At 37.2% G+C, this 72,089-nt stretch overlaps 1 protein-coding gene across 11 annotated transcripts; it reads left to right on the top strand.

Moving 5' to 3' along the window:
* Window positions 1-33,678: 33,678 nt before the first annotated feature.
* On the top strand, window positions 33,679-71,579 carry LOC104096774 (inositol hexakisphosphate and diphosphoinositol-pentakisphosphate kinase VIP2-like). 11 transcript variants are annotated; one of them, XM_070185634.1, is made up of 32 exons: window positions 33,680-34,493; window positions 35,084-35,365; window positions 43,811-43,936; window positions 44,098-44,157; window positions 44,939-44,985; window positions 45,240-45,323; window positions 46,147-46,210; window positions 49,316-49,469; window positions 49,953-50,023; window positions 50,774-50,878; window positions 53,192-53,284; window positions 53,650-53,724; window positions 54,274-54,359; window positions 59,073-59,279; window positions 59,363-59,462; window positions 59,561-59,631; window positions 60,746-60,827; window positions 61,676-61,834; window positions 61,979-62,021; window positions 62,383-62,465; window positions 62,700-62,762; window positions 62,851-62,925; window positions 63,256-63,381; window positions 63,656-63,897; window positions 64,083-64,127; window positions 64,278-64,344; window positions 64,717-64,788; window positions 68,882-69,120; window positions 69,273-69,330; window positions 69,973-70,140; window positions 70,790-70,864; window positions 71,083-71,579. In XM_070185634.1, the coding sequence occupies exons 3-32, from the start codon at window positions 43,892-43,894 to the stop codon at window positions 71,344-71,346; spliced, it is 3,123 nt and encodes a 1,040-aa protein (XP_070041735.1). In that variant the 5' UTR covers window positions 33,680-34,493; window positions 35,084-35,365; window positions 43,811-43,891; the 3' UTR covers window positions 71,347-71,579. The 11 variants fall into 11 exon arrangements, with proteins under 11 accessions (XP_070041738.1, XP_070041735.1, XP_070041733.1 ...); XM_070185632.1 differs by having other exon boundaries at window positions 43,811-43,954; XM_070185637.1 differs by lacking the exon at window positions 71,083-71,579 and having other exon boundaries at window positions 33,679-34,493; window positions 43,811-43,954; window positions 70,436-70,864.
* The last annotated feature ends 510 nt before the right edge of the window (window positions 71,580-72,089 follow it).

The raw sequence follows: 72,089 nt of genomic DNA, 5'->3' as shown, positions 1-72,089 counted from the left end.
AACTGTGCGAGGGTCTCCGGAAGTGCAGGGGTGGCAACAGGCACCTCGGTGCCTGCCCCCCAACTTGAGCTATTGGTGGCTCCTCTGTCGCAGCTTGAGTAGGTGCTCTGGCTGCACCACGTGCCCCTCCTCAGCCTCTGCCCTGGCACCGGCCCCGGCCTCTCGCGGATCTAGTAGGGGGCGCAGGTGTTTGATTGTCATATCCAACAGTGTGTGTCCTCACCATCTGTGAGAGAATAGAAAGTCGAAGATTCAATTTTTATAGTCAACCAATTCACACGATAAGTAATTAAAGAAGTGAAGCTTTCCTAACGGTTCCGAAGCATCTCGAAGATAAGCACAAATGTCTTCGTACCGATCCGCAAGACTCTACTAAACCTGCTTATGATTCGTAATACCTATGAACCTAGAGCTCTGATACCAACTTGTCACGACCCCAATTTCTCTCCAAAGGATATCGTGATGGCACCTAGTCTCTAAGACTAGGTAAGCCTAATATTTAAAATTAACTTGATAGAAGTAATTAACAGAAATACTAAAGCAAGAAAAATAAACTCGTATAATCTCCCGAAATAGAATCTCATAAATACACTTCCCAAAATAGGTGGAACTGAGTCATAAGCTCTACAGAGTAAGAGAAAATGTCTACTGCATCACTGTCAGAATGAAAAATACAATAGTAGTAAAAGTTAAGGAAGGTGATTCCCAGGCCTGCGAACGCCGAGCAAGCATTCCTTGAAGTCTCCGTAAGTAGCTAACAGTCGATCACTAACATCTGACATGAACAGACGTACCTGGATCTGCACAAAAGATGTACAGAAGCGTAGTATGAGTACACCACAATGGTACCCAGTAAGTATCAAGCATAACCTCGATAGAGTAGTGACGAGACCAGGTCAAGACACATATTAGGATATAAATAAACAGTATGAAAACATAATAAGGACAAATAATGAAAGGCGGAGAAATAACTTATACGAAATAAGTGAATAGCATGAACTAATACTAGAATTATTAGCATGGAAATATCATAAATAAATCAATTAAGAGAACCACAATGATCATATACGGATAATAACTTATAGAACAAGAAAGAACAAAACAACAATAAGTGTTCCCACCAAAACTCTTTGCAACATGAGATAAATAACAAGAATCACCACGAGGTACCACCTCATATACAATAAGAATTACAACTGAGGTACCACCTCATGTATATATCAAGAATCACAACTGAGGTACCGCCCCGTATTCACAATCTCAATCACAGTATTTCCTTAAACTGTCGCGTGAGCCTTACATTTAAATAGTTTAGAAAATATTTTTTCCCAAAATAGCTACACGCACTTTAGCCCACCTTCTGACGCTGCGTGGATTCACGTAGTTCCCCTACAAGAAATACGCACATAAGTCTCACCTTATGTCGCCTCATGCATATTAACCCCTAGCCTTATTCCACTGCATGCGCGTCAATATCACATCACAATAACAACTCGTACCACAAGTGCCCATATATCACAACTTTCCAACAATCAACAATATCAATGTTTCCACAACAATAGCCCCTACACCACAACGTGTACAAAAATATCAACAACAACAATGAATGTAAAATTCTCAATAATAAAGATATCTCAACAATTGATAACTTCGCCTCAAAGTGATACGACTTTCACAACTTCAACACCAATAACTCAACAATGAGAAAAATAATGTGTAACCATGAACTAAATATACAAATTAACTCACAATGGAAGAGATAACATATCTTCAAATAAGAATAATAGAAATGAAAGAGATAAATTGTAACAATGACTTCAAATAATGAAAATCAACAATGTAACAACCCGGCCAGTCGTTTTGAGCTCTAGCGTGTCCTTCGACAATTTGAGGCCATGAGTAGCTTCACTTCATATTTTATGACTTGTACGCCTAATCAGAATTGAATTTTGGGAAGTTTGGAGTTGATTCAGATGAAACATCCTCAATTCGGAAGCTTTAAGTTGAAAGAGTTGACCAAAGTTTGACTTTTGAGTAAACGACCTCGAAGTCAGGATTTGAAGGTTCCAATAGGTTTGTATGATGATTTTGGACTTGGGCGTATACTCGGGTTAAGTATCGTATAGTCCGGGAGTATTTCGGTGCTTATTGTGAAAAGTTAGCATTTTGAAGGTTTTAAAAACTTTTAAGTTTGATTTGAAGTGGATTTCAGTGTTATCGATGTCTGTTTAGGATTCCGAGCTTTGGAATAGGTTCGTATTGTGATTTATGACTTGAACGTGAAATTTGGTGCCATTCTAGAATGTTGAAGTGTAATTCGGACGTGTTCGGCGAAGTTTGAAAGTTGAAAGAAGGGTTTTGGTCATTGATTCATAGTTTGGATGTTGTGTGGTGTGATTTGAGGCCTCGAGCAACTTTGCATCATGTTTTGGGAATGGTTGGTATGATTGGATGGGGTCTCGGGGGCCTCGGGTGTGTTTTGGATGGGCTACGGGTCATTTCGCCATGTTTGAGCTGATGTTTCTAAGATCTGGTGCACCCTTCTTCGCGATCGTGAAGAGCAAAGTGTTATTCCAGACCTTGTGAATCGCGATCGCGAAAGCAAGGTCGCGATCGCGTAGAAGGAATTTCTGCTATCAGTGGTCTAACTTAGGGAGCTTATATCTTACAATCTATAAGGAATTTGGGGATATTCCAAAAATACAAGTTGTGGTCCTTTAAATCTCGTTTTCAGAAAATCAAACCGTTTATCATTTAGAATTTTCTACGAAAACCTATGGCCATTATACCGAAGGGTATCTGTGAAGAGGAAATAAAATTTGTACATCGCGATCGCGAGGTTTTGGCCGTGATCACGATGAAGGAAATGATGCTGGAACTTTTGTTAATCATGATCGCATGGATAATGACCATGATCGCGAAGAAGGAGGCATGGCAGGTGTATTAAATATCTAATTTCACGATATTGAGCTCATTTCATCACTTTTAAGTTCTTGGAGCTCATGTGGGGCGATTTGGGATGATTTGTGAAGATTGTTTTTGCCATATATCATAAGGTACGTTATTCTACTTGTTTCGAGTTAAATACATGGATTATATATGGATTTTAACATGAAAACGTGATAGAAATTATGAAATTTTTGGAAGAAAGCCTAGAAATAGTATTTTTAGATTTTGACCATGAAATTGGACATGGAATTAGGAATAAACTATATATTTGAATTCGTGGTATTATGGGTAAAGTTTATATTCAAAAATATTTGGAATCCGGGCACGTGGGCCCAGGGTTGACCTTGTTGACTTTTCGAACATAGTTGGAAATTGTTATAAATTAATTAATTATGAGTATTGGAGTATATGTTTATTAGTTTTCATGTTGTTTGGTCAGTTTCAGATCGATGGGCATCGGTTTGAGGTGCTAGAGAGGCGTTGGAGCCTGTTATGGAACTTCGGATCGAGGTAAGGTTCCTATCGAAACTTGTGAGGGGAAAATTTACCTCATAGGTATTATATTTGTTATGTGCTACATTTTGTAGGAGCTACGCACGTATGAGGTGACGAGTGTCCGTGCGTATACTAGAATTCTTATTTTTGTCTGGGTAGACTTACACTCACGCCATGCTTTAATTGTACTATTTGAGTTATTCTTGCCTGTTTAATTGCTTTAATTCGCATCATGACCTGAGACTAGACTCGCGTAGAGTAATGGACTCGGTGTTTTATATACTTGATGAGATACTTGATTAGCCGTAGAGATTGTACTTCGCTTACGGATTTCTCCTGTGTTGTGTGTATTCATCGGAAAGTTTTTCTTGAATCTAATAACTCATACATATATTCATGAGTGGGGTCAAAGACACGTAAAAACTTCATATTCTAATGGGATCGGGTTGAACGCCTCAGCAACACTCTTATGGGATCGGGTTGTTCGCCTCGGCAGTATCATGTAACACACTCTTATGGGATCGGGTCGTTCACCTCGACAGTATCATGTAACACACTCTTACGGGATCAGGTCGTTCGCCTGTCACGACCCAAAACAAACCCGCCGTGATGGCGCCTATCATAGTTCTAGGCAAGCCGACTACTCATACATTTCCAATACTTTAAAACTTCGAAAGATAAGAAAACAACTTAATTAAAGGAAAATCTTTTAAAAGCAGGATAGGAAGTCATAACTCAATACATAATCTCTCCCAAAATCGGGGTGTCATCGAGTACATGAGCATATACATAAAGATATAGTCTGGTACACCGTCCAGAAAATAAAACTAAAATAAATAACGTGAAAGATAAGGGAGGAGAGTCAAGGTCTGCGAACGCCCAGCAGCTACCTCGGTGATCTCCAAATGATCGGACTCCGCAATCAACGACAGCTGTGCCCGGAAATGACTGAATCTGCACATGAGGTACAGGGTATAGTGTGAGTACAACTAACTCAATAAGTAACAAGACTAAATATTGGACTGAAAGTAGTGACGAGCTCAACATGTATAGTTCGCTATAGAATTAACAGTACAGAAATGTAGGCATGCTTTCAAGTTCAACAGATAACTCAATACAAGAAACATAGATCAACTTAGAATGATATGAGGAATATGACATCTCTATATCTATATGCTAATGTACATGCTGTATGGGATGCACTACAATGGAAGTCTCATGAACTCACACTATCTGAATACTTAATCACTCACTACTGTATACGGCAAATCCAACCCAGGGAAGATCCATCCCTCAATATAAAGATCAACTGACAGTCAGTCACTCAGTACTATATATGGCCAATCCAGCCCAGGGAAGATCCATCCCTCAATATAAATAATTAGGCAAGATCCATGCCCAGGGAAGATCCATCCCTCAATATAGTATCAACTACACTCATTGTGGGTGTGCAGACTCCGGAGGGGCTCCTCTAGCCCAAGCTCTATAATGAGCCAAATCCAGGCATAAATCAAATTAACATGTTGCGTAGTGCAGCCCGATCCCATGAATACCACTCAAAACCAGGCCATCGGCCTCATTCAGTCATTAACCTCTCCAGTCTCTCGAGCTCACAACGTCATAAAAACTAGCCTGACATGATAATATGATGTATCAATGAATGGCAACAGAGACTGAGATATAATATGCAATGATAGATGTGACTGAGTACATAATTATAATTTTAAAAAATAATTCAACAGCAACACGACCTCTGTGGGTCCCAAAATATCGGCACGTGGCCTAAGTATGATTTTAACATAAGTCTCAACTAAATTTCTCTAACATGTGGAGGGTATGTGGATATTGACATGGTTATTTGATTATGCAACTCTACGGGAACAATTAAGTCACAATTTCGATGGTGCACGCCCACTCACTCGTCACCTAGCATGTGCGTCACCTCCATACCAATCATATAACACGTAATTCAGGGATTTATACCCCCAAAACCAAGTTTAAAAGTGTTACTTACCTCAAACCATACAAATTCTCTATTCCAATAAGCCCTTGTCTCGCAAATTGACCTCCGAACGCCTCGAATCTAGTCACAATTAATTCGATACAGTCAACACAAACTATAGGAATCAATTCCATATGAAAATACTAAATTTCCCAATTACATCTGAAAATCAACCCAAAAGTCAACAGTGGAGCCCACGTCTCGGAACCAGACAAACGTTACAAAATATGAACGTCCATTCAACCACAAGTCCAACCATACCAAATTTACCAAATTTTGATATCAACTCAACCTCTAAATCCTAAATTCTTATTTTGAAATCCCCAGGCCCAAATTCTCGAATTACACCTCAAAAACATATAATCTAGTCGGAATACTTAATGATAATTCAACATTATTAACTAAAAATGATCATAAGTGACTTACCTCAAGAATCCCTTCGAAATCCCTCTCTGAAATCGCCTAATCCCGAGCTTGAAATGTCTAAAATGAAGAAAATCTCGGAAACCCTCAAATTTAAACACTGCCCAGTGCTTTCGCACCTGCGGCTCATTTAGTCACACCTGCGGTCTCGTGGGTGTGAGAAATCTATCATTTCTGTAGTCTGCCAAGGCTCCACTACCTCCGCTTCTACGACCCCTCGTCCGTATCTACGATCACGCATGTGCGGAATTTCCCTTGCACCTGCGACCACTGCCCCACTCTGCCCTTACCATTTCTACGCTGCCATGCTCGCTTCTGCGAGCTCGCACCTCCGATCAAAATCCGCAGGTGCGATTACACCAGCAGACTCGCAACTTCAGCAATGCACTAAGTCTCGATTTTGATCCGTTAACCATCCGAAATCAACCCGAGGCCTTCGGGACCCCAACCAAACACACCAACAAGTCCTAAAATATACGAACTTAGTCGAGGCCTCAAATCACATCAAACAACATCAAAAGCACGAATCATACCCCAATTCAAGCCTAATGAAAACTAAGGAATTCCAACTTCTACAAACGACGCCGAAACCTATCAAATCACGTCCGATTGACCTCAAATTGTGCACACAAGTCACATATGACACCACGGACCTAATCCAACTCTTGAAACCTCAATCCGAGCCCGATAACCACAAAGTCCACTCTCGCTCAAATTTCTAAATTTCCAAGTTTCGCCATTTCAAGCCTAATTCAACTATAGACCTCCAAATCACAATCCGGACACACTCATAAGTCCAAAATCACCCAATGGAGCTAACAGAACCATCAAAACTCTATTCCAGATTCGTCTATATATAAGTCAGCATCCGATCAACCTTTTCAACTTAAGCTTCCAACCTTGAGACTAAGTATCTCAATTCATTCTGAAACCTCTTTGGACCCAAACCAACTATCCCGGTAAGTCACATAGCAGCTATAAAGCATAAAATCGCAATAAATCGGAGAACGGGGCTACAACTCTCAAAATGACCAACCGGGTCGTTACATCCCCCCTCCTTAAACAAACGTTCGTCCTTGAGCGGGTCTAGAAACGTACCTGAAGTCTCGAATAGGCGTGGATACATGTTCCACATCTCCTGCTCTGTCTTCCAAGTAGCCTCCTCAACTGGTTGACCTCACCGTTGCACCTTCACTGAAGCTATGTCCTTTGACCTCAACTTTTGAACCTGCGGATCCAAAATGGCCATTGGCTCCACATCATTAGTCAAATCACCATCCAACTGAACCGTACTGAAATCCAAAACATGAGACGGATCGCCGACATACTTCCGGAGCACAGAAACATGAAATACTGGATGCACACTCGACAAACTAGGTGGAAAGGCAAGCTTGTAAGCCACCTCTCTAATCCTCTGGAGTACCTTAAATGGCCCAATATACCGAGGGCTCAACTTGCCCTTCTTCCCGAATCTCATAACACCCTTCATGGGTGAAACCTTGAGCAGTGTCTTCTCCCTAACCATGAAAGCAACATCCCGAACCTTCCTATCGGCGTAACTCTTCTGTCTGGACTGCGCTGTGTGAAGCCGATCCTGAATCAATTTCACCTTGTCCAAAGCATCCTGAACCAAGTCAGTACCCAATAGCCTAGCCTCACCCGGCTCAAACCAACCCACCAAATATCGACACCATCTCCCACACAAAGCCTCATACAAAGCCATCTGAATGCTCGACTGGTAGCTGTTGTAGTACGCAAACTGCACAAGCGACAGAAACGGATCCCAAGAACCCCCAAAATCCATGTCACAAGCACGTAGCATATCCTCCAATATCTGAATAGTGTGCTCGGACTTTCCGTCTGTCTGAGGGTGAAATGATGTACTCAACTCAACCTGGGTACCCAACTCTCGCTGCACGGCTCTCCAAAACTGCGATGTAAATTGCGTGCCCTGATCTAAAATGATGGAAACTAGCACACCGTGAAGGAGAATAATCTCGCAGATGTAAATCTCAGTCAACCGCTCCGAAGAATAGGTAGTCCCAACTAGAATGAAGTGCGCGGACTTGGTGAGCCGATCCATAATCACCCAAATAGCATTAAACTTCCTCGAATCCGTGGGAGCCCAACTACAAAATTCATGGTGATACGCTCCCATTTCCACTCTGGAATCTCTAGCATCTGAAACAATCCACCCGGTCTCTGATGCTCATACTTCACCTACTAATAGTTAAGGCACCGAGCTGCAAATCCTATTATATCCTTCGGCATTCTCCTCCACCAATAATGTTGTCTCAAGTCTTGATACATCTTCGTGGTACCTGGATGAATGGAGTATCGTGAACTATGAGCCTCCTGGAGAATCAACTCACAGAAACCATCTACATTGGGCACACATAACCTGCCCTGCATCTGCAATACACCGCCATCTCTAATAGTAACATCTCTGGTATCACTGTGCTGAACCGTGTCCCTAAGGACAAGCAAATGGGGATCATCATATTGGCGCTCTCTGATCCGATCATATAAGGAAGACCGAGAAACTATATAAACTAGAACCCGACTGGGCTCCGAAACATCTAATCTCACGAACTGGTTGACCAAGGCCTGAACATCAACTGCAAGAGGTCTCTCAACAACAGAAATGAATGCAAGGCTACCCATACTCACCGCCTTTCTACTCAAGGCATCGGCCACCACATTGGCCTTTCCGGGATGATACAGAATGGTAATATCATAGTCTTTTAGTAGCTCCAACCACATCCGCTGCCTCAAATTTAGATCCTTTTGTTTGAACAAGTGCCGGAGACTCCGATGATCTGTAAATACCTCACAAGACACACCATAGAGATAGTGCCTCCAAATATTCAATGCATGAACGATGGCAGTCAACTCCAAATTATGAACATGATAGTTCTTCTCATGAAGCTTCAACTGACGCGAAGAATAAACAATCACTCTACCTTCCTTCATCAAGACACACCCAATACCAATCCGAGATTGCCATCATCGACAAGTTCAAAGAACTTTGCATATTTTTTATTATGCTCATCAATGTGCACTTAATTAAATGTTTCTTATCTATTCACTAGCTCGCAAGATATACCAGGCTCATTGAAATTATTTCTAATGAATCTAAATGCATCATTGATCATGGTTTCCATTGGATCTTGGGGCTGCAGATTTTCTTCTATGTCATGTGTGCTTTGGAAGTTTGTGGTGTAGTTGCATTTGATTCTTCACCATGCAAATACCAAACTTTATAATTTTTTGAAAAAGGCTTACAAGCCAAGTTCTCTTTAACTGCATTTCTTCTTTGCCACTTGTTAAAATCACATTTCGGACACGGACACTTAATTACATGCCCATCAATAGAACCATACTCAAAAGCAAAATTCAAAATTTTCTTAGCCCACATGCATATTCAAGTGTGTTCCATGGTTTGTTAATCTATGATTATCAATTGGCATGGTTAGAAAGAAAGACATAAGATAACATCACAAAATAAAAATGAAAAAAGTTAGTTCATAACTTCTGAAGAATCTAAATGGAAACCACAGTGAGAAATAAAATAAAAAAAAAGAACAACTATTTGGTTAAATAGAGGAAATCTGTACTACAAGTGCAAGTAGAGCTAAATTTGGTTTATCATCTAAAGTTGGATTTTATCAGAGATCTAAGGAGCATAGATTTTTCTCAGAAAATCACCAAGTCTTTTTTAGCCTATTGTGGCATACTTTGTAGTTCAGACTTCAGACATGTCTCTGTAAAAACTTCAATTATCATATTTCCAGCTGGTGGTTGAATATCTACTTGATAATGCTCTATTTATTTAATATTAATAAACATATGGGCCAATTGAAAAAGTGAAATATTATTCTTTAACTTAAAGTCTGTAAAATTGTACGTAGTTAAACTGCATATATCAATCATGCTCGACTCAAGGCAACTTACAAAAGAGAGGCAACAACATGCCCATTTGGTTCTGTCCATGCTAAAGAGAGATGGAAGTAACTGAGGCATATTCGTACAGTGCAAGGTGAGAGCTATACCTATCAAATGGTTTACTGCCGGCATTGATCCCAATAGTTTCCGCATCTGTTTTTGATCTATTAATTATCTATCAAGCCCATATATAATATTTGGGTTAATATTAAGCTGAGCAACAACTAAAAATATCAAAATTTGGTTATGCAATATGAGCACAATCCAAATATCACACTAATTGAACAGAAAATTAACGAATAATAGATCCAAAACTAAAAGAAAGAAGAAATAAAACAATTAGAAATGAAATTGGGGAAATTCACTTCATTCCCAAATATACATGATCTGTAGCAAATAGAAAAGAGAAATCGACAGCTAAAATACTGGGATCAACGGCTAATTCAGAAAAATCGATGGCTAACACAATAAAATTGACGGCTAATGTTACATTCCGCGTTTTTCGTACGTTAAAGTTTCGTCTTCAGTAAATTGACGTAGACTTGGGGATGAGATTTTCTTGAAATTATAAGCATTATGCCATTTCAAACACATGATGAGTAAATTCGTGAAGGAGAGAAGGTAAGCAAATAGAAGAAAATGAGTTTCGTTGAAGGTTATCGATTTGGGATAAAATACGGGCCGAGCGATAATACCTGATATTTATGGATTAGTACCATACAAGGTACCATATGACCATGATAGTATAATGTATAAAGTATATTAAAAATAAGTAGAATTTTAAGTAATTTGAGACAATTCTTAATTATGCGGGTAATTGGTTAATTACCGGGTAACGAAATATTACCTAATTAATTAATTGATTATGGGATAAGATTAAAATTTCCCCCACCCCCCACGTGGCAGCAAGCCACTTCCTAAAGATATGACTCTTAGTCATTTTGATTAGGTGGCACAATAATGTGTTAGTTACCAAAACGCTTCATTTCTAAGATTTTCAATACCAAGAATACTACAAGTAAAATAATGTGTTAGTTACCCAAACACTTCCATTCTAAGATTTTCAATACAAACCATACTACAATCAGACGTGAGGTTTTGGAGATTAGCAAGGTGATTTATTACAAACTATTACAAATTCGTAGAAATTCCTACAAAACACTACAACGTGATTTCTTCAACCAACGAGATTTCTTAGCACAATAACAACGTGAGATTTTATGATTCTAAGGGAGTACAGTGCAACCTTTTCCAAGAATATCATACTGATTTTTTTCTACTCCAGGTATGTTAAGGCTAAACCCTTCCTTCATTTTGGCATGATCTCGTAATTACATATGTTTGATAATGAGACATAAATAGAAGTTCATACTCCCGAATTTATACATTATCCTAGTCTCATAAGTTAAAGTATTCTCCCTTATCGGGACTTTATGTTCAATTGAGTATTATCTTCTTCCAGTCAAGAGAGCAGAGAATCTATATATATAGTATTACAGTATTTTCATTACGATCGAGCTATAATCGATGGGCAGGCCCATATTGGGCAACCTCTGATCAGATGGTAAGTTATATACCGAGTCTACTGTGGTCGAGCACCTATGAGCGAGCCCAGCATGGCCGAGATACAGAGCTTAGTATGGCCGAGCGCCTATGAGCGAACCTACTACGGCAAAGCAGTTATATATATACCGAGCCCTATAAGGCCAGACAGCTATTTTACTTACTATATTGAGAGAGTTGATTCAGTATCAGCAGGTGAGCATATCTTCAGATTATCTTTGACTCCTAGTTGCTTTCAGTTATTATATTATCAGTTCAGTTTCAGCTTTCAGTATATTGCCTTACATACTCGGTACATTATTTCGTGCTGACGTCCGTTTCTGGGGGCGCTGTATTTCATGTGTGCAGGTTCAGACAGACAGATGGGTAGACCTTCTCAGTAGGTGTTGCCCGAGTTCAGCTTTATCGGTAAGCTTCACACCCTTCGGAGTTGCCGGGTCTAGAAGCTTTGTGTATATATGTATATAGGCTATGGGTAGGTCGGGGCCCTATTCCGATCACAGTACATCCATCAGTAGAGGCTTGTAGACATATCCTATTAGTTAGTGAAATATGTTGGGCTTGTAGGCCCTGTACGTATATTTTGTTGGCTTGTCAGTTGTAGTAGTTATGACGGCCTTGCCGGCCCAGCTTTATATCTACATTTAGTCAGCGTTAGTCTCTATTCAGTTCTATATTTTGCTTCGCACATTATCTTGTAATGTGGCCCATGGACAAAGTATGATATTACATGTTCAGAGTCTCTAGTCGCAAGTGGTACGCAGGGATAGGTGAGGCACCGGGTGCCGGTCTCGCCCCCAGGCTCGGGGCGTGACAGCTAAAATCAGTGAAATCAATGATTAAACTAGTAAAATCGACGGCTAAAATCAGTGATAAACTGATTTCCATCCAAAACGCACACATGCATGCCTTAAATCAGTAAAATCAAAGGCTAAACCAGTGAAGTCAATGGCGAAAATCAGCAAAATCAATGGCTAAATCAGAGAAATATAATAATAAATAATAATAACAACCCAGTATAATCTCACTAGTGGGGTTTGGGGAGGGTAGTGTGTACGCAGACCTTACCCCTACCATGAGGTAGAGAGGTTGTTTCCAATAGACCCTCGACATCCTTCCCTCCAAGAACTCTCCACCTTGCTCTTGGGGTGATTCGAACTCACAACCCCTTGGTTGAAAGTGGAGGTTGCTTACCATCAGAGCTAAAATCAGAGAAATCTATACCTAAAATCAGTAATTTAAACTGATTTTCATCCGATACACACACATGCACGCTTAAATCTGTCCAATCCACGGCCAATTTAGAATTTTGAATCCAATGAGTGAAACGACTTACACACACAACGTGAAATCGACGCCTTACTAGAAGCTAAACGAATTCCAAGAGTTGGTCGTATTCTTAGAAGAGTTGGAATTTGGAGGGATATCTGTTGGTCGTATTCTTTGTAAATAGGTGAATAAAGACGGAAAGAAGGATTTGGAAAGAGAGAGAGTACTAAAGTGAGTCGGAAATACTAAAGTTATAAGGAATAGAATTTTAAAAGTTCCAAAACTTTAGTGGCGGTTCAAAGCGCCATAATTTAAGAAAGCACCGCCGTGATAAAATATTCACTGATGGCATCTTAACATCCGCCATATTATGTTAGCATTTTTCCGCGGTTCCCTTAAACCACCTTAATATAACCGCCACAACAACCCCAATTTTTGTAGTGATCTTACTTTTTAACAGTAATTACGTGTAATTTCACCAAAGTAATATTATAAATCAAAACTAATATAAAAAAGATAACAAGAAAAATCTACTAAATAAAATTAAATACAAAACCAAAAAAAAGAGAAAGTCGAGAGGATTGTGTAGTCGGGATTCGAAGTGATGAACTCCACCTTATTTTGAACATGGTTGGCCGCTGGAAGTAGGCTGCTTCCTATGAGAATTGAGCTTATTCTCAAAAATACTCATGAAAATTGGCCGTAATATTTTGGCTAATAAAGTTTATATCAACACCTTGATTATTTTGTGTAAGCATTGATACTTTATTTCCCTTAAGCAGTCATAGATCAAGTCAGAGAGCACTACGACTCTGAAATAAAGATTATTATTTTACTAAATGGAGGTTCACCCTTCAACTAGTAAACTCTCTTATTTTAATATTAAAGTGAGTGAGAAATATTTGTGTTATGTGCACTTGAATTTTAAAATTATAATATTAAAGTACATTATTTCGTGTGAGGTAGTGGTTGTAAATTGGCTAGAGAATAATCATTATCTTTGGTGTAACTTATAAAACTATTAATGCGATGATCTATGAGTAATTACCCACTAAAGATTAAATTTTATCGTTCCACTATTTTTTATTTATTCTATGGAAGAAATTTTACATCCATAAATAGTGATATTTTTTTGTGGTATGAAAAACGTATTGTAGTATGTATGAAAAAAGTGAGGATGGTATAGTGAAAAAAAAAGTTGAGAGAAGAAGAAAATTTAAGTCTTCAACTTATTCTCGATAAAAGAGAATATTATTTTTTTGAAGAAAGGTTTTTATTTTGGTGGAGCTTTGGACTCAACTATTTGTCCAGAGTTTGTTCGTGTCATACGCCATTATCGGACTATTGTATCATGGAGGGGACAACTCAAGAGTATTACTGTTGTACCAGTGAAGATGCTACCACAGTGGGCGTGAATCTCTTTAAGGACGGCGAGATATCTGCGTCTCAGCCTCAAGAATATTTATTTATTTTTTTCAACTGTAATTACTTGTAATTTCACCAACATAGTATTATAAACCAAAACTAACATAAAACAGATAACAAAAAAATCTACTAATAAAATTAAATACATAACCAAAGAAAAGAGAGAGTCAAGAGAATTTTGTAGTCGAGATTCGAACTCATAAACTCCACCTTATTTTGAACAGGGTTGGCCGATGGGTTGTGTAAAGCCCGACCGATCGTTTTGAGTTCTAGCATGTTGTTCGGTGATTTGAGACCTTGAAAAATTTCACTTCATGTATTATGACTTGCACGCATGGTTGTTTTCAATTTTCGAGAAGTCCGGGATTGATTTGGAAGAATAATTCACAATTCAGAAGCTTTAAGTTGAAAGAATTGATCAATGTTTGACTTTTAAGTAAAAGACCTCGGATCGGAGTTTTAACGATTTCGTTAGGTCTGAATGGTGATTTTGGACTCAGGCGTATGTCCATATTGGGATTTGGAGGTCCGTAGGTTGATATGATACTTTTTGACTAAAGTTGGAAGAGGCTTGGAAGGCTAATAGGTTTGACCAAGATTTGACTTTATTGATATCAGGTCTGGATTGTGATTTCGGGAGTTGGTATAGGTCTGTTGTGTCATTTGAAAATTGCATGCAAATTTGAGGTCATTCCGGGTTGATTTGGTATGGTTCTACATGACTTTTAGAAGTTTAAAAGTTTATAAGTTTATTAGGCTTGAATTGATGTGTGATTCATAGTTTTGATGTTATTTGGTGTGATTTGAAGCCTCGAGTAGGTTCGTTTTATGTTGTGGGACTGGTTGGTGTGATTGGACAGGGTCCCGGGGGCCTCGGGTGTGTTTCGGATAGTTTGGGTTGTGTAGCGCTCTTATTTGATGTTCGGTGTTGTTTCTTTGGGCATAAAGGGTACCATATTAAGAAAATAACCATTGATTTATGATTTGATTGAACCATTATATCTGTATCGCAATTACGGAACCATAGCAACAAGAATTGTCGAATTCTGATATCGTACGAGAGACTAATGTCCATTTTCATGTCAGGAAAGATTGATGGTTTCTGGTGCGAGCTTTTATTCTTCACGAATGCGAGGGAGGTCCGGCGAATGCGAAGAAGGAATTTTGGGTTGACCGGTCAATACGTAAAATTGCTCTTCGTGAATGCGAAGCCCTCCCGCGAAGGCGATGAACAAAAATTACCTAGGCAATGTTTTATATGGGAAGACCGAGTATTTTAGTATTTTGAACATATCTTAAGTTTTAGAGCTTCGTTTGAGGTGATTTCGTGACGTTGTTCTTGTCTCAACAAGGGGGTAAATATATAACCTTTATTTGATATGTTCCCATAATTATTTTCGTTTGTTACTATTTTTATCCGTATTTGGATAGTAAAAATTGGGATTTTGAGCCCTAAAGTTGAGAAATGATATATCCTTGATTTGCGAGCCAATTCATGAACTAAATTGGATTATTTTCTGAATATAGACTATATAAGTTATGGGTAATATTTATTTCTGATAATTTTTGAAATTCGAGCACGTGGGACCGGGGGTTGACGTTGTTAACTTTTCGGGCGGGGTTGAAAATTATTATAAATTGTTAAGTTATGAGAATTGGAATATATTTTGATTGATTTATACGTTGTTTGGCTAGTTTTGGATCGATGGGCATCGGTTTGAGGTGTTATAGAGGCGTTAGAGCCGGTTATCGAATTTCGGAGTGAGGTAAGTCTAGTTTCTAACTTTATGAGGGGAAAATTACTCCATAGGTGATGTATTTGTTATGTGCTACTTGTTGTGGGAGTTACGTACGCTATCATGCTTATATCCGGGTAGACTTAGGACTATATCATGCGATATTTGTATCACATGAACTCAACTTCTTAGTTTAATTACCTAAACTTGTAAATGTAATTTGATTTAGAGATCATGTTACGTCGAATCTCGATACCTTGTGTTGTTTGACGAGATATCCGATTACTGGTAATAATTATGCTTACTTTATGTCCCTGTTTTTGTATTGCAAGCACGTAACACGTAATTCGATAAGTTTCTCCTCTTCCTGTGGATCGGGCCGAAAGCCTCGGTAGTATATTTGAGATGCATCTATGGTTCACGCCAGTTGACCCTCGGTAATGTACACACTATTCTGGATCGGGTCGTACGACCTCGGGATAATTTGTGCGTAATACCGCTAGGAGTTTGAATATTCATGAGATTCCCCTTTTGATTGAGATCTGGTAGTTACATGTTATGCCTTATTTGTTTGAGATAGGACTTGATATTCCTTACTTGTTTAAGGTAGCCTGTGATTTCTTCTATTTGTTGAGATAGTACATGAAATTTGAGAAATTTATTTTGTCATCAGGTTGGAGGGTTATGTTAGTTACAGTTCTTATCTCATTATTACTGTGGTGTTTCATATCTGTTTATAATTTATTATATTGATTTATTGTACCACTAGTAAGTGTCGATGTCGACTTCGCGTCACTATTTCTCTAAGGTTAGGCTAGATACTAACTGGGTACGCATTGATTTACATTCTCATGCTGCACTTCTGCACTTATTGTGCGGGTATGTTTCTGATGGTCATTTAGGCGTGTAGGCGCAGTTGATGAGGTGACTTTATGGTGAGTTGTATTCCATATTACGATCTGCAACACACAGAGTCACTATCATATTTATTTACTTTATCCTATCTATGTCATATTCCAGATAGAGGTTGTATTATTATTGTACTTTCTAGTAGATGCTCATGCACTTGTGACACCGGATTTTGGGATGTTCTAGTAATTGTTTGTGATTTTGCTTAACAGTGTCACAATTTTATTTTATATTTTACCAAATTGTATGTACCATGATTTTTAATGCATAGATTTATTTATTTAATAAAAAATCATGATTTTAAAAGTAATAAATTGAATAATTAAGTTGATAGTTCACCGTTGGCTTGTCTAACGGCGACGTTGGACGCCATCACGGTCTATAGTAGGAATTGGGTCATGATAGCTTGGTATCAGAGCTCTAGGTTCACTTGGGTCTCACGAGTCATGAGCAAGTCTAGAAGAGTCTTGCGAATCGGTTCAGAGACGTCTGTACTTATCATCGAGAGGCTACTAGGCTATTAGGAGAACTCCCCTTTCTTGATTATTCATCGTGCGATTTGATTTCGTTGAAGCTTATATATTTATTTCCTTCCTATTCATTCTTATACGACATTGAGCGCTTGTTATCAATTGGGAATCGAGGAGTTGTAGTGGTGTTGCAGATGTGGTGAAGGATGTTTTCCCTGCGTATTCGAGCGGACTATCATCGTCGCCTTGTGGAGGGGTGTTCTATCATTTCAGCCCAGTGTAAATGTTGCCTACTTTCGAGGTTATGCATAGTGTATTGTGATGTTCATGCGTTGTTATCGCGCAGTGCTGGTGTAAATGGTAGGATACTTAATTACTTGTCGTGGCAGTGAATGACTCGAGAGGAGGATTATTCAGTTCATAGTTTAGAGGTTCAGCATTTAGTCCCAATAGAGGAGAGGCAATTGGACTATGGATGTTCAGGCTTTGGTTGGTGGAGTAGCTAGATTGGATATTTTCAAACTTGGTGGAAATCTTGTTTGTGTTATAGTGTTGTCGTTCTTGTTTGGACGCATTAAGGCTCGTTAGTATGATGGTCTTCATTTGTTTGCCTTTGGGAGACGGTGTTGTGAAATGGTATCTAAAAAGCAGTTATCGGGGATGACTGTGTGTTGCAACTTCAGGGTCAAATTGGTGTTTCTAGTGTTGATGACTCGAGGGAAAATGATCTTAAAGAGGCTTAGAGTTGATGGTAATCTATTTATTCGGGTGCTACAGAGATGGATCATGATTTAAAACAGCATTGTTGGCAGCGAAGGATGAGAAAGGACATGGAGGATTATGTCTCGCGATGGTTGAATTGTTAGCATATCAAGTACGAGCAGCAGAGATCGAGTAGTTTCTTAGGAAGATGGGTTAACCGGAATGGGAGTGGAAGCGTATCATTTGGATTTTGGTGGTAGGATAGTCACATGCATTGAGAAAGTTTAGAGTGATTAGGGTCATGGTTGACAAATGACTAAGTCTGTGTATTCTGTTTGGGGCAGTGGTTTCTGTACTTAGGAAGTTTAAATGTGAAGGGAAAAGTTTGCTTGGAAAGTAGAGGAACGTGAATGCTTGATCATCGTTTTGGGATGCAACATGACTTTCGAGTTGTGGAACGCATTGTTGGGTCTTTACTGGATGTTAATGGAAATGAACAGACTCTTATAGATGGTGGGCCAGTGTGGGCTTAGGAGGATTTCCTAATTTCGTAGTGGTTGTAACCAGGGCAATATCATTGGAAGATGTCGATATGGAATTACTTAGGTGGGCTATCTCCTGTGAGCAAGTTAGCAGTAGCGTGATTTCTGATGAAGTTCCTATGAAAGGTTCTACTTTCTATCCAATGGGAGGCATGTACTACGATGTGGGCTTGGATCACGTGAAGAAGATGTTGCGACTCCTAGGAGATTGAGTGTGCGTTTGGGGTTGGTAATTCGGGGTATGTCACGATTAGTGCAACAAAAGATTGAGAGAATTTGGCTAAGTAACAGTGTGAGATCATGGTAACTAAGAAGGATGAGTCATTTTGGGTTCTGGATTTATAGATTGTCTCTTAAAGCTAAAAGGGGGAGCCCACCGTCTATGATTGGGTCACGTGGTTATGTGCCTTGGCAGATTCGGGTTATCGATATATTGGTGGATTAGTTATGACTAAGGGAAGCAAAGAATCATGGGTAATTTGAGCAATGGATTTGATGGATGTGTGTGACGTGTAACCTTATTGATATATGAAGGTTGTGGAATAATTCAGATTTTATACTTCTGGTGGATATGATATACAAGGAAAGGATTCATCCAGTTACTTCATTGGAGTGCTCATGTGCTAACGGAGCACTAGCTGTTTGGTTAAATAATCGGGACTGGATTAGAGTGGGAGACTCTCAATAATGGTCCTAGTGGATTCAAAATTTAAGGTGTGGTGCTTAAGGATTTTCGGGTTCGTTATGTGGCTGAAGATTGGGTTTTGCAGGAGAGTGTGAAAGGTACGTAGAGTATTCTATATTATCATATGTTCGGCGGTGCAGTATTAGAGAAATGGGAGAAACAGCTTCGGATTCGCAGAAGATCTAATCAGCGCAGGTATATCAGTTAGAGATACTATTGAGTGCATGAGGGGGTATAAAATGGCTTATGGATGTTGAGACAACGTGGTCTCATGATTTGGGTCACTCAGGATGAGTGTTGATTGAGGTCGGTTATGTGTTTGAATAGATGTATTATCTCGAAGGCAAGTCAAGAGTAAACCAGAAGAAGTTGAGTCAGTCTAGTAGTGGTTTGGATCGGCATGGTTAAGAAAAAATCGGTTCCTTCGGTATGGTAAGGCTATACAGGTGATTCGTGGCTGAACATGCGGGCTCGACAGCCTTCGTAATCTAATTGATTTGGAGGTATTTGATTCTGATGGTTTTATTATGTGTAAATAGGTCCCGAAAGAGTTATGGTGGTTTAGACCACGGCTTGGGGTTGGTATACTCTGCGGTTATAGTAATTTGGCTGCGTCATGCAATTGTTCTACTGAAATGAGTTAAGTAAAAGGTTTCTAGCCGATGAAGTTTTTATTCTACTGGTGATTCAGGAGTTATGATGAAATTCTTGTACTCTCATGTAACAGCATGATAGGTGCAGTGAGCAGTATGGGATTGGGATTGAAAGGTCAAGGTTGCATTTTAGTTTTGTCAAGGATGTCACGAGTTCAAAGAAGCGGCAGAGATTTCAGACTTTTAGAGAAAGTTGGTCCTCTTTTAATGTCGCCTGAAAATGATGTTTTGTGGAAGAGGCATTGTGTATTGAATTGTGGGTTCATGATTTTGCTACTATCACTCACTAGAGAGTTTATGTCTAAGAGACGCTTTATTCCTTTGGTTGTGGATTGTGGAAGTTTTTCCGAATTTGACTGTTGATTATATGTTGATGGTCGGCTATAATTACGTATTTTAGTCACTTATCGCACACTAATTTACTTCACTTTAATTGAATTTGAATTTTAATCGCTAGTGTTTTATACTAATTATGTGTTTTATGCCTTGTAAAAGTGATTCTGAGCTATGTAGATTTTATGGAATGAAATCGAGTTATTTGGAGTTTTGAAGTCTGAGTAAAAGCCCAAGGGATTAAGCCGGGATCACGTTTGGGGGTCGAGAACCACATACGGATGTCAAAAACCAAGGAAAAAGCCTATCTCTGAGAATCCACCACAGTCGCGGCGCGTGGGGCGCCGCGTGGAGCTCTGCGGCTGCCCATTTTCTGCTGCTGTCAATTTTGCACGCTCTCTGATAAAGGCCACTACCACCCCGCATGGCGCGGCGCGCCTGTGCAAGTTTTACAAAGTAACAATTATATTTCGCGTAGGAGAAAGTGGTTTCATTTGAGCCCGACCCTACTTGGTATAAATACATGTAAAACGTTATTTTGAGGATTTTGAACATACTTTGAAGGAGGATTCACGTGGAGGAACACACACCATGCTTGGAGGAGGCTTCTAACTAGATTTTCTTCTCTTCCCTTCCTTTAATCTCATAGTTTATTAGGTCTAGAATTTTGGGTGCTACATGAACGTTGTAGTTTGAAGCTTGAATTGTTCTTATTATTTTATCATATTGGTTTATTTATTCAATCTTGTGCTTAGTTATTTGATTGCTTGATCACCAATTAAATACTATCTATGAATTTATGATTGAACTCGGGAGAGGGAATTTTAGATTGCATATAGGATTGAGTAGAGCAAGATCTTGAACTCGAGTATCTGGAACGGATTCGCGGTTAGGATAGGAATATACCTAATCGCCTTGCTTGGTTATTATACGGGAATTATTAATACGTTCTTTTTAATCCTAATTCCATAGGAATATAGGCGTTAGGTTAGCTTGAATAGGCGAGTAGTACTTCGGGAGAAGGCTACGAGCAATATTAACCCTGTCAATTAATAAACCAGATAAATTAATTAGACAATTTAAGTAGAAAAATCAACGGGATTATTAGTTAACCCATAGCTCTGGAATATTTTCTCGCATTGAATTCGCATCTAAGCTTGCCGGCATATGTTCTTTAATTTCTTAGTTTTCAACTCTAGATTAGTTGTAGTTAGTAATCTGTAGGAATCACTTGAATAGATTACTTGTCTTAGTTTAATTTAGTAAATAGTTAATCACAAGTCCCTATGGGTGTGATATCTGGACTTACAATCCTATATTACCTGTACGACCACGTATGCTTGCGTGTGCGTTTGGGAGCAACAAGTTTTTGGCTCCGTTATCGGGGACTTAGAAATTAACTATTCTACTATATTAGATTTTAACTTTTTGTCTATTCAATTTTTTATTTATCTTAGTTTAATATTTTATTATCTTTGTTGACATGGCATCTTGGAATGAGAATTGGTCGAATATTGGTTATTCTTATTATGTTGATCCTTGTACATATTGTGGAGGACCACACTTGTGGCAAAAGTGTGAGTCTCAATCTTATGAGTGGAATATTTGTAATGTCTGTGGTGGTCAAGGTGGCCATTGGGATGGTTGTCCTAATTCTTATTATCCTTCTTAGAGTTCTTATTATGATGTTTCTAATAATGTTTATGAGTTTGATATGAGCAATGAACTGGAGGATATGGAACGAGTTGCTCGTATTATGGACATGATGAGGCAAGTAGCCGAGCAACAAGATGTGATGAGGCAAGTAGCCTAGCAACAAGATGAAATTCACTAAAAGACCGCCTTAGCGATCAAAGGACTGCAGGCTAGAATGGACGAATTAATGGCTAATTTTCAAGAAGAACCTCAACTCGACGAAGAGAGCGAGTTCCCACAAGAAGATAACTTTGAAGAAGCAGATATCATGAGCCAATATTGGCTAGAGGAACAAGCTTTACTGGTAAAATTTCATGGGGTTCTACGTAACGGTCTTTCAAATATGGCAGAACAGCTGATAGACGAAAAAACTGAGCTCAGGTAAGAGATAGACCAATTTGGCTCAGATATCCAAGACCTGCAGGCTCAATTGAATAAAAAGTTTGAGGCGTCTGATACCCTACAACTAATTTTTGTGGATACTGGCCAGCTTGTGGAGCGGAAAAAGGAATTCCAACTACTAGAACAAAATATTATTAACAATGACAAGGTTGACGAAGTGTGCAAAAGTGAGGATGTCAAAAGTGAAGTGATTCTAGAGTTGGAGCGCATTGGACCTCATTCTAATCATTTTTCAACATTGTGCTTGGTTGGTGGCACGAGAATTGATCCATTCGAGCTTATGGGGAAGTCAATGAATGGGGAACAAAGTGCTTATATTCTAAAATTTGTGATGCCAAGGAGACAAAACGACATCCCTCACTTAAAGGCCAAGAAGTGCAAGATGCGATACCTATTGCTTGGTTCCTTTATTTTTACACCACCGCCCTAAGAACATGACAGAATAATTGATGCAAAATTGGGGGAGCAATTCATATCCTCAAAGAGGAAGAAAAAGTGGTGGAAGTAATGTAAGTTGTGCCACGACTATAAATAAGGCGCTTATTGGGAGGCAGCCCAATTCTATTTTTTTTCTTTTTATTTTGTTTTTTATTTTATTTTATTGTGTTATCGTTGTAGTATTGTTTTTGTGTTTTGTAGGAGTAGGAACATGGAGTCAAAGCCAATAGGTATGTGCAAAAGTGAGCAGGTGGTTGAAACTAAGTGTGAGGTACCCCAACAAAGGATAATAATCGGGAGAAGTCTAAGTATCATGTGAGCTGCTAATTCTTCGGCATTGGCCTACCAGGGAGTCTCTTTTACCCTCTTGTTATTATCAGTGTGCATTGAGGACATTGCACAATTTTAAGTGTGGGGTGAGGAGATTGTCTGGGAGATTTTCTGTTCTATCTTAGCTTAGTTGTAGTACTCGTTCTTAGTGTAGTAGTTTTGTTAAAAATTAAAAAAAATGAAAAAAAATTAGAAAATTGGGACTTTTCCCGACGATGGATCTCCTAGACAGTTTTCTTGAGGGATTTACGTCAAAAGAAAAAGGACAAAAAGATTTTCTTTGTAGGTAGTGCAGCAATTACCCCTTGGTTTTACTTTGTGCCGCAGATCTTTTCCAAGGGTTTTGTTTGAACCAGGTGTAGTTAGTTTTATTTTTTAGGAGTAGGAGCCATTGTGTTGTGATTGGAATTGAAGCAATATCTCTTGACTTTGTTATGCCTTGAGAATAGTGATTACTTTGGTGGTGACGCTTAGGCTCAGTTTTTTACTCTTGTATAAGTACCTAAAATTGTATGATCTTAACTTTGCTTAACTACTTTGATTAGAGTGTCTTGATGAGTCCAATACTCAGTGAGTTATGTTCCATGTGTGTGTGAGGTTTATATGTTATTCTGTGCATTCCATTTGATGTCTAGAACTTGTCCCGTGTGTTTGCAAAGCAAATTAGTAGTTTTGTTCAATCTTGGAAGTGATATAGGAGTTTCTTTGTTGAGCTAGATATATATAGTTTACCCGCCTAATTGTTATGTATCGTAGTTAACCCATTGAGCCTGTAATCCTGTTTCTTTGGCAACCACATTACAAGCCTTACCCATTTGTTTGAATTAACCATCTATTTGAAACTTTTCACCTCTCATGAGCACTTGAATTGTTATGAACTTGGTAAAAGTTAAAGTGTGGGGTGGTTGGTTTGGCTTTTGAGTGGAACTAATGAAATAAAGAGAAAGGTGCACTGTTTTGAAAAAGTAAGGTCCACTTGAATTGAAAAAAGAAAAGAAATATAGTTGTATTGTTGGGAAAAATATTCCTTGATAAGTGGTAACTCTTGATGTAATTGTACTTAAAGAAGTATTGAGTTAATATACATTGATGTGAAGGTGGAGTTATGCTTTGACATAAGTGTGGAGTTTTAAATGTTAAAGTGTATGTATTAAAGTGCTTAGGGAGGTATAGTCACTCTTATATCCAAATGTATCCTACTCGTCCCGCACCCTACGTTACAACCAATTGAAGTCCTACTTGAACCTAGATTGAATGAGCTAGATTAGTAGAGTAGTACACTACGGGGAAGCCTATGGTGCATCGTGTGTGGCATATGAATATTATTTATGATAGTAAGTGAATTCTTTCTATCTTGAGTTCTAATTGTTCTTAAATTTTATTGTGTGTGAAACTACTCTCTTTTGTCGTGTGAGGGCACTTGATTTATGAAGGAAAGGTAATGTCATTGACCTATATATTAGAGTGAGTGAGTGAGTTGTGAATAATGTATGGTACTTGTGAGTCAAATCTTGAAGTGAAGATGTTACACTCTTGTGCTTTGTCTATTTTAAATATTCTTGGCGTGATGAGTTAGGAGAATTATTTAAAAAGGTCGTGTATATATAAAGTGTAGTTTGATTGCTCGAGAACGAGCAATGGTTTAAGTGTGGGGTGTTTATGGTAGGCTATAATTACATATTTTAGTCGTTTATCGCACTCTAATTTACTGCACTTTAATTGAGTTTGAGCTTTAATCGCTAGTGTTTTGCATTAATTATGTATTTTATGCCTTGTAGAAGTGATTTCGAGCTATGTAGATATTACGGAATAAAATTGATCTATTTGGAGCTTTGAAGTCTGAGTAAAAGCCCAAGGGATTAAGCCGGAATCGCGTTCGGGGGTCGAGAACCACATCCGGATGTCAAAAACCAAGGAAAAAGCCTATATATGAGAATCCACCACAGCCGCGGCGCGTGGGGCGGCACGTGGCGTGCCGCGGCTGCCCATTTTATGCTGCTGTCAATTTTGCACACTCTCTGATAAAGCCCACTAGCACCCCGCGTGGCGCGTCGTCCCATGCGGCCCGCCTGTATAACCTTTACAGAGTAACAATCCTATTTCGCGTAGTAGAAGGTGGTTTCGTTTGGGCCCGACACTACTTGGTATAAATACATGTAAAACGTTATTTTGAGGATTTTGAACATACTTTGAAGGAGGATTCACGTGGAGGAACACACACCATGCTTGGAGGAGGCTTCTAACTAGATTTTCTTCTCTTCCCTTCCTTTAATCTCATAGTTTATTAGGTCTAGAATTTTGGGTGCTACATGAACGTTGTAGTTTGAAGCTTGAATTGTTCTTATTATTTTATCATATTGGTTTATTTATTCAATCTTGTGCTTAGTTATTTGATTGCTTGATCACCAATTAAATACTATCTATGAATTTATGATTGAACTCGGGAGAGGGAATTTTAGATTGCATATAGGATTGAGTAGAGCAAGATCTTGAACTCGAGTATCTGGAACGGATTCGCGGTTAGGATAGGAATATACCTAATCGACTTGCTTGGTTATTATACGGGAATTATTAATACGTTCTTTTTAATCCTAATTCCATAGGAATATAGGCGTTAGGTTAGCTTGAATAGGCGAGTAGTACTTCGGGAGAAGGCTACGAGCAATATTAACCCTGTCAATTAATAAACCAGATAAATTAATTAGACAATTTAAGTAGAAAAATCAACGGGATTATTAGTTAACCCATAGCTCTGGAATATTTTCTCCCATTGAATTCGTATCTAAGCTTGCCGGCATATGTTCTTTAATATCTTAGTTTTCAACTCTAGATTAGTTGTAGTTAATAATCTGTAGGAATCACTTGAATAGATTACTTGTCTTAGTTTAATTTAGTAAATAGTTAATCACAAGTCCCTATGGGTGTGATATCTGGACTTACAATCCTATATTACTTAGACGACCACGTATACTTGTGTGTGCGTTTGGGAGCAACAAGTTTTTGGCGCCGTTGTCGGGGACTTAGAAATTAACTATTCTACTATATTAGATTTTAACTTTTTGTCTATTCAATTTATTTTTTATCTTAGTTTAATATTTTATTATCTTTGTTGACATGGCATCTTGGAATGAGAATTGGTCGAATATTGGTTATTCTTATTATGTTGATCCTTGTACATATTGTGGAGGACCACACTTGTGGCAAAAGTGTGAGTCTCAATCTTATGAGTGGAATATTTGTAATGTCTGTGGTGGTCAAGGTGGTCATTGGGATGGTTGTCCTAATTCTTATTATCCTTCTTAGAGTTCTTATTATGATGCTTCTAATAATGTTTATGAGTTTGATATGAGCAATGAACTGGAGGATATGGAAAGAGTTGCTCGTATTATGGACATGATGAGGCAAGTAGCCGAGCAACAAGATGTGATGAGGCAAGTAGCCAAGCAATAAGATGAAATTCAGTAAAAGACCGTCTTAGCGATCAAAGGACTGCAGGCTAGAATGAACGAATTAATGGCCAATTTTCAAGAAGAACCTCAACTCGATGAAGAGAGCGAGTTCCCACAAGAAGATAACTTTGAAGAAGCAGATATCGTGAGCCAATCTTGGCTAGAAGAACAATCTCAACTGGTAAAATTTCATGGGGTTCTACGTAACGGTCTTTCAAATATGGCAGAACAGCTGATAGACGAAAGAACTGAGCTCAGGCAAGAGATATACCAATTTGGCTCAGATATCCATGACCTGCAGGCTCAATTGAATAAATATTTTGAGGCGTCTGACACCCTACAACCAATTTTTGTGGATACTGGCCAGCTTGTGGAGCGGAAAAAGGAATTCCAACTACTCGAACAAAATATTATTAACAATGCCAAGGTTGACGAAGTGTGCAAAAGTGAGGATGTCAAAAGTGAAGCGATTCTAGAGTTGGAGCGCATTGGACCTCATTCTAACCATTTTTCAACATTCTGCTTGGTTGGTGGCACGAGAATTGATCCATTCGAGCCTATGGGGGAGTCAATGAATGGGTAACAAAGTGCTTATATTCTAAAATTTGTGATGCCAACAAAACGACATCCCTCACTTAAAGGCCAAGAAGTGCAAGATGCGATACCTATTGCTTGGTTCCTTTATTTTTACACCACCGCCCCAGGAACGTGACAGAAAAATTGATGCAAAATTGGGGGCACAATTCATATCCTCAGAGAGGAAGAAAGAGTGGTGGAAGTAGTGTAAGTCGTGCCACGACTATAAATAAGGCGCTTATTGGGAGGCAGCCCAATTCTATTTTTTTTTCTTTTTATTTTGTTTTTTATTTTATTTTATTGTTCTATCATTGTAGTGTTGTTTTTGTGTTTTGTAGGAGTAGGAGCATGGAGTCAAAGCCAATAGGCATGTGCAAAAGTGAGCAGGTGGTTGAAACTAAGTGTGAGGTACCCCAACAAAGGATAACAATCGGGAGAAGTCTGAATATCCTGTGAGCTGCTAATTCTTCGGCCTTTGGCCTACCAGGGAGTCTCTTTTACCCTCTTGTTATTATCAGTGTGCATTGAGAACATTACACAATTTTAAGTGTGGGGTGATGAGATTGTCTGGGTGATTTTCTATTCTATCTTAGCTTAGTTGTAGTACTCGTTCTTAGTGTAGTAGTTTTTGTTAAAAATTAAAAACAATTAAAAAAAATTAAAAAAATTAAAAAAATCAGAAAATTGGGACTTTTCCCGACGATGGATCTCCTAGACAGTTTTCTTGAGGGATTTAAGTCGAAATAAAAAGGACAAAAAGATTTTCTTTGTAGGTAGTGCAACAATTACCCCTTGGTGTTTTTTGTGCCGCAGTTCTTTTCCAAGGGTTTTGTTTGAACCGGGTGTAGTTAGTTTTATTTTTTAGGAGTAGGAGCCATTGTGCAGTGATTGGAATTGAAGAAATATCTCTTGACTTTGTTATGCCTTGAGAATAGTGATTACTTTCATGGTGACGCTTAGGCTCAGTTCTTTACTCTTGTATAAGTACCTTAAATTGTATGATCTTAACTTTGCTTAACTACTTTGATTAGAGTGTCTTGATGAGTCCAATACTCAGTGAGTTATGTGCCATGTGTGTGTGAGGTTTGTGTGTTATGTTGTGCATTCTATTTGATGTCTAGAACTTGCCCCGTGTGTTTGCAAAGCAAATTAGTAGTTTTGTTCAATCTTGGAAGTGATATAGGAGTTTCTTTGTTGAGCTAGATATATATAGTTTACCCGCCTAATTGTTTTGTATCGTAGTTAACGCATTGAGCCTATAATCTAGTTTCTTTGGCAACCACATTACAAGCCTTACCCATTTGTTTGAATTAACCATCTATTTGAAACTTTTCACCTCTCATGAGCACTTGAATTGTTATGAACTTGGTAAAAGTTAAAGTGTGGGGTGGATGGTTTGGCTTTTGAGTGGAACTAATGAAATAAGGAGAAAGGTGCACTGTTTTGAAAAAGTAAGATCCACTTGAATTGAAAAAGAAAGAAAAATAGTTGTATTATTATGAAAACTATTCCTTGATAAATGGTAACTCTTGATGTAATTATGCTTAAAGAAGTATGGAGTTAATATACATTGATGTGAAGGTGGAGTTATGCTTTGACATAAGTGTGGGGTTTTAAATGTTAAAGTTTATGTATTAAAGTGCTTAGGGTGGTTTAGACACTCTTATATCCAAATGTATCCTACCTGTCCCGCACCCTACGTTACAACCAATTGAAGTCCTACTTGATCCTAAATTGAATGAGCTAGATTAATAGAGTAGTACACTACGGGCAAGCCTATGGTGCATCTTGTGTGGCATATGAATATTATTTCTGAGAGTGAGTGAATTCTTTCTATCTTGAGTTCTAATTGTTCTTAAATTTTATTGTGTGTGGAACTACTCTCTTTTGTCGTGTGAGGGCACTTGATTCATGAAGAAAAGATAATGTCATTGACCTATATGTTAGAGTCAGTGAGTGAGTTGTGAATAATGTGTGGTAATTGTGAGTCAAATCTTGAGGTGAAGATGTTACACTCTTGTACTTAGTTTATTTTAAATATTCTTGGTGTGATGAGTTAGGAGAATTGTTTTAAAAGGTCGTGTATATATAAAGTGTAGTTTGATTGCTCGAGGACGAGCGATGGTTTAAGTGTAGGGTGTTTATGGTAGGCTATAATTACATATTTTAGTCGCTTATCGCACTTTAATTTACTGCACTTTAATTGAGTTTGAGCTTTAATCGCTAGTGTTTTGCACTAATTATGTATTTTATGCCTTGTAGGAGTGATTTCGAGCTATGTAGATGTTACTGAATGAAATCGATCTATTTGGAGCTTTGAAGTCTGAGTAAAAGCCTAAGGGATTAAGCCGGAATCGCGTTCGGGGGTCGAGAACCACATCCAAATGTCAAAAATCAAGAAAAAAGCCTATCTCTGTCAATTAATAAACTAGATAAATTAATTAGACAATTTAAGTAGAAAACTCAATGGGATTATTAGTTAACCCATAGCTCTGGAATATTTTCTCCCATTGAATTCGCATCTAAGCTTGCCGACATATTTTCTTTAATTTCTTAGTTTTCAACTCTAGATTAGTTGTAGTTAATAATCTTTAGGAATCGCTTGAATAGATTACTTGTCTTAGTTTAATTTAGTAAATAGTTAATCACAAGTCCTTGTGGGTACAATAATTGCGTATGCGTTTGGGTGCAATATATGTGTCATGGATAGGCTCATTGTGGGTCCTTGAGAGGTTAAAGACCTATTCGGGGATAATCGAAATCGGCTTGAGGTCCGTTGGTAAATCTAATGTGAATGTATGCTCTACATCAAGCCGGATGCGTTGATTCAGCATAACATTGCTTATGGAGGAGTCTTCGGGCGTTGGATGTTATTCCTGCCGTCAGCTATTCTATGTAATACTCTATTATACCATGTGGGTTGTGAGATGGCTTGATTATTCGCACATGTGTTGTGATCCTGTGTAGCTTGTGGTGTTATATGAGAGAGATGGCTCTCGAAATGCAAGTCATTTATTGCACCTTAGTCATGCTTGGCATTTTGTAGTGCATGGGGCTATCTGTCTCACCAGGGTTGTGTTTATGCACTTGATGTGTTGGTGGTCGATAGACGGGCATTTTGTGGGTATGGGCATTCTTGCTCGGTAGTACTTTCTTATTGATTGTATGTATGGATCAGGTGGCACGCCGCCACAAGTATGATGTTTAGATTAGGTTGCACGCCGCATCAGTGAGATGTTGAGTACTGTTCCTTATACTTATTTCGTGTGTGTTGTTTCTTACCCTTGGGATAGGTTCATAACATTTGTCTAGTTGATTTGGGTGTTACGCGGGCTGGGTAGTTCTTTACCTGAGTTCGTTTTTCTTATTGGACATATTCGAGTTGTAGCTTGTTGGTGCATTGATGACGTCATACGAGATTGTAGATGATGTTTGAGGTGGCTTATTACCCGAGCGTCTTGTACTGGATAAGACGAGGTTGTTAGACCTAAAATCAGTGCAATCGAATTTATATAAGGTATATTAGAGGGAAAATGTCACTATGGTTGGAGGATGTTATTATGGGCATATGAATTATGCGGTGCATTGTGTGATTTCAGCATGGGTGCATGATCATATTTTGGTACAACGTGTTGAGATTGATACGGTGTTCCTATGTTAGAATCAGGTCTTGTAGAGAATTTCGGATGTTGGAATTTGGTTCTAAGGCTTGTGGGCTAAGGTGGCGGGAAGGATCTTCAGTTTGTCTTGAGCTGATATGCTCATATGGGTTGTGGTAGCATGGGTAGGTGCACGAGGTCTTAGATAGTGCTTTTGGCAACTCTGGAACGGTTCTTGGCACGGTTGAGGACGAACGTATATTTAAGTGGGGGAGAATGTAACGACCTGATCGGTCGTTTTGAGATCTAGCATGTCGTTCAGCGGTTTGAGAGCTTGAGTAGCTTCACTTCATGTATTATGACTTGCACGCGTGGTTATTTTCAATTTTTGAGAAGTTCTGAGTTGATTTGGAAGAATAATTCTCAATTCAGAAGCTTTAAATTGAAAGAGTTGACCAAGATTTAATTTTTGAGTAAACGACCTCGGATTGGAGTGTTGACAATTCCGTTAGGTCTGAATGGTGATTTTGGACTTCGGCGTATGTCCGGATTGGGATTTGGAGGTCCGTAGGTTAATTTGATATTTTTTGACGAAAGTTGGAAGATTGAAGGTTTGGAATGTAGATAGGTTTGACCAAGATTTGACTTTATTGATATCAGGTCCGGATTATGGTTTCGGGAGTTGGTATAGGTCCGTTGTGTCATTTGAGAATTGCATGCAAAATTTGAGGTCATTTCGGGTTGATTTGGTATGGTTCTGCATGAGTTTTAGAAGTTTAAAAGTTCATTAGTTCATTAGGCTTGAAATTATGTGTGATTCATAGTTTTGATATTGTTTGGTATGATTTGAGGCCTCGAGTAGGTTCGTGTTATGTTTTGGGACTGGTTGGTGTGATTGGACGGGGTCCCGGGGGCCTCGGGTGTGTTTCGATGGGTTTGGGTCGTGTCGCACTCTTATTTGATGTTTTAGCGTCGTATCTTTGGGCGTAAAGGGTAATATATTGAGAAAATGACCTTTGATTTGTGATTTGATTAAACCATTAGATCTGTATCGCAATTACGAAACCATAGCAACAAGAATCGTTGAATTCTGATGTCGTACGAGAGAGTTATGTCCATTTTCGTGTCGGAAAAGATTGTTGGTTTCTGGTGCGAGCTTTTGTTCTTCGCGAACGGGAAGAAGGAATTTTGGGTTGACCAGTTAATGCGTAAAATTTCTCTTCGCGATCACGAAGGTATCCCGCGAAGGCGATGAACAAAAATTACCTAGGCAATGTTTTATATGGGCAAACCGAGTATTTTAGTATTTTGAGCATATCTTGAGTTCTAGAGCTCCGTTTGAGGTGATTTTTACGGCATTGTTCTCGTCTCAACAAGGGGGTAAATATATAACCTTTATTTGATGTTTTCCCATAATTATTTTCGTTTGTTATTATTTTTATCCGTATTTAGATTGTAAAAATTGGGATTTTGAGCCCCAAAGTTGAGAAATGATAAATCCTTGATTTGAGAGTCAATTCATGGACGAAGTTAGATGGTTTTCTTGATATAGACTATATAAGTTATGTGTAATATTTATTTTTGATAATTTTCGAAATCCGGACACGTGGGCCCGGGGTTGACTTTGTTAACTTTTTGAGCGGAGTTGGGAATTGTTATAAATTGTTAAGTTATGAGTATTTGAGTATATTTTGATTGATTTGCACGTTGTTTGGCTAGTTTCGGATCGATAGGCATCGGTTTGAGGTGTTAGAGAGGTCGATTATTGGATTTCGGAGAGAGATAAGTCTCATGTCTAACTTTGTGAGGGGAAAATTACCCCATAGGTGATGTATTTGTTATGTGCTACTTGTTGTGGGGGCTACGTACGCACGAGGTGACGAGAGTCCGTACGTAGCTAAAATTATGCTTATGTCCGGGTAGACTTAGGATTATATCATGCGATATTTGTATTACCTGAACTCAACTTGTTAGTTTAATTACCTAAACTTATAAATGTAATTTGATTAGAGATCATGTTAGGTCGAATCTCGATACCTTGTGTTGTTTGACGGGATATCCTATTACTGGTAATTGTTATGCTTACTTTATGTCCATGTTCTTGAATTGCACACGCGTGACTCGTAATTCGATAAGTTTCTCCTCTTCCTGTGGATCGGGCCGAATACATCGGCAGTATATTTGGGATGCACTTATGGTTCGCGCCCGTCGACCCTCGGCAATGTACATACTATTCTGGATCGGGCCGTACGACCTCGGCATGACTCGTACGTAATATTTCTAAGAGTCTGAATATTCATGAGATTCTCGTTTGATTGAGATCTGACAATTACATGTTATGCCTTGTTTGTTTGAGATAGCACTTGATATTCCTTACCCGTTTGAGATAGCCTGTGATTTCTTCTATTTGTTGAGATAGTACATGAAATTTGAGAAATTTATGTTGTCTTCAGGTTGGAGGGTTATATTAGTTACAGTTCTTGCCCCATTATTACTGTTGTATTTCATATCTCTTTATAATTTATTATATTGATTTATTGTACCACTAGTAAGTGTCGATGTCAACCCCTCGTCACTACTTCTCCGAGATTAGGCTAGATACTTACTAGGTACGCGTTGATTTATGTACTCATGCTACACTTCTGCATTTATTGTGCATGTATGTTTCTGATGGTCATTTGGGCGCGTAGGCGCAGTTGCCGAGGGGACTTTATAGTGAGTTATATTCTATGTTACGATCTGCAGCACACAAAGTCTCCATCATAATTATTTACTTTATTGGGTGTATCTCATATATTGTATTATTATTGTACTTCCTAGTAGATGCTCATGCACTTGTGACACCGGGTTTTGGGATGTTCTAGTAATTGTTTGTGGTTTTGCTTAACACTGTCACAATTTTATTTTATATTTTACCAAATTGTATATACCATGATTTTTAAAGCATAGATTTATTTATTTAATAAAAAATTATAATTTTAAAAGTAATAAAATAAATAATTAAGTTGATAGTTTACCGTTGACTTACCGAACGGCTACCTTGTTCAAAATTGTAGTGTATACTCCCCTTTTCGTGGAATTTCATCCTTTCTCTCTATTCTTTATATATAAGATCCTAGGGTGGAATTCTTCGAGAAAGCCAGTCTGTTAGGCAAAAAATCAACCATGCAAAAATTGTAGATTAAAAGATGGACCTTCTTTTTAGGAAGTTGATTGGTGAATAGATTTGAAATTTTCTTTTGATTAAAATTGTAGCGTAACGTGTATCTGTCCTTGTTTTTGGAATTTCATCCTCATTATAGGATCTTAGGATGGAATTCTTTGAGAAAGCCAAATCCGTCAGGCTAAAAAGCCACCACGGGAAATTCTTACATGCCAATTCCAATCAACAAACAGTGCACCAACATCGTCATGGAACTTCTAAGACTGCAAAATGGACAGTTGAATTTCCTGAAGCAATCAATAATAATGTTGTACGTTTGAATAGTTGTTATGGCAAATACCTAATGGCCACAGATGAACAATTTCTTCTTGGTGTAACGGGTCTTAAAGTTGTTCAAAGTTTGCCCAAAAATTTGGATTCCTCAATTGAATGGGAACCTGTTAAAGTTGGATCCTTAGTGAAGCTCAAAACAAGATATGGGAAATTTTTAAGGGCAAATAGTGGATTACCCCCTTTTAGAAATTCAATTACACATGACGTACCTTATAGACATCAAGATTGGATCTTATGGGAAGTAGATATTGTTGAGTTACTGCCCGACGTGACAATAATAACAACTATACCTCACTTTCAAGCAAGTAAAGAGTTACTGTCCGAACCAAAGCCGGAATTATTAGATGGTGATTTGAGCTCATCTTTTCAGTCTTACATTCTCCGGGTCTTCCAAGATTCATAATCAGGTTAGTTTTCTATATAAAGCTAATATCTAATATATTGATCACCACTTTCTTATGCCAAATTAAATGAAATGGGGTAATTTCATGTCATCGAATTAACGGTCTACTGCAAAGAAGTCGTAAAATTATATTTTGTAACCAGAAAAATAAATTAATTATATCCTTTTCGCTCAAATGAAAATTATTGGAAACTCATTTAAACCAATGCTAAAAATTTACAACTAATTAAGCTGACAAATGATAAGATAAGTTTGTCAAATAAGTATTGTCACGTCACCAACACAAGAAACGCATTTACATGGCAACACCTATGTTATTACTTCCCCATTTTTACCCTAGTGTTATTCATATACATTTTTCCAATTTTTACCTCCATTTAGACTTGGCGTTAAAATTTATCAACATATATAAGATCGAAGTTGAATTTAACTATATATGTGTCAATGACATGGCAATGCTTTTACAATTTTATCTTATTGTTATTACCGGTGTTGAGTTAATAAATTTCTGACAATTCTTATTTAAATGTATATTTCACTTATATACAGTATATATTGTATATATATATATAACTTAAATTCATTAACATGCAGTCAAAATTTGATGCTGCCATGACAAAGCCCGAAGGTCGACTGATCTATTATTATGTGGCATATGAGAAGGGAACTGTGAATGATGCAGTGAAAGGACCTTCATTTCAGTTCAAAGGGCAAGGGCTAGAGGAACTGACTCAAAAGTTAGAGGAAGAAACAGGGCTCAAGAATATTACATGTGTTTGCGCAACAAAATAAATGGGAATTTATGTCCTCTTAAGTTAGAATTACCACCCAACAATGCAACTATGCATGTTGTGGTTGTGCCTTCATCATCTAAAGGTTAGTACGCTCGACATCATCTTAACATTTAACATTGTATTTTATTTATATATGTGTCGGCGGTTAAAAAAATAATAATAATACGTGCGCGATTAGTGTTGCATAAATTATGGATTTAACTTATAGACATTGACAATGCAAAGACTAGTTTCCTTATTATGTGTATTGTAAATTGTCCTGGCAGGATATCTATCTTATTGTATTCGAGTGACTTATTCCGCTTATCATAGACTCGTTACCTGGAGTTATTTTTTAGATGACCTGATAGAATAAAAATTTTACACTGTAAATATATAAAAATTAAATTCTTAATCTATTATAGCAGGTTAATTAATACAGTTTTTAATTAACAGGTTATAAGTTAATTATCTATTTTTACTTTATAAGTGACCTTACATAACATCTTTTTTGAGTGCGGCTCTTTCCTGGACAAATACGGATTTAAGATTTCTAGAATATGGTGCACCACTAAACAATTGAGGGGAAAAAATATTTATTGAGAATTGATCTCTTTTCTTTTAGGTAAATACCTTAATAGTTAATCAAGTGTATCATTCAATATTTTTGGATCGTGGGGGCCACAAATAATAATAAAATCAATTCAAAGAGATATATATGTATATAAAAACCTAGTTTAGTGGAAAGATCATGAGTTTGCATGCACCATAATTTAATCTTAAATCCGCTCTATTTTCAGATCTTTACATGAACACATGATGCTTCATCCACTAGACTGTTTTTTTCTTTTAAACTTTATAAATGACCTAATTTTCTATAAGTCAACTAGATAAAACGGACTCATGAAGTCGATCTAAACAAAGTTTTATTCCACTGGAAATCAATTATTATCCAGCAGATTCTACATATGTTAACGTGCCTAATGCACCAGCATAAGTGATAAGGAAGACGCATTAGGTTGCTGTATCTGTTGGAGTTAAAAAGCGCACAATTTGATGGAGAACATCAAACTTATGAATTTACACAAAGAGCCTCGATCTAATTTCTGAAGTGCAAACCAAAGACTAAAACCAAACTCCTAAGATATTAATATATTATACTATAGTACCTTTTGGCTCCTTGTGTGGAAGGTTTAGCTTCTGTTAGGTCAATATGAATATAGTAGTCCTCAAAAATCATCTCTGTCACTCTTCAATTTAGGTCAAATTTGGCTTTTATGTCATGCGTTTCAACTTATATATTGTAAAGTTACCTATGTTATAAGTCAATTTTAAACTAATAGAGTATATAAATTCTTTACACGATCGAGCATAATCTCTTTCTATACCTGTAAGGCTGTATGTATTGATGTTCTTTTCTCTAGCTTTGTTAGCATGTGTGTTTATCCATGGTTTGTTAACAGCGAATATTATAGTTGTTTTTCTTTCTCTGAAACTGCAGCAAGAGAATAGATAGCAGATATTCCTGCGTCCGAATGGTCGGTGGTCAACAATCTATTCATGAAATTTTGCCATTACACGCTACCATGCATGTGAATTCACGATATACTGAAACTGTAAATAATTTTTATAATATCAGTATAATTTAACCTTTAACAAGTTACTAACTATTTTTATGTGGTTACTAACGTGTATCATAAAGATCTACTTATAACTATCTTAGAAAATATTTGATACCCATTTTTAGTGGCGGACTCAGAATTTTACACAAGCAGGTTCAATTTAAAATGACGCAAATCGATAGTATAAGCTGCATCGAACATGGCGAACAAAATGTGGTCGAATTTTTGTTAATTCTTTTCCTTTTTGTTCTCCTTTGTTTATAGCGTGATGTAAAAATTAAGTCATTTAAAAGAGAGTGCACTATATTTTACAAATTTTGGCAGTTTAATAGTACAGAAACTATTTCCACCTAATTATTTGAATAATTTATCTTTTTTTTAAACCAAATTTTAATTTATTTAATAATCCATCTATTTAATTTAACAAATTTTAATTTTTCAAAATTTTGTTAAAATTTAACAAGAAAATTATTTAACCAATAAATTTTTTTATTAACGGCAAGAAATTAGACAAATTATTAAATCCTTTTGTGTTTATAACTAAGAAAGTATTATCTACAAATAGAGGATAATAAAAAAGAGTTACTATCTAAATTGAATTAATACCAATAATTAAAGAAAGAAGGCTAATACACTAAACCAGAAATTATAAAACAAATAAAATACTTCAACATAAACTAACAAATTATAAATAATTTCATTAAATATACTTGCATGATTTAGAAAAATTTATGAAATAGAGAATTAAAGATCACTTTGTAGAAAGGTTTAATTTTTTGAAATAAAATAAAGTTGATTTCTATTGAATTAAGTTAAAGATATGAAGTAAAATAGAGAAAAGAAGAAGTGGAAGACATTGGAATAATAGTTTTACAAGGTAAATGGCGGTTACTCATTGCACATTCTCTGTAGCAATAGAAATAGAAAAGGAACAATAACAACCCAGTATAATCTTACTAGTGGGGGCGGGGAGGGTAGTGTGTACGCAGACCTTACCCTACCCTGGGGTAGAGAGGCTGTTTCCAAATGACCCTCGGCATCCTTACCTCCAAGAACTCCTCACCTTGCTCTTGGGGTGACTCGAACTCACAACCTCTTGGTTGGAAGCGGAGGGTGCTTACCATCAGAACAACCCACCTTGTCATGAAAAAAATTACAAAAATCAATAAAAGGGAAAAGGGGGCTCGAATACATGAACTCATGTGTAGCCTTGAACCCACATAACCATGTTTACAAATGTAACATTCACTTCTAAGTGGGTTCAAATATATTACTATATAGGTATTTCCACTATTTTAAACATAAATTACTAATGAACACAGTACTATTTTTCGATGAAGCGACGCTTAGTAACACGTGGGCCCGCCTCTGCCCATTTAAGGGTACGACTAATTTGGATTCGACCCGAAAAATCACATTTTGGGATAAAATACTCCCTATTAAAGACGACTTTATTTTTAGTATACGAAACTCAAACATTTGATTATGAATGGAAGGGGTACTTACCACCCACCATAACCGTTGATGGTAATTATCTTATAAAACTTTCTAGTGTAAAGTAGGATATACACAAGTGTTATATGTCACTTAAAATAGCTATACACCGTTAATATAGAGGGGTTAAACTCTTTTCGCATTAGTAAAAATCAAACTTAAAAGACATGAGAATATGTCTGGACGGGCCCCACGAAAAGTTCCATCACCTTTTTTTTTCCATAAAAAAAGTTCCATATAAGGGTAGGTATCGGCCGGTTTGGTTCGATTTTGTAGAAGTTCGGTTCGATTTATTCGGTTTTCGGTTTGTGATTTTAATAACCAAAACCGAATCATAATAATTTCGGTTCGATTCGGTTCGGTTTAATCGGTTCGATTTTTCGGTTTCAAGTCATGGCAAAATAGTTGGAAACAACAAAAATAGATTATTTGTTGAGATAATAGCAAAAAAGGGTAACCAAAAACTCCAAGTCCAACAACAGATCTTTACAAATTTTCTTGATTTTGCTCACAAGTGACGACAAACAAATAAACAAGCGAAGTTGCTCCAGTAGTAATACTCAGTGCAACAACAATTCGGTTTTGGGTTTAGGCTAAAAAAAATTCGATTTTTCGGTTTAACCGAAAACCAAACTATTAAAATCGATCACCGAACCGAATACCGAATATTTTAAAACTATAAATTGCAAACCGGCCAAAATTTTCGATTCAGATCGACTTTTTCGATTCGATCGGTATTATAACAACCCCTAATTCCATCCTTGTAAAGAGGTGAATATGCAAAGTTTGTTCGACTAATTATGAGGTTTCACAGGCATTACGCTTTAAAGGTTTCCGTCTTTTGTTTATGGAATATATTTTTTTAGTTTCGGTTCGCATTGGAGTCAGATCCATTCGAAATCTTTCTTTTATTTTTGTAACTAAAAAATTGTGATGTTTATTTCAAGCAATCCTATTCATCATATACCACATGCTTGATGTTGTGGAATACATATATACATATTTTGAAATAATAGAGGGATATACTTTATTGAAAGAAAAAGTAAAATAGGGATATACTTTGTACTCCTATCATCTTATTGCAAAAGCATGAATCAGCAAAAAAAAAAAAAAAAAAAAAATCAAGGAGAGACTAGAAAGATAGATGCATGATTTTCATTGTAGGAGTATGGATTTATACTCATTGGTCAGTGCCATAAAATTTGATCTTAATTATATTAGTGAAATACTACCGCTAGTCATATTATTTGTCCTTTTAAACTGAAATTAATCTAAAATATTTAATGTTTTAGAAAAACAAAAGAAACATTTATTTTTTTCAAAATTCACTCTTAATATTTCAATTAAAGAAACGTTTATTTCGATACTAAATATAGATAAAAAGTAATTATAAAATATTCTTATAATTAACGCTATCAGATATATTTTTTTATCAAGGATGAAAAAAAAAGTGAACTAACGGATAATATAGAACAAAAGATAGTAATTATATGACATGAAATAAAACAAAATAGTTAGTATGTTTTGATTAAAAGAACATATTTCTTTTGGTTAAAAGCTATAATTAATTAATGCAAATATCTTAAAAGCATCATGCTTATATCATGTGCCGAAATGCATAAGGACACCTTTATAATCCATTACCTTTTTTCAAGTTGAACTTTGATACTACAAAAAAGGACAGTCAAGCTCTATGATATAGAATTATAGATAGTGACATGAACAAATTAGCACTTATGTATCTTTTGATATGCTTTTCAAGGTCGATCCAAATGTCCAAAACTTTTCACGTCTTTTCTCAGTCTTTTTTGTGATCACCTTCTAAATGTATATTCCAAGATCCTATCATCCTAATACCTCCAGCCAATGTATTGTGTTTGTTCATTATCCATGTTTCACCAAATCACATTACTTTATCATAATTTAAAAATAATTGAAATAAAAATATGCTAATTAAATTATAAAAAATATATAGGCCTATAAAAGAAACATATCATATATTATTAATTGATTTTGGGTAAAGCAAAGAACATAAATAAAAATACATACAGTGGACTCTAATTAGCTTGCAATTGCAATATAGTGACTCTAATTAGCTTGCAATTGCAATATAGTTGATTCACAGGCACAATTGTGATTTTCTATTTTACTAAGATTTTAGCTTCATAATTTTATTTTTAAGAAATTAATGAAAATATGTTTAATTATTTCCTCTGTTTAAAAAAGAATGAACCTTTTACTATTTGGGAAGTCAAACAAGGTTTTATTTGCAAAGAGTTTTAAATATTTTGAATTGTTAATTATTACGATTTATAATATTTTTATATAGTTTTTAAATATATAAATTTTATTTTAAAAAAATTATAGAATTTATATCCAAATTAACATAAAAAATTAATTAATTTCACTCTCTACTTCGAAAACATTCAAAAACAAATATCTTCTTATAGATGAAAACCAGTATTTTAAAAGGCATGAGCGTAAGACGAGACGTTTTACTTAACGTGGAGTGAGGCATAAGCCCTGAGATATGGTGTATAAGCCCCATGAATCATAAAAAAAAATTAATTTATAAATTAATAAAATAGCATAATAATCACAAAGAATATAAAACACATTAAAAGCTTAAGAAAATTAAAAAATTAAACAAACTCACAAAAAAAAAATATTTAGCATTTTTTATAAATATAAATGATGCAATAGCGTTAAAGTTACTATAAAGATAAAAATCAGTTGTCACGTCTCATATTTCAAATGATTAGAAGATTATAATATTTTAAAAAATATTATCAAACTGCACAATTTATCTCTCTAAAAGTTAATAATTAAGAAACTCCATCAACAATGTAATTTTAAATATTACTCCACATGAGTAAATATGAAATTGCTTTCAAATAGCAAAATAATACAAGTATGATAATTTTGAGAGGCATAAAACTAAACACATGAATATCTATAACAACAACAACAGCAAACCCAGTGCAATCTCATATGTGGGGTCTGGGGAAGGTAATATGTACGCAGACCTTACTCCTACCTTATGAAGGAAGAGATACGGTTTCCGATAGACCCTCGACTCAAGAACAATGAAAGGGACACAATAAACAAATATTAACAATGGCAAGGAAATAAGATAAAAGAAACATATAGCACAACATGTAATAGCAGAGAAACTAGGAATACGAAGTTATAAGAGAAGTGCGAAAACTACCGTCAATAATGCCACATCGTCTAATCAGCAAGGAACTCGGAATAGGAGAATATAAGACTAGTACTAATACGACTAGAAGAGACTCTCGACTACCTGTCAATACATAATCCTAATTCTCGATCTCCACACCTCCATATCGAGGGTCATCTCCTTGGTAAGCTGAAGTAGAGCCATGTCCTGCCTAATCACCTATCCCTTATACTTCCTAGACCTCCCTCTACCACTTCTCTAACCCTCTATGGTCAACCTCTCGCATCTCCTCATCGGGGAATCGATGTATCTCCTCTTCACATGCCCGAACCATCTCAGCCTCGATTCCCGCAGCTTGTCTTCCACAGGGGCCACACCCACCTTGTCCTTAATAACTTCATTCCTAATTCGATCCTCCGTGGTATACCCACACATCCATCTCAACATTCTCATCTCTACTACTTTCATCTTTTGGACATGAGATTTCTTGACCGGCCAACACTCGGCTTCATACAATATAGTCGGCCTAACTATCACTTTGTAGAACTTGCCCTTAAGTCGTGGTGGTACATTCCTATCACACAAACATCATACGCAAGCCTCCATTTCATCCACTCCGCTCCAACCCGATGCGTAACATCCTCGTCAATCTCCCCGTTCCCCTGAATAACAGACCCAATATATTTGAAACTATCTATCTTGGGGATGACTTGTGTATCAAGTTTCACCTCTACTTCTGTTTTCTGCGTCCTCACGCTGAAATTGCACTCCAAGTATTCAGTTTTAGTCCTACTTAACTTGAAACTTTTAGACTCCAGGGTCTACCTCCACATCTCCAGCTGATCGTTAACCTCGCAGCGCGTCTCATCGATTAGCACTATGTCATTTGCAAATAACATACACCATGGCACCTCTCCTGAATGTGGCGCGTCAGCACGTCCATCACTAGGACAAATAAAAATAGGCTAAGAGTTGAACCCTGATGTAACCCTATCATCACAGAAAAATAGTATGAGTCTCCTCTCATAGTCCTCACCCAAGTCTTTGCTCCATCGTACATATCCTTAATCATCCTATTAGTACGCTACCGGAACACCATTAACCTCCAGACATCTCCATAAAACCTCCCTTGGGACTTTATTGTAAGCTTTTTCTAAATCGATGAACACCATATGTAGGTCCCTCTCCCTCTCCCGATACTGCTTCACCAACCTCTTTACAAGATGAATGACTTCTGGTCGAACTCCCTGGCATGAAACCGAACCGATTCTCCGAAATAGACACACTCTTCATCACCCTCCTTTCCACCACCCTATCCCACACTTTCATAATGTGACTCAGTAGCTTGATACCCCCTGTAATTGTTATAATTTTGGATATCGCCCTTGTTCTAGTAAAACATGAATATCTATAGTAAGTAAAAATATAAAATTTGGCTATTCAAATGATATTCACTCTCTGATGTTCTCAATTAATAAATATGCAATACTATGATTCATTATTTAATTGAGTTACTCTCACTTTTTTATATTCCTATGGATGAAGAGAACTTTAATCACTTATTTGTTAAAGAATTTTGAGTGCCAACAATACCAATTTAGGAAGGAACGGTTAGGCGAGCCCCGAATGATGTGTTTCGGGCGTATAGTTGGACAATTAAATTATAAACCTCGCAGAATTAGGCCCGATTAGTAAGTCTCAAGGTGTTTTGATAATGTCGTGCCCAAGGACGAGCCTCAAGCAAATCCCCCAAAAAAACTTTTAAAACACAACAACTAGGCTTCAATTCCGAAAAATTGGGGCGGGCATATTGTGAGATTCATGGTAAGTTTTACCTTGATTTTAGCATAGGCAATATCCTTCTTTTTCTATTCGACCATGTAAAAAGTCATATTTTAAATACGGAATTCCCAAGGCAAAAAGTATTTTTGTCTATAGCTACGCGTGTCAAGCAGCCTTTCCGCCCGCAGTGCTCTTTCTGCTCTCGTGACTCCCTGTACTTCTTATAATAAGCTGCCTCTTAATACTACAACTTTTTCAGCAAGTAGCAAAAATCTCCATTTTTTCTCCTTTCCGTTACAACTTCCGCGATTCTTACGGTTTATAGTTACACTCTTACTTATTTTATGCTATTTTTTCATTCATTTTCCTTATTTTTCCCTTTCCTTCTATCTATTACGTGTGTTTTGCGTATATGGAATGCGTATAATAACTGTTTGGATTTGCCATTTTTTTCCTTTTTGAGTTTCAGAGCAGTGAAAATAAGAGATTTAAAAGCATGTTCGAAGTTTTTCATCGGTAAAAGAGAGAAATAGAGAGGAAAAAAGAAGAGATGGAAAAAAAGATAAGGATAGGTGTTTGTGTAATGGAAAAGAAGGTGAAATGCGGCCCGGAGGTTCTCTTCCTTTAATTTATTTAAATTCATATTCGCCCAGAGAGCATGCAAAATTACCACTGCTATTTTTTTTAGCATATCAGAAACTATTTTCACTCGTAATGATACCTTTTTTTTCTTTCAATTGTTTAATTTTGATTTAGGTATTTTCAGCTCCCATGGGACAGATACTTGATAGATTACAATCGTTTGGTGAATTTGAGGTAATTCATTCACTGTTAAACGATCTCGCCACCTTTTTAACTTTGTTTGCATAACTGTAAATTATTCTGTCTCCTGAAAATTGTTAAAAGAAAAAGCACCGCCGGTGAGTAAAGCAGAGTATTCTGCCAGTAGAATTGTTGAATTGTGTGTTAGTGTCGTTTAAAAGCTTTGGACTATTAGATAGGGGACATTTTTATTTATTTATTTTGATGACCAGTAGTGTTCGAGCCAGTTTACATGCATCTCAACTGTTTCACTGGTTACCTGCTGACTATTAAATAAGTGACTTATTTATTTATGATGGTGGTGTTCGGGCCAGCAATACGGGTATTGGATAACTATGTCCACCAAGCATTAAATAAACGAGAAGAAATCACCTAGTGTTTTTGTTTTACCTCAATTGGGATTTCAATTTGAGACCTCCTGATTCTCCTCTTACTTCACTAGGCCACAACCTTGGGTGGACACTTTTATTTACTTATATCTACAACACATTCTCTCACCTGCACGTCTAATTGTTTTTTCTTAGACCAAGTAAGTGGAAATATTTTTGTCGAGTGGTGATGGTGAGACTTGAAGTAAAGATCTCTATCTACTAATTTACCATGTTAAATTCTGTGAACCATTCAATCTGAAAACTTTAGAGAGGTAGAGGTGGGACAATTTTATTCATTTATGTCTACAAAAGGAAGTATTTAAAACAACTGTTGTCTTTTGCTGGTTTTGTTGTTTATTGTTTAGGGTTTATTCGTTTTTCTGATAAGATGTATAAACTTGCAGGTCGTGCATTTTGGGGACAAAGTTATTCTCGAGGATCCAATCCAGAGGTACTTATTCCAGAATCAACTCTGACTTCAATTGATAGTATACTACTTCAATTTATACTATAATATTTCTGTTTGCTGATGCATGAGTTTAATTCTTAAAGAACAGTTTGTCTTTCTAATCAGCCATTACCACTAACTTGCAAATCTCTTCAACCTTATGTTTTATATGCTTTGTTCTTACATGCAACTGAGAGCAATTCTTTTCACTGTATACTCTACACAATATTGATGTGGTGAATATATCATGTTTGCAGCTGGCCGGTATGTGATTGCTTGATCGCTTTCCATTCCAGTGGATATCCTTTGGAGAAGGTTGAAGAATATGCTGCATTGAGAAAGTAAGTAGATGAAACCCTTTTATCATGCTTTAATGATGCGTTCAGAAGTCATGCCTATAATTAAAGGTGTATAAAAAGTCATAAGAAATTGGTGGTTCACACATCAAAACAACGAGCTTATGTTTTCTGATGTCATACGCAGACTGTTAATCTCCTTTTCTTTTGGCTCGTCAACTTTCATAAGCATACTATGCTGACGTGTAAAATCTTCGTTGTTTGCAATTGATTTTTTCGTTTAATCTGCATGTGGAAAAGATTAGCAAAGATTGTTGTTTTGGCAAGGTGCAAAGGTTTGGTAGCAGATTTTTAGCATTTGTGAAGATAAGTGAATGCAAATAGAAGATGAGTTATCTTCCAGATATAGTTTTGATGTTCTTCCTCTTTTTCTCTCTCCCTCTCCTGCTTCCTTCTGTGCCATGACGCTGCACTGTGTCTATCCTCTGTTTTTCCTGTGTATCTTTCACTAAACTCCGTCTTTTGTCTTGGTTGGAAATATACACTTCCTTACCACTACCCCATAAGTACTTAAAGTTTTGGCATTGTAATGACGATAACAACTATCTGGGCATATAGCACTTGTCTAGAGCAGGTCTTAAGACCAAAACATCTGGTAGCATTAAGTATGCGAAGTTCTGAAGTATATTCCTCTTCTTTCTTAAGACTAGGAGGTGAGTGCTTGGCATCTAAGGAGAACCTCTTCTTTTATTTCTCTTTCTTGTTTTTCCATTCAAATTATTGAAGAAATGACTTTAACCAATTCTTTAAACTCTGTCATTACTGGTTTCTACATTCTTATGATGATATATCGACTCCTCTGTCTTAGGCCTTTCCTTGTAAATGAATTGGAGCCGCAACACCTTCTTCATGATCGCAGAAAAGTATATGAGGTTTGTACCTGTTATACTTTTTCTTGTTTTAATGTTCAGGCCCAAGGAAAAGGGGAAACAGCTTATATTTTTGAAGATTAAATTGGCCTTGACTTGTCTGTAAAAGTGTTTTCTCGTTAAGCATATTTATTAACAAAACTCTGCACTAAATGATTGCTATGCTTCCTTTAGTTGTCTGTCTGAAGGTTATTCACATATTTTGTAGCAACATGATAAATATATTAGAGGTAAATGCTAATAGTCATTCATTCAAAGCAGATTGGATTCCTAATGTAGTGCACTGACAGACATAAGGTGAAGAAATTAATTAGGCAAAATACATAAAGACCCCATTAAACTTGTCCAAAAAATAGGTATGAATACTTAAACTAAACGGGTGTTTTTTTATCCCCTATTCTTGTTCATATGAAATTAATGCCTCCCTGGTAGACCTAAACCTAGTCATAAGTTGAGCAGTGTAGTACACTCGCTCCACATCATCTTCCACGTCAGAAAATGATTAAAAATTTAACAAATTAAATTCCCTTGGCCTAATCTACTTTCTTCCTCACCCCACCCTACCTGTTTCTTCCTCCTCTCCAAAATAATCCACCATTTCCACTCTTCTTCATACAAATCATCACATTTTCACTAAACCACCAACCCCGTCGCACCATTGTCCCCGGCACCTCTCCACCATCGCCCCCCTCCATCTTCACCAAAACCATAATTAACGTTCTCCCATATTTATGAGATAAATTCTACCATAATATTTCACAATAGTACTTATAATGAGGCTAATAGTGATTTCTTCCTTGCATCAAGGCGACAAGTGCGAGTCAAAAATTGACATAAATGAGCCAAGAAATTAAGCTCGAAGAGAAGAAATATATGTAATACCCAATTTGATTTATACTTAGGTGGTGTTAATGGTGAATATAAGAGGAAGAAATGTGCTTTCAGAAGTGAAAAATGGTGGAAGAAAATTTGGGAGTGGGTTTGTAAGGTGGTCGAGGAAGTGGAAGTTCCGGAGATGTCCATGGGGGTGTTGCTGGATTTTGTTGGGTGCAATTTATGGAGTCTGTATCTTAAATTTCGGGCAATTTGGTGAAGTATTTGAGTGGTTTCAAGTTGGATTAAAGCTTCAATAGTCTATTGCACTATTTGTGAAGAAGAAAGGGATGAGGGGTGAGGAAGAAGGAGACCGAAACTTTTTTATTTTTTTATTTTCTGTTATGTACGCGCTTTTAATTTGTTCTTTTTATTTTTTTGCCACATCAGCTGTTAAGGAGGAAAATAATTCACTTCAGATGTGTTTAAGGGTAAAAGAACACTCGTTTAGTTTAAGTGTTCAAACCTGTTTTATGGACAAGTTTAATGGGGTCTTTATGTATTTTGCCAATTAATTACATTAACTTTTTGACCGGATCGTAATTCTCAGCTGTCCACTTCTTCAACGAGTTCTCTGGTTCCAGACTCACAATTGTATTTGCACACTGCCATTTTTAGTTGTAAAATTGTTGTATTTTTCTTTGAGGTTGTAAAGTACAAATACACTAAGTTGCTCGGACACGGGTGTCGGTGTGCGACACGGGTGCGGATCTAGAAGTCGGATCCTTCGAGATGTAAATTATAAGATTCGAGGATACGGATCCTAATACGGATACGGGTGCGGGGATCCGGCTAAAAAAATTACAAAAATAAAAATAGAAAAATATCTCTAAATTATGAGAAATTTTGCGGAATACTCAAGTATAGCCTATAAAATGTGAATTTCTTTTTAATTCTCAAGTTGTGTAGATAAGTAAAAGATTGATTTCCTAGATAAGGCATGCTATTTTGGTCAAATTTACCCTAGTTTTCGTTCTGATTTCGGGAATCAAATTGTATCTCGTCTCGAATTTTTCCATCTGTCGTGGTCAAAGTACCCAAAAATGTTTGACCATATCCGGTACGGATCCCATACCCACACCCATACTAGTGTCGTGTCGACACAGGTGCGGCATCTAAAATGCCATGTCGGAGAAACTTAGCAAATACATTCGCTGTCGGCTTACATCCAGATAACTGCTATAAACTTAAACTTGTGCTTTATGTATTTACCCCTTTATACTCCTCAACATGTTTGCCGAGTAGGTTTGAATGACCTATTCAAGATATAATACGATCCCGCTTCGGCATTATCGAAGGCCAGAGTAGGATATGGCCAATTTCAGCATGATCATATTTTAGTTCTGAGCAGTGCTAGTGTCAGTAACATTACTTTCAGAAAGATCATTTTCCACTTCGCTTTGTTCTAAGAATGAATATATATTTTACTCTTTTCCTGTAGCTCGTTTGTGATCGAAACATTCTTTTTGGTAAGGTAAGTAATTTTATTAATAATGGGAGCACAAGCAATAAACCAAAAAGTAGATAATCTACAACTTGTGATTGAACTTTCTTATCAAGATATGTATCAGATTTAGAAGAAAACTCAGGCACCATCTTCCATAAGCATTTATGAATATGTTAGTTGATTACCTTTGTGATACATTCAACGATTTATTTCAACACAAATACACCTCAAAAGTTGGGGTCTACAAGATTCCTCATTATTCACTTCCTCTATTTGGACCAATTTTATTTTAACATGAAAAAATGAAAAAAAAGGTTAGAACATAGTATCTGCTAGAATCTTCTGCAAAACCATCTGAGTATACCTTTGAACGCTTTCCATATTAGAAGGAAGAATAGGAATGACTTATAAGAAGAAAAAAATGGAAAAAATAACCAAGGAGATGTAGGAATGATATTTAATTGGTTAACAGGATTAGTAGGATTTTTCAAGTATTTCCAATCCAAGCTTTCTGCTAAAAATTCAGACAAGCTTTCTCCAAACTTCAACTTCAAATCATTTTGTTGAAACTTCCAACTTCAAAGTTATCAAAACAGCTTGTTGATATCTCCACTTTAGACTTTTTGGCCTTCATCATCCTGTTGGGAACCCTTCCCCCCTTCCATGAGGGACTTATCAATGTAAAAACTAACCTTGTATAAAATCAGTATCTTCTTGCTTTTGAATTTCCATAAAACAAGAAATTATTTAGACACTTTTCATTTTTGTTTTGCTTTGTGGTATTTCAGCATCTTGAGATGTTTGGAATCCCAGTTCCGAGATATGCTTGCGTTAATAGAGAAGTGCCCTATCAACAACTAGATTATTTTGTTGAAGAAGATGACTTTGTCGAAGTTCATGGGAATCGCTTTTGCAAACCTTTCGTGGAAAAGCCTGTTAATGGTGAGTTTTCCTGTCTTCCCAACTTTGTGAGGTTTCTATAAATATGTGCTCTTGTTTCTTTTTTTCCTCTGTTCGATTAGCTTCTTAATATGTTGTTTGCATAATAACTACAATATGTGGCTTCAATAGACTGCAATTGGTCAAAAGGCAAGACTCATATTTTTGTGTTCGTTGCAAACTTTGCCAAATAAATGACCACCTGATGGTATCTAAATAATGGGATAGAGATTGATGCCTCTTGGCTAAGTTTGGCTTTGATGAGAAACAAAAATTGTACCATATTATGTTGTAACTGCTAAATGGAGTTTGAAAAGTTTAGTTGGGTTTCATCCTAGACCTAAAGTTTATTGCTTATATCTTATGACTTCTATTAGTAGTGCAGGTTTTTTTACCTGTGAGAATTTGCTTCTGAATGTGCTGTGTTTCTGATATTATGCAAATGCCATTTTCACTGGCTTATTCGGTCTCTCATTGTTCGAGTAGGTGATGATCACAGAATAATGATTTATTACCCTAGTTCAGCAGGCGGCGGAATGAAGGAGTTGTTCCGGAAGGTGAAAATTATAAATGACATATGGTTTGAGCAAAGATTTGGAATTGCTTTCACAGACAAGTTTTGATTTGACCCGCTTCCTTTTGTGTCTGGGACTGCAGCTGTTCTGCTTGTGGATATCCTTGCAAATGTTCTTGTATTTTAATCCACCATGTCTTGTATAGAAACCCACAATGGGTGATTGATTCAATGATCTTTGGTATCCTGTGAGTTTTATCTTTAGCTGTGGCTCGGATACAATTATTTTACAGATAGATTTTAAAAGCTGCAAAGAGAAATGTAGACCTTTGGCTAGGAGAGAGTTGCATTTGTCTGCTCAGTTATAACCTCAATTTCATTATACATTGCCAGGGCAATAATTCCGGAGAAGGATTTCATATGTTCTTTAACTTCAATCCTTTGTCCAACATCCATGATGATACTCAAAAGATAATTACTTTCATTATGATAGTGTCAAGTCTTATTTCACTTCCTGCTTCTCCTTGGGCTTCATAGACTACTGGCAATTTCTCTAGGTGTCTACTTGTGACATTTCCTCTATAATGGAAAGTGTGAGCAAAATGTGTTAAACTTGCAGTGAGCATCCTTATTCATAGCTTTCAAAAGCATTGCAACTTCTAACAATTGAAGTACACTTATTAAGTCATCCATACATCTTTGCTTCTGCCACTTTTTACGTTTATTTGTTGGATTTGCATTTGACGAGCATCAAAGTTGATAGTATGCGCTTTAACTTCTTTCTTTCCTTCAGGTTGGTAACCGCTCAAGTGAGTTCCATCCAGAAGTTAGAAGAGTGAGACGTGAAGGATCCTACATATATGAAGAATTCATGCCTACAGGAGGTACAGATGTTAAGGTCCGTAAGTTTATACTTCAGTATCTAGGAGTGAATGAGCTTAACTGTTCTTGGCAATTAAACTTGATTTTCTTTTTCTGATGAGGAGCATATCTCAGGTATTGTTATTGTTATGTCTGGCATAAAGGCATCAAAAGTGAGTCCAAAATTTTGATTTCTTTTTATTATATAATAGATACAGTGAGGAGAAAGTGTAATTACATTAAACATTGATGCAATACATGACTGGGAATCAAGATACAATATATTCAGGAACTAGTTTTAAAAAGTGAGTCCAAAATTTTGATTTCTTTTTCTTAGATAATAGATACAGTGAGGAGAAAGTGTAATTACATTAAACATTGATGCAATACATGACTGGGAATCAATATACAATATATTCAGGGACTAGTTTTAAAAAGTATGTATTGCAATGATTATCAGTTAACAGTACATTATCAGTACTTGAAATTATGGCACACCTGATCCATGAATATACATTTAATAAGTATTGTTAGTTGTTTCATTTTAAATGTATGTTGTAAACAAAAATGTAAGTTGTAAAAAATTAGAGTGAAATAATTTCTAAAAATTCTTGAAGAAAAATAAAAAAATGAGATAATGAGCTAAAAAGTAGGAGAATAGAGTGTAGTTACGAGCAGAGGCGGATTCAGGATTTGATGGTTACGGGTGCCACTCAGGGGCGAATGCACATTTATCGAAGCAATGTCAGGCGACACCGCTTCGTGAATTCTTTTGCTAAATATATGTATTAATATTGCGAGGAAGCGGATAAGTAGAAAAAAATGACATCACTTGACATAATTTGTCTCTTGGTATATTGGTTATGTGTTTGATTTTGCTCTAAGAGGTCTAGCACCTCTTTTTTTCTTTTTGCAAATATTTGAAAGAATCTATGCGGTTAAAAATTGTGATGAAGTAGAATTTAATTCAGGACTTTTCTGACTTAAGACTCAACAAAACCAATACACTAAAGTTATTTCTTGTGTAGAAGTATGATAATTAAAGTTATTATTCTCGTTCTTTTATAAATTTTGACACCGCTTATAAAAAATCGGTGAATGTCCCCGGTGCCACTGCTTTTAATGCAAATCGACCATAGTGAAGAGATTGAGCTTGGGTGTACATTTAGTCGGTTCGATCCATTTTTTATTAATTCGGTACGGTTCTGTCCATTTTGAATTAATTCAATTCAATTTAAAAGATTGTTTTATGCATAAATGAATATGTGATCACAAAATCGAATAAGTTATATCCAATTCGGTCTAATTCTCTAGGTTCAAATTCGATTAATATGATTAAAAAATATAAAGAAAAGTAAAATTTTAAATTAAGAAATACATCACTTCAATCTACGTATAGCTCGATTAATATTACGTCTTTGATGCATCACTCTAGTTTCTAAAATTAATAAAATAACATTAGATAGATAAAAAAAGGAAATGATTAAAATCACATTCAAATAAAATGAAGATCTAGAAAAAGAAAAAGGAAGCAAATATACAATTTAAATAAATAATAAAAAGGAGATTGTACAAAATAGAGTAAATAACAGAGGTGTGAAGAAATTAAAAGAATTTAAAAGAAGGAGCATAAAGAAAGAAGATAACAACAAAATAACTAGGACTTCAACAGAGTCTTGATCCTGGATATTTCATGTGAAATTTCAGTGCTTTAACCATGGCACCTACAGTCATTTTGTTACTTGGGGTGCCACTCTTTATATATGTTCAATATTTGAGAAAAATACTAGTGCATATATACGATTTTACTCGAGCGACCGGGTGGCGTACCACCCCAAGTCCCTACATAGATCCGCCCCTGGTTACAAGACTACTGAGTAAGAATTTAGGTGAATTTTTGTTTAGATATTTAGAGGAGACGGAGAAACCAAGGAAGTAAGTAATTTATTGGGCCTAGGCCTCTGTTAATGGTAAAGATAAGTTGTATCTTGCTCTTCTTCTTTTCGAATTCATTCTTTAATATCTAATTTGTACGCACAAGAAAAGAAGAGCAGGGGAGGGAGGGAGGGAGGGAGAGACACAGAGATTTGGGGGGGGGGGGGGGGCTAAATGCTAACCAAAGAAAAATTGTGGAGAGCTAAATGCAATCATGGAGATAGTGACTTTCCCATATTTCCATGCTTCCTTAAATATGTTCTTAGCTTTCCATGCTTTTACCTCCTTGACTCACAAAGGTTCTTCATTATGTCGAAAATCTATGCTTTAAAATCCTTTTGCACGGCCTCAGAATTGTATAACTTTGCCCATGATGTATTCATGCCTTGGAGCTTCTTTTTCTATATTTACATAGGTGTATACTGTTGGGCCAGAATATGCACATGCAGAGGCAAGAAAATCTCCTGTTGTTGATGGAGTTGTGATGAGAAATCCTGATGGAAAAGAAGTTAGTAATTTCTTTAACATATCCTCGGCGACTTTGAAGTTCATTTTTTCTCCCTTTCCTATTTTTGTCATATCCTGAGTCCTATTGTCGAAGAAGAAAAGAGGGGAAATATTGGTGATATCATCTCCTTCTTTACTGTTTGTTTAGTCACTGTGTTGCACTTGGCTCAGGAAACAGAATTAGTTTTAATAAAGTAATAATTTATTTATGTCGGGAATCTCCCCATATACAAGGCTCAAAAGACAAACTTATATCCCACTAAAAGCTCCTTAAAATATAATAAATTGGTGAATTCTGTTCTTTTCCTCTGGCAGCTGATATGTGCATTTATTTGGCTAAATGTTCAAAGTTGCTTCATTTTGCAGGTCCGATATCCTGTTCTATTAACCCCTGCGGAGAAGCAAATGGCAAGAGAAGTTTGCATAGCTTTCAGGCAAGCAGTAAGTCACTTAAGTCTCAAAATATTTGTCTAAAATATTTGGAAGTATGTGTTTTCTTGATCTTAATAAGCATGGTGAAAGCTATTGCAGCAAGTTTAGGTATTTGTGTCCTCATATTTTGCTTCTTATAGGTTTATTTCAGTGCAGTCTCTCTCTCTCTCTCTCCTGCTAGTGTTGAGACTGCATGATCCGCTTCAATGAGCCATGAGTGTATTAGATATTTCCGATTTTGTGTTCATGCTTTTGTTGTGGGTTGATTCTATCTCAAAATGGGTAAAACTTTGCTCTAGTTCTCTCTAACCTTTGGTGGAACGTTTATGGCATGTGCAGAATCATCCAACTGCAAAAGACAGATGATGCATAGTCCCCCTCCCTCACCCCGGCTATAAGACTTAAGAAATACGTTAATACTTCTTTCTCTGACCTCTAGCCTGAGGCATACTGTGCTGGCAATTTTTGTTTGATGGTCTTGTTAAGTACATTGATGACCTTGTTACTGCTTGTGCCTCGGCAAAGAAAAAGATGACATTTTCTCTTTCTTTTATTTAGGTTTGTGGCTTCGATCTGTTGCGTTGTGAGGGGCGTTCTTATGTTTGTGATGTGAATGGCTGGAGCTTTGTAAAGAACTCTTACAAGTAATGTCTACAATGCTTCATGTTCTTCACCAATAAGAAAGTAAATGGGACTCCCAGTCCAGTCTAATAGTAACTGTTTTCATTTTTCAGCATTCTTCTATCAGCTTCGTAATACAAATGGAACATGTATCTTCTGTCCTAATTGGGAAAAGAAAAAGAAAAATGAAATGCAAAACAGAAGTTCTTCCTTAAATGGCAGGGAGAAACCAATGACTGGATGGATTAACATTGCTTAAGTAAGGTGAAAGTAATCAATTCTGGACTCATCTACTTCCTCTTAAATATGAACTCTCAAGATGGACTATGCATCGGAGAGAGATTACTTTTGTACATCTTTAACGATAAACTACACCCACAAAAAGGATAAAAGATAAACAAAGAAATATTTGAACCTAACCTATGTGTTAAGTGTCACGACCCAAAATCCCACCACATGCGTCGTAATGGCACCTAGTCTTAGAGACTAGGTAAGCCGATTTTTAATTACCTTTTGAAGCCATTTTATTTTATTTTATTTTTAAATCTAACAGCGGAAACAATTACAATATACAATCTCCCAAGACTGGTAGTACTGAGTCACGAACTCTAACTGAATACATGGAATGATCACGAAGACTGAATATACAATACTGTTTGATTACAAATTAACAGTACAATGAAATGAAAAGACTCCAAGGGACTGTGACGGCCAAACAACTCTACCTTGAATCTTTACGATCGCGCTTTAACTCTGCTCAAGTCCGATATCTCCAATACCTGGCTCTGCACAAAAATGTGCAGAAGTGTAGAGTGAGCACACCGCAACGACGCCCAGTAAGATCAAGACTAACCTCAATGGAGTAGAGACGAGGTATAGTCAAGACACTCACTAGTCTAATACCCTATACAATATAGCAGTATACAATAGTATTGGAAAATAACTAGCAATGATAACAACAACTCAACCAGTGATATAACAACAAGGCAACAAGAACATCATAATTATTGCTCAGGCGAATAAGGAACACAAGTACAATCAATAAGTCAAGTCCTTCAAATATAAATCCTTCACTTATTATTCTTTAAGATAAATATCTTTCGAATATACTTCTTTCAAATAAATATATTTTCAAGTAAAAGTCACCATGTGACACCTAATTTCGAATCATAAAAATTACGGGTCTCAGTCCACTTTCATATTTTCCACGGCACCTCGTGCCCATATCTCTATCACCATCACACGGACAACTCACGTGTCAATAATAAAATCATCATATTTTTCCCCGGCATCTCATGCCCATATTATTTTCATAACTGTACGGACAACTCACGTACCAAAATATCAATGTATATAAGATCGGCAAGATCAATTTATTTTCAATAAAGTAAGGTTAAAATATTTAAATCAAGTAAGAAATCAACAAAAGGATAAGTTTATTTTAGAAATCGTTTGAGAGAGGAAAAATGACATTTCCTTTAAAATAAAGCATCAGATAAACTACTAATTTGAATATAAAATTTATTAAATTAAACATACTGGAAATTTTCTTTTATTTAAAACAACTCAATCATCAAAGACAAGTACAACCCAAAAATACAAATCCTCAAAGTCTCGTACGAAAAAGTCAAGATCAACACAATACATCAAGAAATACAAAACACTTAATATTAAGTCAAATAATACATCACGGAAAACACAAGAATTTATAAATTATGGAAAAACAAAATAACCAAGGGCAAGTGCAAACATAGTCCCGAAGTAAGTGCTCAACAAAGGATCTCCCGAGGTACCGCCTCGTAGTCCCAAAATAAATATGCAACAACAATAATGCCCCCAGGCCATCACAAATCAATCCCCGACATAGCCCCCATTGTCTCGCCACGTATGTAATAGTAAAGTAAATGCCCTCCTTGTCTCGCCACACGTGCATAATAATGTTCCCACCTTATCTCGCCACATGCGCAAACCCACATATATATATAAATAGCTCGCCTTGTCACGCCGCATGTGCATAAATCAATAGTAATAATAGCACGGCAGAAATCTCGTGCAAACACCCGAACATAACTCCCACAATATAATGTGCCAATATCACATCTCATAAACTGCACCTCAAATGTTCAAATATTGCAACATAGCATAGATTGCACAGCAAGTGCTCAAATATTACAACTTATCACAGATTGCACATCAAGTGCTCAAATATTACAAATTATCACAAATTGCACATCAAGTGCTCAAATATTACAATTTATCACAGATTGCACATCAAGTGCTCAAATATTACAATTTATCACAAATTGCACATCAAGTGCTAAAATATTACAACTTGCCACAAAAATCAACAATACCTTATTTTTCATAATAAGGAGCCCATGGCTCGACCATAATGTGCACAAAGAATCTTAACAAAATATCCGGAAGTGAACAACTCAACAAAATAATATTTCACATAAAAATCAAGGTGGCAATCACACCAAATCATCATGTAAAATCAATTTCAACAAACAGGGATCTAAGCATGACAAATAGAGGATTTAATGAGTGCCAATAATTTTCAATTTAATACATAAGGGCGTCTAAGGATTTTTAATCAATGAAATTTACACATATAAACCAAGTACCTACTTGTCACCTCGCGTACATGGTTTTCAATTACACAAATTGCACATAAGACTCAATGCCTAAGAGGTAATTCCCCCACTCGAGGTTAAGCAAGACACTTACCTTTTTGAAGTTAGGCCGATATTCCAAAATAGCCTTCTTGCTTGAATTGACCTCCGGACAGCTCAAATCTATCCAAATTAATTATATAACTTCATTAAAATTCATCGGAAACAATTCTGGATAATAATACGTCGACTTAAAAATTTATTCCAAAAAGTCAACAAAAGTCGGGACCTGCCCCTCGGAACCTGACATAATTTTCATGAAATCCGAACACACATTCCGATACGAGTTCAACCATACTAATTTTATTGAATTCCAATAACAACTCAACCTCCAAATCTTAAATTTTCGATTTTGGAAGATTTTACAAAAATCTTAATTTTCCTCCATTAAATCCGAATTAAATGATGGATTCAAAGACATAATCATGGAAATTAATGAAAACTGGATAAGAATCACTTACCCCAAACACCCACTCAAGAATCTCTCCGAAAATCGCCTTCTACCGAGCTCCCAATTAGATTTTGAGTTATGAACTCAAACCCCCGTTTTGGGACTTTTAATTCTGCCCAGAAGTGCCTTCATCGCATTCGCGACCATAGCTTCGCGTTCGCGAAGCACAAAAAATGTGCTGCCCAGATTCCTTCTTCGCGTTCGCGATATCCTCATCGCGTTCGCGATGCCTTCCGACCTCTGCCTTTCGCGTTCGAGAGACACGAGTCGCGTTCGCGAAGGCTTAACGCCAGGCAGGCCCCCAACTCCCTTTCCTCTTCGCGTTCGCGAACTCCTCGTCGCGTTCGCGATGACCAGCTGACCAATTCCTTCGCGTTCGTGTTCCACGCTTCGCGTTCGCAAAGGCCGAACGATCAGTCCCTCAAATTCCTCTTCGCAAACGCGAGACTCCCTTCGCGTTCGCGAAGAAGGAAACCAGACTTCAGCAACAGCAGTCCAAACAGCTCCAATTTGGTCCGAAACCACCCCGAAACACACCAGAGCCCCTCGGGACCCTGCCCAATCATACCAACCTGCCCCATAACATAACATGAACCTGCTCGATGCCTCAAATCACATTAAACAACATCGAAACGACGAATCGCACCCCAAATCAAAATGTATGAACTTTGAACTTTCAAATTCTATAACTTATGCCGAAACACATCAAATCAATCCGGAATGACTTCAAAGTTTGCACACAAGTCATAAATGACATAATAGACCTATTCCAATTTCCAGAATCGGATTCCGACCTCGATATCAAAAAGTCAACACCCGGTCAAACTTCCCAAAAATTTAACTTTCGGCATTTCAAGCTTAATTCCACTACGGACCTCCAAATAATTTTTCGGACACGCTCCTAAGTCCAAAATCACCATACGGAGCTATTGGCATCATCAAAATTCCATTCCGGAGTCGTTTGCTCAGAAGTCAACTCTCCGGTCAACTCTTTCCATTTAAGCTTCAAATTAAGGATTGTTCTTTTAATTTAATTCCGAATCTTTAGTAAATCAAACTCGACCACACCCTCGGGTCATAATACATATTGCGAAGCTGCTCGAGACCTTAAGTCACTAAACGGGGCGTAAATTCTTAAAACGACAAGTCGGGTCGTTACATTAAGAATATGTCAACATCAATAGGTCCACTTTTTGTCCTGAACAATTTTCAAGATTTATATGCTTAATTTGGTTAAGACCCGATGCTTATAATTTCCTCTCCCTGCCTGCCCATCTATATTTTGACTGCACATCTCTTTCTCACAGTGGTACTCTCACTGATAAGAGCTAGAGTTTGTAGTTGAAAATTTAGTTCATGTGTTTGCTTAAGTGTCTCATTCTTTAGTGCAACTTCATACATACGGCATGATGTTGAGTTAAAATATTTTGTCTCGGCTTATTATTTATAATTTTTAGTCGTATTTTCATTATTAGCATTATCATTACAGTTATCGAGTATTGTAATACTATTAGTAACAGCAGAAGTGGTAGCACTAGTGTCATAATCTGTGTGTGCATTACTGTTACTTGGTTCTAAAAGAGAGTTATCACAATGATGTCTGAGTACAGGTACTATGATGATGCGGCGTGTGTGTTGAGGAAGATGTTTCTGGATGCAAAAGCTCCTCATCTTTCATCCACAATCCCACCAACTTTACCATGGAAGGTCAATGAACCAGTTCAGCCTTCTGAGGGACTAACACGTCAAGGAAGTGGGCTTATTGGCACATTTGGACAATCAGAGGAGCTACGATCCGTTATTGCAATTATTCGACAGTAAGACATGCCCGTTTGCTTTGCTTCCTTTGTTGACTAAGACCTTCTATTTTCCTCTCTTCAATCAATCTCAATTTGTGCAGTGGTGATAGAACTCCAAAACAGAAAGTGAAGTTCAAGGTCACTGAGGAAAAGCTCTTAAATTTGATGTTAAAATACAATGGGGGTAGACCTAGATCTGAGGTGCTTCTTTACTTTTCATGATCCTATTTCCTTTTTACTTATAATTCCAATGTTTTAGAGGATTGTTATTGTTCTTTTCTCTCCACAATCTACTTCAGACAAAGCTTAAGAGTGCTGTGCAATTGCAAGATCTTTTGGATGCCACCAGAGCTCTAGTACCACGTACTAGGTAAGTGAAACTTATTGTCATTCTTAATAGAAGTTCAATTATATTGATTTCTTAAACTCACCTTTGCTATTGCCTTCTGTGTTATGATCTTCACCCCCAAACAAGTATAATGTGTGCACGTTTCACCAAATTATAATAAGTATAAGAGTAACTTTGAGGACTATCAACTTGATAGATTTTGACTTGAAAAGAAGCAATGCTTGTGCTGATATCAATTGAAAAAGAATTATTGAACAATGTTATGCTGATTATCATGCATGCTTAATGTTTTGGAAATGATGCCCACAGTTTAAGAAAGTAGGTTAATTATCATTCAAACAAAAAGGCATCCATAGGTTAGTGCTGTATTAAAGACCTTAGTATACTATTGCACACATTTCATGGTTAAATAGGTGGAGGGATAGACTGAAAGTCAGATGGATTGTGCTCAAGCCTATATAATCTTGACTCATTAAAAATTCCACGGATAAAATCTTGAACTTATCCGAAGTTAATCTTTAATCTGCTTTTGGCCCTACCTGTCCTTGAAGTACTTTATTTCAACTTTTAGTCTCAATTGTTTACTCGGTCAAATTATTAATTTGTTGAATAAAGGGATTAATGAGTTACAGCATATTATTGTTGATCATATCTGCATTTTTTTACTGTGCTTTTCAACCAGGTATTTGAATCTATTATGTTGTAAAATTTCTGTTTGTTCCAGGATTGTGTGTTATTGTAATATGGATGTATAATTTACAGAGGGAACAATCTTGTTGCTTATGTTTTTCAATTCTCAGTACAGCCTACTTTGGGGTAGTTGTAGAATTTGTCCTTGTTTGGTTCAGTCTGTATCTCATACTGATGCTAGTACTTCTTAGCTACTATTCTGAAACTAGAGGGGAAATTTTAGTTCTAATGAAATTGTCATTATTCACCTTTCTTGACCTGGTCCGGTGAACCCCTACCGACACAAGAAGCGAAAGAAAAGGAAAGAGTAAAACAACAAATTGGTTCTATTCTGTCTCTTCCATTCTTATAGAAAATGCTGCACCCCTTGCAAAGATGCAAAACTGATTGTCATTTACTTATTGGAAAAGGCCAATCTGGATTTGTTTCTCACTCTTTTGTATAGACCTGGTAGGGGAAGTGATAGTGAAGCAGAAGACTTTGAGCATGCTGAGAAACTACGTCAAGTTAAAGCAGTTCTTGAGGAGGTCAACACTATTTTCTTGCTCTATGCATTTAGCATGGCATAATATCATTGTTAATACATGTTGTAATGCAAAGTAGTTTCATTTTTCTTTTCTTAAAAGAAAGGGAAAAGAACATCACAATAAACTAGAGGTTAAGGTCTAACATATTTTGTTTTTTTTTTCCTTTTATTTTCTTAGATATCTAGATTATTGTTGAATGTAGCATTTCATTTATAATTCATTTTGAAGTAATTTTTGTTATTTTAATTCCGTTGCTATGTCCTCTACTTTGCTTTTGAGCTTACATGCCATTCAACAGAGTTATAGATCAGTACCAAATAACAGGGCAATAGGTAAAGGAAAATGTTGTTGCAATTGTGAAATTTGGGCATTGCAACCTCTCCGTAGTTAGCTAAAGGATTAATCGCATGAATGGTCTATGAGGCTTACCTTAATCACGTTACCTCCCTTGTGGATTTCAAAATCACAGAAACTTTAGTATTCCAATTTTTTTGTAATAGAACTATTTTGTTACTCGTTGCTTGACTATTAGATCTTACCTTTAGGAAAAATGTGTTATTTATTTTCGGGTGTGACTTGGTATCTTCAGGTGGACAGAAGAGGTGACGTCTGGGATATAAAATGGTGAAAAATATAGTGGCAATCATAACTTTAACGAAGATAGTATTCTTGTTTCTCTTTCTTCATTACTGTTTCTTAAACGAGGGAATTTTTGTCTTTTCTATTGCTCTGATGTATTCTCCAGAAAATTGGAGAATAAGAATCCAAGCAGGCTAACTTGTTCAAAATTGATGCGCTATCAATTTACTCAGTTCTTACCAATTGTTAAGTTATATATTGGATTGCAGGGGGGGCATTTTTCTGGGATTTATAGAAAGGTTCAGCTAAAGCCACTGAAGTGGGCTATGGTTCCCAAATCTAATGGTGAAGGTGAAGAAGAAAGACCTGCTGAAGCTCTTATGGTTCTAAAATATGGAGGTGTTCTCACTCATGCTGGAAGAAAGCAGGTGCTGTTACACATTTACAATGATTCAAATATTCTAAATTGGCTTAACATTTGATAGATAACTGCATTTGTGACAATTACAGGTTTCTGTCTTCGGGGGAATAACTTTAACCTTTCTTCTTGTATTTTGAAAATTCCTCGGCAGGCTGAAGAGCTTGGAAGATACTTTCGGAATAACATATATCCAGGTTGGCTTGTATTCTTGGACATCTCGCATTTGACTTCCCAAACTTTTACTCTTAAGTCATGCCATCCTTTTGACAATGTTTTCTGACAGGAGATTTAGAAATTGCAGATAAAATTCATCCTACTAAAACTTAATAATTTGGGAGCATCAGCAAACTCTAAATTTCACTTTCCTTGTTTTCTTTTGAAAATGTGGTATTCAAGCTCTGCAGGTGCAGATGATTAATGATTTTTGATGAAGAGCAATCTTTTCTCCCTTTTTGCCAATCAGAGAACTTGTGTGTGTGTGTGTGTTTTGGGGGGGGGGGGAGTTGAGCGTACGGTTATTGCATATACTACATTCCAACTACTTTGAAATCGCAGGTGAAGGTACAGGCCTACTTCGCCTCCATAGCACATATCGCCATGACTTAAAGATATACAGCTCTGATGAGGGTCGTGTGCAGGTTTGCTTCTTTTCCTTTCTTAATAAATATTTAATATTGTAAGTATCGACTGTTTTATTCTGTCTCCAATTCTTTTTGTATGTAGCTCTTTGGTATGTCAAATTATCTCATATGAGTTCTCTAGTTTTGCTCAACTCTTATATTGGTGAAAAATTATATTTCATTTCCCTTGATATTTATTTTATCCAATCTCCCCTAACCCTTGAGTTTGCGTTGTGCATAAACTGTTGGTAGATGTCTGCTGCTGCATTTGCCAAAGGTCTACTTGACTTGGAAGGACAATTGACACCTATCCTGGTCTGTATCCTTGTCCCGAAGATTTTCATCTTGAATAGAATTCACAATTGATATTTAATGAGCTATATATTTTCTTCTTCACTTGAAGGTATCACTGGTTAGCAAGGATTCATCTATGCTGGATGGACTTGCCAATGCCAGTATCGAGATAAAAGAAGCTAAGGTTTCTTCTCTTCTTTGCACTATATTATAAGTTTGTTATTATATGTGAAGATCTTTATGCTGTGCTTATTTGAGGTTGTGGTTATTTCAATCCAGAGTTATTGTAGTGTTTGAGGATTGAAGAGTGTAAATGATCTATCGAGTAACGGATTTGTTAAAATATGTGCTTTTACCCGAGTTTTTCTCTACATAAATGATTCTTAAAAAACTGAAGCGAGTTCAATGCAGTATCGACTGAACCGACTGAATGCATCAGCCTACAAAACTTTAGTGCACTTGCAACTTCCTATTCATGTGTCCACCTTTGGTTTTCCCCTTGTTCTATTTACAGGCGAGGTTGAATGACGTAATTACTTCTGGATCAAAGACTCTTCATAATAGTGGATCAGGAGAGAAGCCTTGGATGGTTGATGGAGCTGGACTCCCACCTAATGCATCTGAACTTCTGCCCAAGTTGGTAAAGTCTTCATATGAATGTTCTGTTTGGATCAATCTTCTGGAAAAAATCAACCTCAAGCATTAGCGGCATGTTCTTTATCCTGATTGTTGAAATTTCATCCTTTTTATGCCCCTGTTCCACTTCCTTTTCCTTCTCCAGGATATGGTTTGTTTTAATTCCCAGATTAAATTATAAAATTTTGAATTTGGTTGTTTGGTGTTTTCTTTCCTTTTTTGTGTTGCTTTCAGTCTTTCTCTATTTTCATTGTCGGAAATCTCTGTCTTGCAATCAGGTGAAATTGACTAAGAAGGTGACTGAACAAGTGAAGCTTCTTGCTAAGGATGAAGATGAAGAACTTGCAGAGACAAGTTCTTATGATGTGATTCCTCCATATGATCAAGCTAAAGCACTTGGTAAAACAAATATAGATGTTGATCGTATTGCTGCAGGTTTACCTTGTGGCAGTGAGGGATTTCTACTCATGTTTGCACGGTGGAGAAAACTTGAGAGAGATTTATATAATGAACGCAAAGAGTAAGCTGTTGCTAGCTGAATCTATCTTATTTTTGAAATTGGATATTTAATAGTTGCTCCTCAGATCTTTGTGTCAGGGTGTTGATGGTTTGGGATTGTCCTCTGTTAAATCTGTGCTGTTGATTTTTGGATTAGAGTTGTGTCTTTATTGTTTGTGTTCTCCCTAACATACTATTCAATTGCAGTCGCTATGATATCACTCAAATTCCAGATGTTTATGACTCTTGCAAGTAAGTCAACTCTCTTACATGTCTTATCATCTTTATTTAATGCAAAATACTTGATTTTTGTTTTTCTCCATCAAAATACCATTGAAAGAGCATGTTTAATCTGGTGTTTGTTTTTGTATTTACTCAATGTACTTCTGAATTGTGTTACAGGTATGATCGTTTGCACAATTCACATCTAAATCTAGAGGGTTTGGGTGAACTCTTCGAAGTTGCACAGGTATAAGAAGGAACAACTACTAGCATAGTAGTTTTTTTTTTTGTTGAAAGGAACAGCTCGTGTCTTCTCCTCCAACATCCGCCTCCCAAAGAAAGAACCAAAAAAGGAAAAGAAAGAAGAATGAAAGAGTAAAAAGATCACAAAATGTAATTAGCTAGAAAAACTGTTATTTGAGCTCCCCAAGTTTCTTTCTCTATAGCGACAAATTACCGTGATGGCGTTGTTGATTTAGCTGAGCATCTTTAGGTATAACTTTCCTGTGTCCATTAATATGAAAATTCTATGTTGTCGTACAATGAAGGATTTACAGTGTTGTCTTAAGAGTAAGCATGTCTGACTTCCACAAAATATGACTCTGCCTTTGTATCTTAGCTACTTGCAGATGGTGTTATTCCTAATGAGTATGGGATCAATCCAAAGCAGAAGCTGAAGATTGGATCAAAAGTAAACTTCTTACTTTTAGAGCCATTTGCAATTTTCACTTTCTTCCTTTCTGTTAATTAGAATAACTTCATTCATCTTTCTTGTCTACCTATTGTTGAGAAAAAGGGCTGCAACAACTGTATATCATGTAGTATTGCCTACTGACTGTTACCGACACCCCTACACTTTTTAGTCTTAAGAGTGAATGAAGCGTACAATTTAACTTGAAGAGGCAGAGGATTCAATCTAGATATACCTTATAGATGTAGAAGGTAACAGCTAAACTTTGATTTTTGAATACTATCCACTTCTTAGTCTGTTGTAGGTATAGCCGTTGTAGTCTGGGATGGTAGAGTAAGGTCATGTCCTCCGGGGGAGGGGAGGGTGTACATGGGGTGGGAGGGGGTGGGATGGGACGCAAGGGAGGTAAGGGGCACAAAGGAGCCTATAGGTTGAGAATTGGGTCATGGAACATAGGTACATTGACGGGTAAGTCTATAGAGCTGGCGAAGATCCCTCAGAAGAGGAAGGTCAATATAGCGTGTGTCCAGGAGACTAGGTGGGTAGGATCGAAGCCAAGGGATGCGGACGGGTATAAGCTGTGGTACTCTGGAGTCTTGAAGGGTAAGAATGGTGTGGGTATTTGATGGATAGGGAACTTAGAGAGTCTGTGGTAGAGGTTAGGCGGGTGAATGATAGGTTAATGACTATTAAGTTGGTGGTTGGAGAGTGCACCCTAAATGTTGTTAGCACTTACACGCCGCAAGCGGGCTTGGATGAGGAGGTTAAAAGGCGTTTTTGGGAGGGGTCGGATGAGATTGTGCATAATATTCCGCCTGCTGAGAGGTTATTTATAAGAGGGGATTTCAAGGGATATATTGGGTCGACTGCAGGTGGCTATGGCGAGGTGCATGGTGACTTCAGTTTTGGGGATAGGAACGCAGAAGGTTCTTCGATGTTGGATTTCGCTAAGGCATTGAGCTGGTGATTGCGAACTCTAGCTTTCCGAAGAGGGAGGAGCATTTGGTTACTTTCCAAAGTACGGTGGCGAATACTTAGATTGATTATATTCTCCTTAGGAGGTGAGACAGAGGGCTGTGCAAGGATTGCAAGATTATCCCGGGTGAGACCCTCGCGACGCAGCATAAGCTCTTGGTGATGGACGTCGGTATCATGATGAAGAGGAAGAAGAGGTCTGCACGCGGACGACCGACGATCAGGTGGGGAGCCGTGATTAAGGATAAAACTCAGGAGTTGGGAGGGAGATTATCGGCTATGGGAGCCTGGAGGAGAAATGGGGATGCGAACGATATGTGGTCAACGACGGCGGACTACATAAGGGAGGCGGCAAGAGAAGTGTTAGAGTTCTCGACGGGTTACTCTGGCGGGCACAAAGGCGACTAGTGGTAGAATGAAGTGGTCCAAGGTAAAGTGGAAGCGAAGAAGGCGGCGTACCTGAAGTTAGTAGGGAGCACATGCGAGGAGGAGAGGAGAGTGAACAGAGAGAGGTATAAGATAGCTAGGAAAGTGGCGAAGCTGGCGGTCACGGAGGCTAAGACTGCAGACTTTGGTCATATGTACGAGGAACTAGAGAGAGAGGAAGGCTCGGGATCTGGACCAAGTGAGGTGCATCAAAGACGAGGACGGTAAAGTATTTATGGGAGAGGCCCAAATTAAGCGGAGATGGCAAACTTACTTTCATAAACTTTTGAATGAAGAAGGGGATCGGGATATTGTGCTTAGCGAGTTGGGGCATTCTGAGAGTCACCGCGACTTTAGGTACTGTAGGCGTATCAAGGTTGAGGAGGTCGTGGAGGCTATGTGTAAGACGAGTAGGGGCAGAGCTACCGGGCCAGACGAAATTCCAGTAGAATTTTGGAGGTGTGTGGGTAGAGCATGTTTAGAGTGGATGACTGGGCTGTTTAATGTTATTTTCAGGACGAAAAGGATGCCGGATGAGTGGAGGTGGAGTATGGTGGTTCTGTTGTACAAGAACAAAGGTGATATCTAGATTTGCAACAACTATAGGGGTATCAAATTATTGAGTCATACCATGAAAGTTTGGGAGAGGGTGGTAGAAGCGAGGGTGAGGAGGACGGTGTTTATATCCGACAACCAGTTCGGGTTCATGCCAGGTCATTCTACTACTGAAGCTATCCACCTTATTAGGAAGTTGGTGGAACAGTATAGGGATATGAAGAAGGATCTGCACATGTTTTTTATAATCTGGAGAAAGCGTATGACAAGGTTTCTAGAGAGGTTCTTTGGAGATGCCTAGAGGCTAAAGGTGTGTCGGTTGCTTACATTAGGGCGATTAAGGACATGTATGATGGAGCTAAGACTCGGGTTAGGACAGTGGGAGGCGACTTGGAGTATTTTCCGGTTGTTATGGGGGTACACCAAGGATCTGCGCTCAGCCCGTTCTTATTTGCCTTGGTGATGGACGCACTGACACACCATATTCAAGGGGAGGTGCCATGGTATCTGTTATTCGCTGATGACATAGTTCTGATAGACAAGACGCGAGGCGGTATTAACGAGAGGCCGGAGGTTTGGAGACAGGCCCTTGAGTCTAAGGGTTTCAAGTTGAGCAGGACCAAGATGAAATACCTTGAGTGCAAGTTCAGCGCTGAGCCGAGGGAAGCGGGCATGGATGCGAAGCTTGGATCGCGGGTCATCCCCAAGAGAGCCAGTTTCAAGTACCTTGGGTCGGTTATCTAGGGGGATGGGGAGATCGACGAGGATGTCACACACCGTATAGGGGTGGGTGGATGAAATGGATGTAAGCATCTGGATTCCTGTGTGACAAGAAAGTACCACCGCTACTCAAAGGTAAGTTTTATAGAGCGGTGGTTAGACCGGCCATGTTGTATAGGGCTGAGTGTTGGCCAGTTAAGAACTCACATATCCAGAAGATGAAAGTAGCAGAAATGAGGATGTTGAGGTGGATGTGCGGGCACACTAGGATGAATAAGATTAGGAATAAAGATATTCCGGAGAAGGTGGGCGTGGCTCCCATGGATGACAAGATGCGGGAAGCGAGGCCGAGATGGTTCGGGCACGTAAAGAGGAGAAGCCCACATGCCCCGGTAAGGAGGTGCGAGCGGTTGGAGTTGGTGGGTACGAGAAGAGGCAGATGGCGGTCTAAGAAGTATTGAGGAGAGGTGATCAGGCAGAATATGGCGTGGTTTCAAATCTCCGAGGACATGGCCCTTGATAGGAAGCTGTGGAGGTCGAGCATTAAGGTTGTAGGTTAGGAGATAGTTGAGCATATTTCTAATTCGTATCAGTGTGAGGCTAGTCTGATAGGATTTTGTCTTAAACTGCTAGTGGTCAATGTTGTGTTCCCACTACTCTTCTGTTTTCATAGTGCTGAGCCTTATTTACTGGTTATTGTTTTTGCTTTTCATCTATTTCCTGGTTCTTATGATGTGTTATTATTTCTATGGTTTCTGTTGATTGTGCTAATATATTGTCTCTTTTCGTCTTCTTGAGCTGAGTTTCTATCAGAAACATCTTATCCTCCCCAAACCTCACTTGTGAGATTTTACTGGGTCGTCGTTGTAGTTAAAAGAGTGTTGTGGTTTATCAGCGATCTAGTGCAAAGAATGCAAGCAAGTACATGTGGATGCCATTTTGTATGCAATTCTGACTTTGCCAAAAATTCTTAAGTAGCCCCTCCGGTCTCCAATGCTTCTATAAATATGTGATTATGTAAGGGAACCGTTAGAAAAGTTAGTTGTTGAGTCCGATATAGTCCACATAGCACAAATATTATGCATTATGTATATTTAACACCTATAAATAGGTGTCTCTTGTATTGATTAGACTGTCAAGCAATCTTCTTTTCATATTTTTCACATGATATCTAAGCCTCTATGATCTTGGTAGAGACTAGAGACTCAAGTAGCTTCCATCTGGCAGTCGGAGGTCTTATGCCACCTGTCCCGTTAAAGTTTTCTTCTTGTATTGTTATCCCTCTTTTCTGTGACTCTTCTGGAGGCAACATTCTTATCGGGGGACTTGTTCTGTCAGCTCCTTAGAGATTTGCTTTATTGTTGATGCAAGCTTCATGGAGACTTTAATACATCATCTAAAGATTATGACATTTCAGATTGCTAGCCGCTTGTTGGGTAAAATTTTGATTGATCTGAGGAATACTCGTGAAGAAGCTCTTAGTGTTGCTGACTTGAAGAGTTGTGAAGACCACCATTCAGCAGTAAATAAGACGGGGAGTGATCCCAAGCTTAACGCTAAGAGTGAAGACCTTCGGAAAAGTAGCTTCACCAGTGTTAAGTCAACGGACCAGGATGATGATGAGGACAAAGAGACCAAGTACCGCTTAGATCCAAAGTATGTGGTCTTTATCGTTAGTAAATGAAGAACTTTTGCTGAATCTTTATTTATCTTGTGGTTATTTAGAGATGTCTCCATAAATCAAGGAAGATCTGCTAAGACATCTGTTAGTGTTATTCTTTGACGTTTTTTTGATTTTCTTTTTTCAGGTATGCAAATGTGAGGACACCAGAAAGACATGTGCGGACACGCCTTTACTTTACATCCGTGAGTGAAAAACTGCGACTGAGTTTTGTTACTATTTCTACTGTATTATACAGCTGCTACTGGTGATTTTCTTCTGTACTTCCTCTTAACCCTTGGAACCGTACATCCTTATCTTTCTAGCTAGAATTGGCAAAACATAAAGGTATAACAGGCAGAAATATGTCAGTTTATAAACATGAATAATGATGGTGATATGCTGATAGTAAACCAAAATAGCAGGCAGCTAAGTTCAAATAGACTACTACGAGACCAAACATAAATGTTTTTACTTGATTTTGTCTGTGAAGTCTTAAAACCCCCTCATATTTCGGAGCAAATTTCAAGTCAACCAATTTCATGATCAAACATGAATGGTCTTGACCTGATTCTGACTTTTAAAACTGATGAGAACACTTGATGCCTGCAGCTGGATAAAGAGATGAATGTTCCATTTGAACTTTCTTCAGCCAACTTTATGTTTGTTATGAATTGTATTTCCTTCCTTAAATTTGCTGGTTCTGCAAATTTTCTATGATTAGATTATTTCTTAATCTTCTTTGGCTTTTGCTTGTCTTTTCTGTTTTGGCTTCTATCATTAATTTTGTTTTTGTATCCCTTATCTTTTCTTTTAACTTTCTAGTTTTACAATTGTTTGACTGTCAGGAGTCACATATCCATTCCTTGATGAATGTTCTCCGTTACTGCAACCTGGATGAGTCTCTTCATGAGGAGGCCAGCCTTGTGTGTGACAATGCTTTAGATCGCTTGTTCAAAACCAAGGAGCTTGACTACATGAGTTATATTGTATTGAGGATGTTTGAGAACACAGAGGTCAGTACATCCTACTGAACCTTTATTGAGGCACAAATAAAAACAAAAAGCAGGATTACTAGTTACTGAAGTGAATCGCTATTTCTGCGTCCTTAGATTTAATTTGGAAGTTAAATTCTGCCCTACTTTGGTGTTTTCAGAAGGTGGTTATGGTCCATCCTTACCTCTTCATCCTGTTCCTATAGTTTTACAAAAGAATATTTATCTTGAATGTGATGTTTTATAAGAACTGGGAATGACTTTCAACCTTTTCAGTTTATATTGGTAAGGTAAAAAGTTGTTAAAACCATTTCAGCATATCAGTGAACCATTACCAGAAATATAGAAACCCTCTTAGCAGGACACTCCTGCACCCTTATTAGGTATAAAATCAGGTGTAAGTTCTTACAATCTTTATGGACTTGGTATATGAATCAACGGAAAAAATAATGCAGCCAAGGGTGAAGATACATTATTTTGAGAACTTAGGATAGACTTGTAAGACGCAACTTGATATAAGTATATCCCAGCAAATTTTACATCTCCAATGTTCCTACTTCAACTCTTTGTTCAAATGGCAGCATGGGGAATACTCTTATTGGCTTGTTAAAATAAATGCTCAGTGTAATAATCCAGATTTGTTTTTCTTTTTTAACTTTATTCGACGCAGGTGGCTTTGGAAGACCCAAAAAAGTTCCGCATAGAGATGACTTTCAGCCGTGGAGCAGATCTATCACCATTGGAGGTATTTTGTATCCCTTTCAGGAAATGTACATAAAAAGTAATTCTGGCTGCTGTAAACCACCCTCTGTAAAAGCATGTTCATTAAGGTCTAATTTCTGATAATGCTGACAGTAAAGCAAAGGAACGAATCATTGTTACATTCATAAGTCTGATTTGCAATAAACACAAGATGTAGAAATTCCAGGCCATTCATTTACTTTCTTTCCATATAACTTTCAGAAAAATGACAAGGATGCAGCTTCATGGCATCAGGAGCACACACTGCCAATTATGGGTCCTGAAAGGCTTCAAGAAGTGGGATCATATCTTACATGGGAAAACATGGAAAAAATGATTCATCCATTCGCCATGCCGGCTGAAGATTTTCCCCCACCATCAATCCCTCAAGGATTCTCGGGCTACTTTTCAAAAAGTGCAGCAGTTCTAGAGCGCCTCGCGAACTTATGGCCCTTTCACAAGTATGGGAACACTAATGGGAAGTAGTACTTTCTTTTTCACCTAGTTTTTCCCTTTTCTGTGGTGGTTTGTTTCCTCAAACTGAGGTTTGGGATTGTCTTCTCAAAGGTATTGGCAAAATCAATTGAAGAATCAGTAGTCGCTATAGAGTTAAAAAAAGCAGCTCTTTTTGTTAATTACCATTCTTGAATCCTTTTTCCCAACTCTTGCCAATCATTATTCATTCTTGTAAATAATGGAAAGTTTTACAATGAACTTTAGTGGCCAGCCACAACTCACAGCGCTAAATTCTTAGTGAATTAGCCTAATTGCTTTTAACTTTTGCGCTTCTGCCTCTTGCGTAGATATGACTTTTTTTTTGGTGCTGATGTTATACTATATTTAATTATGAACAAGAGCAGACAATTCTTTAACAGTTGTTCCCAATCATAGTGCTATATGTGGATACTGTTGAAGCATTAAAATGATCTTTGTAGATCAGAATTGCACTGGTTATAATTTGGATCTGATAAGTTCTTAGGAACAATCATGATTTTCATTGCATTTCTTTTTCAACTTGGTTTCTGCTACCCATAGGCATGGCCCGAATGTGAGATCCCATGAAACAATAGTTACTATTCCATCATAACTCTTAGTTGGTAATATTGCTATTATCACACTATTTTGGTTTTTCCTTTTTTTTGGTTTTCCACACGATGTCTCTTTAGTTTCCTATTCACATGGAAAGTAACTGTCTTCTAAATTACTTGAAAGTTGTTTGATACTATTTA

The sequence above is a fragment of the Nicotiana tomentosiformis genome, chromosome 9 (genome assembly GCF_000390325.3).
Source record: "Nicotiana tomentosiformis chromosome 9, ASM39032v3, whole genome shotgun sequence".
NCBI classification, from domain to species: Eukaryota; Viridiplantae; Streptophyta; class Magnoliopsida; order Solanales; family Solanaceae; genus Nicotiana; species Nicotiana tomentosiformis.
Note: the sequence above shows the minus strand (reverse complement) of the source record. Positions and strands in the feature narration are given on the sequence as shown.

Excerpts from the sequence above, each read along its gene's own strand:
- LOC104096774 (XM_070185632.1), top strand. The coding sequence starts at position 43,892 with ATGGAAAAAAAGATAAGGATAGGTGTTTGTGTAATGGAAAAGAAGGTG. Across the intron at positions 53,285-53,649 it reads GAAATCCTGATGGAAAAGAA|GTCCGATATCCTGTTCTATT; the intron begins GTTAGTAATTTC and ends TTCATTTTGCAG. Across the intron at positions 69,121-69,272 it reads AAGTACCGCTTAGATCCAAA|GTATGCAAATGTGAGGACAC; the intron begins GTATGTGGTCTT and ends TTCTTTTTTCAG.